General features: G+C 37.8%; 6 protein-coding genes, 1 non-coding gene and 1 pseudogene across 12 annotated transcripts; 4 read left to right on the top strand and 4 right to left on the bottom strand.

Moving 5' to 3' along the window:
• LOC116189566 overlaps nt 1–4,169 on the top strand; it is a 5,593-nt pseudogene extending 1,424 nt beyond the window's left edge.
• Nucleotides 4,170–19,118: 14,949 nt separating this feature from the next.
• Nucleotides 19,119–26,684, top strand: LOC116187192 (probable disease resistance protein At1g61300). 2 transcript variants are annotated; one of them, XM_031515822.1, is made up of 3 exons: nt 19,119–19,850; nt 23,586–26,347; nt 26,463–26,684. In XM_031515822.1, exons 1-2 carry the CDS (start codon nt 19,174–19,176, stop codon nt 26,224–26,226), a joined length of 3,318 nt encoding a protein of 1,105 aa, XP_031371682.1. In that variant the 5' UTR covers nt 19,119–19,173; the 3' UTR covers nt 26,227–26,347; nt 26,463–26,684. The 2 variants fall into 2 exon arrangements, with proteins under 2 accessions (XP_031371682.1, XP_031371683.1); XM_031515823.1 differs by lacking the exon at nt 26,463–26,684 and having other exon boundaries at nt 23,586–24,918; nt 25,121–25,282.
• An 8,173-nt stretch (nt 26,685–34,857) lies between these two features.
• On the bottom strand, nt 34,858–37,397 carry LOC116188186 (FHA domain-containing protein FHA2). 2 transcript variants are annotated; one of them, XM_031517380.1, is made up of 3 exons: nt 36,682–37,397; nt 35,900–36,112; nt 34,858–35,312 (listed from the first exon to the last, which is right to left on the bottom strand). In XM_031517380.1, exons 1-2 carry the CDS (start codon nt 37,316–37,318, stop codon nt 35,913–35,915), a joined length of 837 nt encoding a protein of 278 aa, XP_031373240.1. In that variant the 5' UTR covers nt 37,319–37,397; the 3' UTR covers nt 34,858–35,312; nt 35,900–35,912. The 2 variants fall into 2 exon arrangements, with proteins under 2 accessions (XP_031373240.1, XP_031373239.1); XM_031517379.1 differs by having other exon boundaries at nt 34,866–35,312; nt 35,900–36,057; nt 36,682–37,388.
• Nucleotides 36,387–36,531, bottom strand: LOC116189694. The gene has a single exon (XR_004152464.1). It is a non-coding gene; the product is annotated as a small nucleolar RNA snoR135 (small nucleolar RNA).
• Nucleotides 37,398–38,932: 1,535 nt separating the features above from the next.
• On the top strand, nt 38,933–41,394 carry LOC116188188 (dolichol-phosphate mannose synthase subunit 3). Of its 2 annotated transcripts, XM_031517382.1 has the most exons (5): nt 38,939–39,064; nt 39,151–39,218; nt 39,595–39,784; nt 39,867–39,974; nt 41,053–41,394. In XM_031517382.1, the coding sequence occupies exons 3-5, from the start codon at nt 39,683–39,685 to the stop codon at nt 41,110–41,112; spliced, it is 270 nt and encodes an 89-aa protein (XP_031373242.1). In that variant the 5' UTR covers nt 38,939–39,064; nt 39,151–39,218; nt 39,595–39,682; the 3' UTR covers nt 41,113–41,394. The 2 variants fall into 2 exon arrangements, with proteins under 2 accessions (XP_031373241.1, XP_031373242.1); XM_031517381.1 differs by lacking the exon at nt 39,151–39,218 and having other exon boundaries at nt 38,933–39,064.
• A 2,343-nt stretch (nt 41,395–43,737) lies between these two features.
• LOC116187869 lies at nt 43,738–47,204 on the top strand. The gene is made up of 2 exons (XM_031516866.1): nt 43,738–44,297; nt 45,570–47,204. Exons 1-2 carry the CDS (start codon nt 44,056–44,058, stop codon nt 47,017–47,019), a joined length of 1,692 nt encoding a protein of 563 aa, XP_031372726.1. The 5' UTR covers nt 43,738–44,055; the 3' UTR covers nt 47,020–47,204.
• A 1,244-nt stretch (nt 47,205–48,448) lies between these two features.
• Nucleotides 48,449–52,891, bottom strand: LOC116187870 (LON peptidase N-terminal domain and RING finger protein 1-like). Its single transcript, XM_031516867.1, has 6 exons — nt 52,704–52,891; nt 51,005–51,263; nt 50,846–50,903; nt 50,148–50,248; nt 49,051–49,285; nt 48,449–48,747 (listed from the first exon to the last, which is right to left on the bottom strand). The coding sequence occupies exons 2-5, from the start codon at nt 51,224–51,226 to the stop codon at nt 49,061–49,063; spliced, it is 606 nt and encodes a 201-aa protein (XP_031372727.1). The 5' UTR covers nt 51,227–51,263; nt 52,704–52,891; the 3' UTR covers nt 48,449–48,747; nt 49,051–49,060.
• Nucleotides 52,892–62,436: 9,545 nt separating this feature from the next.
• Nucleotides 62,437–65,469, bottom strand: LOC116215832 (RPM1-interacting protein 4-like). 3 transcript variants are annotated; one of them, XM_031551606.1, is made up of 4 exons: nt 65,092–65,469; nt 63,313–63,936; nt 62,881–63,075; nt 62,437–62,777 (listed from the first exon to the last, which is right to left on the bottom strand). In XM_031551606.1, exons 1-4 carry the CDS (start codon nt 65,095–65,097, stop codon nt 62,748–62,750), a joined length of 855 nt encoding a protein of 284 aa, XP_031407466.1. In that variant the 5' UTR covers nt 65,098–65,469; the 3' UTR covers nt 62,437–62,747. The 3 variants fall into 3 exon arrangements, with proteins under 3 accessions (XP_031407466.1, XP_031407467.1, XP_031407468.1); XM_031551607.1 differs by having other exon boundaries at nt 62,881–63,072; XM_031551608.1 differs by lacking the exon at nt 65,092–65,469 and adding an exon at nt 64,779–65,030.
• Between the last annotated feature and the right edge of the window lie 5,239 nt (nt 65,470–70,708).

Genomic DNA, 70,708 nt, shown 5'->3' with positions numbered 1-70,708 from the left:
TATATATGTATGTATGTTATGTGAATATTCCAGTCCTTTGTGAAATGATGCGTTCTAATTATACAAATTGTGAAGATGAATATTGTGATAGTTAGATTAAGGAATTGGTCGTACTATGTTCCGTGATGGAATTTGAGAGATATTGTTTTGTATGTTTCACTTTGAGTTGAGATAACGCGGTGTGATTGTGTTTACTGGTTGTGTATGAGATATGTGATGGTAATGTGCTGCCATTGTGATGTGATTAAGATTATGCTTGGGTATAATGATGTATGACATGAGATGGTATGGTTACAATTGATCATGATTGTGATTGTTGTTTGACTATAGCCATGGGACCGCTGGACCCGGCGGATTACAAAATGGGCTGGATCGGCCACTGGACCCAGCGGAATACAAATAGGGCCTGATCGACCACTGGACCCGGCGGAATATAAATAATGGCATGAATGGGCACTGGACCCGGCGGATTACAAAATGGGCCAGATCGGCCGCTGGACCCAGCGGAATACAAATAGGGCCCGATCGGCCGCTGGACCCGGCGGAATATAAATAGGGGCATGATCGGCCGCTGGACCCGGCGGAATATAAACAGGAGCCGGATCGGCCGCTGGACTCGGCAGAATAGAAAAAGGAGCTTGATCGGCCGCTGAGACTCGACGGAATACAAATTGAGTCAACTCTTACCGCCAGAGATTAATAGGCGGGCCCCGCTTATGAGATGTGGATATTGGAAGTTGAGAATGGTATGAGTGAGATGTGCGCGGTCACGGTACCGTCACAACTCTGTTGCGAAAAAATGCAACCCTATGGCTATATTGATTTGGTTGTGTTGTATATTACTTGTTTGGTTCGATTGCTGTAAATGTGATGATTATTGCGATTGTTTGAATTATTCTGTGGAAGTCTTGTGGTTTGCTAATTGATTTAATTGGGTTATGAATGCAAGGTGATGTTGAGTCGATGGTTAATTCTGATAATAGTTTTATATGTTATAAAGGCAATTGATTGTTGTGAATGAGATTAGTAATCAGTTGTATGCATTGTATAATATACTGTGTTGGTGAATTAATTGATAGACTAGGTTATGCTATTACTATCTATATAAATATTTGGGTTATTAAAAGTATATTTATCACTTAATATTATTCATTTTGCTTTGGAATATAGTGCTCACTGAGATGCAGCTCACACCCTGCATACGTCTTTCCAGATAGCTTCCGATTGCGCGGAGGAACCACTTTTTGATATCGGGGATCAGCTCGGAGAACTATGTAGGAATCCTTAGTTAGTTGATAGATTTTCTTGTGTATAGAATAGACTTAAAAATGTTACGACATGAAAATTTTGTTTAGTTGTATCACTGATCTGAGAGCGGAAAAGAAATCTCCGGAAAAATATATATACATATTAGAGTTGATGGATTGGTTATATACTTTGGAAATTTATGAGAAGTCAGTTTCAATGTCATAATGGATTCCAGGAAATATGGGGGAAACGTTACTAAAATTTCGGGTTGTGACAGACATGAACAAGAATAATGGTTAAAAATAAATAAATAAATAAGGAAAAGGACCGGCAGCTTCTAAAAGTTGGGTCGGATTTCTCCTTAATTGAATGTGATTCCATTTTTCATTGCTGTCAAGTGATTCAATTCATTGTCATGATATATAGGGAAAGATATCAGGCGATTCTCTATTTTTGCTGGCAATTATAAAAGGAATGCTTTGTTTTTCCTACTTTTTACATACACTGGTCGACCATCTCGAGATGGTGCAACCTCACATTTAGTGGGGAAAAGCAGACGAGAGCTCAATGGAAGAAGGAAGAGATGATTACACGGAAGATGGCACCGTGGATCTCAAGGGAAAACCCATTAGAAGATCGAGAACTGGTCGATGGAGAGCTTGTTCATTCATTGTAGGTAAGTAATGCTCAATGCTCGTATATGAATCGATATCTGAGACACCGGAGGGCTAATTAATCAGGATATTAAACCAAATATGTGATATCTGTATGTTGGGTACTGTTTTGGTGCAGTGTATGAAATTTTCGAGAGGGCAGCATATTGGGGGATAGCGTCGAACCTAGTGATGTACCTGTCCCGAAGCTACACCAAGGCACTGTGACATCCTCGAGCAATGTCACGGACTGGGTCGGCACCACCTGGTTGACTCCCATTCTTGGCGCTTATATTGCCGATGCTTATCTCAGGCGATACTGGACTTTCATGATTGGTTCTGCCATTTATCTCTCGGTATTTTATCAGAATCTGGCCTTCCTTTGCACGGAAACAGAAGATGTTAGATCATGTTAGGTTAGGCAGCAACGGAATCTAATGGAACAGAATCAACCATACTAAATGAATGCAACCATTTGGTATGGTTGATTCCACTTCCATTCCATTCACAGCTACCAAACATGAGTCTATTTCTGGCTGATGAACATGGTTAGGAATAAAAACTCGATACAAGATTGATATTTGTTGTGTTTATGTGACTAATAAACAGGGGATGTCACTCTTAACGCTAGCCGTATGGATCCCACAGCTGCAGGCTCCAATGTGTGAGCCTGGAAGCAAAGAAGAGCAATGCGACAAGCAGACCATGCCGCTCCAAGTCGGGATCTTCTACGGCGCTCTCTACTTAATTGCTGTGGGGAATGGCGGGACAAAACCCAACATCTCGACAATTGGTGCAGAGCAGTTTGATGAGTTCGATCACAAGGAACGGATCCAGAAGCTGTCCTTCTTCAACTGGTGGATGTTTAGCATCTTCTTTGGGCAGCTGTTCGCCTACACCATCCTGGTTTATGTGCAGGACAATGTGGGTTGGGCCCTCGGTTATGGGATCCCGACCATCGGGCTCGCAATATCGATACTGATTTTCATATCAGGGACCCCATTTTACCGACATAAGGCGGCATCAGGGAGCCCTTTCACCAGGATACTGCAGGTCCTGGTGGCTGCTTTGAGGAAGTGGAATGTTGCGTTCCCGAACAATCCCAAGGAGCTCCATGAGCTGCCTGTCGAGGAATACACGAGAAGGAGGAAATCCAGGATTGAACATACGCCTTTTCTGAGGTCGCATTAATTTGATTTGTCTTTGGTAAACTTTTCCGACACATCCGTCCTGGTTTTGGCTTTTAATTGTATATTTCGTGATTGCAGGTTCTTGGACAAAGCCGCCGTGAAGACCGATTCGAACTCTCCATGGCTGATGTGCCCAGTCACCCATGTCGAAGAAACTAAGCAAATGATCAAAATGATCCCGATACTAATCACTACGTTCGTCCCGAGCATGTTGGTGGCCCAGGTTAACACGCTCTTTGTCAAACAGGGCGCAACACTAGACAGGAGCATGGGCCCAAATTTCAAGATCCCTCCTGCGAGCCTCGGCTCGTTCCTTATCATCTCCATGCTGATAGGCCTCGTGCTATATGACCGCTGCTTCCTCCCATTCGTCAGGCGACACACGAGAAACCCGAGGGGGATCACACTGCTCCAGAGAATGGGGATCGGCCTTGGGCTCCAAGCAGCCGTCATGGTCATTGCTTGCTTCGCTGAGAAGAAACGTCTCGCCGTTGCCAAGGAGAAGGGCATTTTTGGCAAAGGCGAGACCGTCCCGCGCACCATTTTCATCCTCCTCCCACAATTTGTGTTGTTGGGTTTCGCTGACGCCTTTGCAGAACCCCCAAGGATGGAGTTCTTCTACGATCAGGCCCCTCAGGGGATGAAGAGCCTCGGGACTTCCTACTTCACGACTAGCATGGGGATAGGGAACTTCCTCAATAGCTTCGTCCTGAAGGTGGTCGCAAGCGTTACCAAGAAGAATGGACACCAAGGTTGGATCCTAGACAACCTGAATACTTCGCGTTTGGACCTGTACTACTTGTTCTTGGCGATCCTCATATTAGTTAATTTCCTCATCTATCTGCTGGCGGCAAAGCGGTTTGTTTACAATGCCGATATATCAGAGGCCGATGGCGATTTAGTTGTGGAAGCTCTGCCCGACAGAGGACGAGCAGAAGGTTAAATTTCTAGTCGGTGATAGAATGGTAGAATGGTAAATGCCAAAGTAATATAAGATTAGAAATGTAAATGTCTAAATAAACTTTAAAATTAAACAATATTATCTATAGGAAAAATAAATAATATTCAGTATGCATTAAATGTTAAAATAATGAAAAACTCATTATTAATCATATATATATATATATGAAAACGAATCGCGTGTCGAATTCTTAAGCCGCCACCTCATCAAAAATAATAAATAGAGCTATCTGATTTTATCATGTCATCAGTTATATCGTAAGGAAATATATACAAATTGTTTTAAATTCTATTAATTAATTGTATAGTCGAATATATAGATTGTATACACAAGGGAAGAAAATATGCAGTAGAATATATAGATATAAATTAAATACAATGGAATATAGTTCAATAAGGCATTAAAATAATTTACATGGCCATATGTATATATGCCTTCCAAATTTTATTGGTTATTGCATTTATATATTATATCAATATATATTTACATTCTCAGTATATAAGCTAATCTGTACAAGGATAAACCAGCTAGAACAGAGCAGTGGTGGACAAAAAGAACAGGAGAGAAATCATTTGCCAAGAGCTCCCACCAGCATGAGATCAAGCCTCAATCGGGATGTCAAACGAACTCGGGCAAATTACACAAAAAAACTTAAATTTTCTAAAATGTCTCAGCTCTGTCATAAATTTTGTTTTGTAACAAAAAAACCATATATTTTGAGAATCGTCTCAGATTTGACCTCCCGTTACCATTCCGTTAAGTTTATCGTCTATTTGCCTACGTGGACTTCACGGAACCCACAAAATTTACATATCATCTGATCATCTTCTCTTTTCTTTACAAAAATAACTTAAATTTTCAGAAAAGTCTCAGTTTTATTCCAAATTTTGATTTGTAATTTTAAAAATACATATTTTAAAAATTTCTCAGAAATGGTCCATGAGAGGAGATGCTAGCCGAGGCCGACTTTAAAGCAAAAACATATGGTTTTTTTCATTACATATTAAATTTATGATGAAATTGAGACTTTTTGAAAATTTGAAGTTTTTTATTTAACCTATCCTATTTGTTTATTAATTTATGTCTGAAGTTAACAGTCCACGTATGCAAAATTGACGAAATTTATAACGGATGTCATTTTTTAGATAATTTAGAAAACTTATGGTTTTTTTGTTATAAAATAAAATTTAGGACAAAACTGAGACATTTACAAAACTTAGGTTTTTTTTGTGTAATTTGCCCAACAAACTCTAATTGAGAAGAAATTTTGGCAGCGGCCTCATGACTTCCTGGGCTAGGTTTTGAACGGTCAATCGGTATGATTAGGTTTAGACAAACTACGTTAGGCCTATACTCTGGAAGATTGATGGAGTTAGTATTATCTTTTCAAATTTCTTTGATTTTTAAGAATATTTCCCTCAATATTAACTATTTTTTACCCAATTTATATAGTTTTATGATTTATTTTAGTTGTTACTGCAAGATTTATATTTAAATAAAGTGATTTCTCTAGAAAATTTTGGAACAAAGAAATTTGTGATACAACTTAAGTCTCTTATCACTCCCCGTTATAAATTTTGTGTTTTTGAACTATTCTAGTCATCAATAACTCTTTTCATGTAAAGCTTCATTTAAAAAATAATGTACAATATAAACTTTGTGTTAATTTAACCTTACATGATTAGCTTTTAATATTATTTTTCTTATTTTCTATAGATTTTCTTTTTTTAATCTTGTACTAGGCACTATTTATTAGATAAATCTTCAAATTATTATCTTGCAAGATATATTTATTTTCACCATCGGTTGGTCATACATGGAAATTATATAGCAATTCCATCTATGAGAAATGTATATTTTTCTGATTGTTTTGCTCTCCTAGCATAATTATCTTAAATATTATGTATTCCTTTAACATCGAGGAAAGACACTTCATGTAAATATGACTTAAATATTTTCAATATGTATATCAAAAAATGTTTAGAAAATATACTTTATGTCTCAAATTATATATATAAGAATTAAACTTAATAATTGTAAATTTTTTTTATCAGGTCGACTTTTCATGAAACTTTTAGAGTATTATGATGCAAATTGAAATTCAAAAACTAATACGCAATTAGTTTTTACTTTTTTAAATCCTTTTTTGGTTTTTCGATTGATATAAATCTCGATCATCTATTTCTGTATAGCACCACTTCATTATTTCAACATTTCTATTTGTGATAATTAGCTGCAAAAATAACATACAGTAGAAAATTATTATAATGGATTTTAAAATGCATACTTATTTTTACTTAAATTTAAATGCATACTTATTTATTACTTTTTAATTTACTTGATAAGGTTCAACAAATAGAATATAATTTATCAATAAATGTAATTCATTTACCTCTTATGATTTTATATTTTATAATTTTTGCCTATACATATCGAATGAAATCAATAAATTTCTTAGTGTGAATAAATTTATTTCTCCAAATTTAATTATCTTAGATAACTATCTCTAATTACTTCGATTTCTTGAAACACTTATTGTTTTCAGTGGAAAAAACAATTATCTTAAATTATGTAGTATGCTACTACTGCATGATAGAATCTAAATGAGCGTATTTGAATTGTATAATTTGAACTGTTTTACATTTTTTAGATATTAATGTTAAATTGTGTGATTTTGGTTTAGGACATGAAAATCCTATGCAGGATACCAAAACCCATTTTTGGATGAAAGATTAGTAATCTTCCAATAAAGTCATTTGATTTTCAAGTGAAATAATTTTTAAATCCATAATTTTAAAAAAAATTCATAATATATTTAATTTAAAATATTACTTTCTATCAAAAATTTATTAATCATTTCCCACGCAATGAGCGGTTTCTCAACTAGTTTTTGGTCATTGTTAGCAGATAAATAATCATATATTTGTTTATGAAAATGTATTTATAAATAGTTATGTAATTGTTTATTTATTTAGCTTTCTTATCCTACCGAAATATAATACACATTTTTTATCTCTAAATAATGTTTAGGGTCAAAATTAAGTACTAATACCGTATTTGACGTGAGTCGTAAATAATAAAATCAATTAGAAATGTATACAATATATATATATATATATAGTTTCTCCATCCTAAGTTAAAGTCGTAGATTTTTATAGATGAAATTTTATCAATAAATTCAAAATAAGAATCTTAAATAAAAAAACTTATATAAGGATATATATATAGCACTAATATCCTAATAAATAGAGGCAAAACAATGATCGATTCTTTTTCCGAGATGATCCTTCTCCAGCATTCCTTTTGTTCACAGCTTGTTCTTGGCCCTGATGTGGACCACAATGATGGTGTCGAAGGTAGCTTAGATGCTCTGTTGCTTGTCCTTCCTTTTATGTTTATAACGAATCCTTCCGCTTGTTGATCTTCTTTTGCCTATCGTATCCATCAGTTTACTTTCAAAGTATTAATTTGCCAGTCTTCTCCCCGTTCGAAGGACATGTGTTGTTCCCAGGAAATGTATTTCTGCATAAAGAGGTTCCCAAATCTCTTCATCCGGGAAGGCTAATTTCATAGAAGAGTCTAGTGTGCGAGGGAAACACAGACAAGTAGAATAGCATTTTCCAAAGTTCCAAGTGCTCGAACTATTCTTCCACCCTCTCATGTTATAAACGCCACCTACCAAATCAAATAGTAATATTCCATTTTCAATGTGGCTTGCCACCAAGTGGTCAAGTAAATAATATCTACTCGAGAGGAAAAGAAAGAAGGGATTATACAGAGGATGGAACAAATACATGGGAATATAGTAAAATTCCAGACATGAAAAATGATTGCATGGATAGTATCCACCGTCGATTGTTTTAGAGACAAAATCCATGAAATGTCCCATTTGATCATCGATTCCTTTCCAAAACTGAAAATAATTTGGAAGCCGGTTCCGAATGAGTTATACCGAGCAACCAATTCGGAGGACAATAATGCACTGACTTTATCACTCAAGAAAGAGAAGAATAATCAAATTCAATGGTCCAAAATTGTGCTCTTGGTGATCCATTTCAATAGATATAATCAACAAAAGCCTCCGGCCCCCTAGCCATGATGACACGATTAAAGTATAAAAATTTATGCCAATAAGAAGAAAGACCATAATAACTAGCTTTTGCTACGTCTTCAGACATGAAATTCATTTACCCAACGGAAAGCTCAGTAATGAGACACTTCTGATGAAGGTTGGCTCAGTAATGAGACAATTTTGATGAAGGTCGAAACAGAGGTTCGTCATCTGGGCAAGTTTCATTCAAAATTTTACAGAAAAATAATAGCGATGCAGAAATTGAAGAAGACTCGTCCGAATTCCAGGCGGTTTTTGACAATGAGGGGTAGAATTGACGATTTGATTTCCTTGCTTCCCCCAGTCACGAGATCAGACAGTTGGAGTGAACATCGAGTTCTTTAGGCTCATTGCAACCAACTTCCTCTCCAATCAACCGCTCGATGTCTGTTAAACGCAGGAAAGGAGGGCATTATCATGTTCCTTCTTGTTCTATACGGCATCAACATGATCATGTTTCCAGACACCAATGCAGGAGTATGCCATCTCCAAATTGAGACGGTTTGAGATGCCATCTCCTTTCCCCGCCATCTCTTCTCGGCCATCATCATCGAAGCAAGGATAAGTGGGAAACAGAGGAAATTGTAGAGCAAGACACCGCTCCCAATTGCTTCAGGGCTTAGATCCATTGAATGAGGAAACGTCAAGGAAGGCAAAGCGGATTCATATAGCCTTTCGCCCGTTCCCATGGACGGCGCCAATGAAATTGCTCAAGGAATATGGGTGTATAATCTTAGTATGATGTGGAAGGAATAGTACCATATGCCGTGTGGAGACTCTTTCTTCATGGTTTCTTTATATACTCTGATTTGTGAAAAGTTGGCTTGGTAACTGTATTATCTGTTAGATCATTTTCTCAGTTTGGATTTTACTGGTCCTTCATAATGATGACCCTCTATTATCTAACCCATATCATCTACAGAGTCAACGCAAAATTAGTTTCTTGGCAACATCAGTTTCATCAAGATTGTTAATTATAAACTTCTTTTTCATCGGTCACGACTTTATCCGGGATTATTTTGTCTTTTAATTCATTTCTTCGAAAAATTATTTGAAAAACTTTTCGGTTCGATTAATCACAGTTAACGGACCAGTTCGGATTTTCCTTGTTTGGTTCGCTTTGATTAGTTCGGTGGTTCAGTTTGTTAATTTGCTCTTTTTTCCCCCACCCATTGGCCCAGGCGACAAACTGCATCTAGAAAGCATTACGAGATATGTTCAAGATACACTAAATTCCCTATGATAATATCTCGGGATACATCTAACCCGAGATAATCAGGCTGCTTTACATATCGCAGCTAACCCTGTGTTTCACGAGAGAACCAAGCATATAGAGATAGACTGCCATTTTATTCGTGAACACATCCAGTCTCGAATCATTGCCACTTCACATGTCTCAACTAAGCTGCAGCTCGCAGATATATTCACGAAGGGGCTGGGTCGAAGATCGGTTTGCCTTTCTCCTTGGCAAGTTGGGCGTTCGACAATCTCATGCTCCAACTTGAGGGGGAGTATTACGAGATATGTTCGAGATACACTAAATCTCCTATGACAACATCTCGGGATACATCTTGTAATATATATTTTATTGTAATCTCCCTAAATTAGGCACTTTTTGATATTCACCTAGAATTAGCTTATTCTAGTTTCCTCTTCAGCAATGTATATATATGTAATCTCTGGTCATCGAATAAACTCAAGCATTCAAGACAATTCTTGTGTTTAACAGTTATTGTTCGGGGTCTTCTCCCAAGTCTTTCTGATCCCTCGATGAAAAAAGAAAAACGGAGGGATCAGACCCTTAAATTGACAAAGTTTTGGAGCTAATTCGAGCGAGAAAGTTTCCTAGTCCTTAGCGATTTCCAATCTCTTGCCCACATGTTACATCGCTTTTGGGTGTAATTCAAAGCTTGGGAGTTGCAATTTGGGATATCAGACCTCCCAATTTATCCCCATTTATGAGAATTGAACTCGAAAACTCTTAGTATCAAGTCGAGAGCACATGTCACTGTGAAGTTGTTTTGTACAAGGTTTGAGCGATGCCCAGATTGATAAATAATTAATGGAACCACTTAATTTTGCATGCACCTAAGGTTCAATAGCTGACCGACAAAACGAAGGGATAGCAGCAGAAGAAATCTAAAAGAGCAAATGCTGAGCACCAATTGCCGGGAACAGGTTACTTAAAAGAATATGAAAAATTAATTTATAATTTTCTCTATCTTTCTTTTTCAATGCAAAATTAATGTTTTAGAAATACAAAAAAAAGGAGATAATAATTATTCTGTTTTATGAAATAATAATGAGTAAATTGACAAATTAGTCCTCCAGAAATGCATGTTACATCAAATTTGACCTCAAGAAATTTTTTACATCAAATTGGATTTTGAGAGGTTAAGTGTACATCAATTTTAATAGTAGTGCACATTGAGATTTAAGTTTAGCTTTATGATGATTATCAATCTATAATACATATGTCAAATATAATTGGTACATTAGTTATGCATTAAATGTATTAAAATATATATAATTAAATTTATTTTCTATAGAAAATTAATCAATTTAAGTTTTATCATCTATAAAATCACTCATAATAAAAAAATACCTTGAAATTATTTCACCTATTATGTATAAGTTTTTGCTATGGAATTTGACGTTGTAAAATATTTTAGAGAGAAGTTGCATATAATTTTTTGATCTTATTAATATTATATTACTATAAATAAATACATTAGCATTTACATCAATAATGAAGAAATTCATATTATAACTTATTTAATTTTGCTTTATTTTTGTTATATAAAATTTAAAAATTAATAATTTTATTAGGAAAATTACATATGAAAGATTATTTGAATATCAACAGTAATTTATGTTATAATTTCCTATAGGTGTCATGAATTTATAAAATTTACATGTCTATAATTATCATTAAATGTAAACATTGATAAGAAGAGATTAATTTCATAATATTTTATTTGTTTATTTAAAATTTAAAATTAAATAATTTATATGATAATCAATTTAGTTATGTGAACATGTCTGATTTCCAATTGAAAATATTGGGTGTGCATTAAAAAATCCCTTGGTAAAAGAATTAAAAATTAATATTTTCAAATTGTGTTTTCCATAAGTTAATTTTATAACCTTATATTATGCATACATTTTAAGATTTTTTGTTAAAATTGCCAAAATATGAATTATCAAAAAGGAATGCTTTGATTATAATGTTCTTCTTTTAAAATATTTTTGTACAAATTTGAGTAGGTTGAGTATATCACAAACCTGTGCATCGCACGAATAGTAAGCTAGTGTACATATATATACATATATATATATATATATAAAGTTGTATCACATGCAATAAATAATGTTAGAAAAATAAATATCAATATTATATAGGATCATCACAAATGTAAACGTCTAAATAAGATTTATGTTAAAATTTTGTTTTATAGGTAAAATAAGTAAGGTTCTTGCATTAAATAGATTAAATGGTAAAACAATTAAAAATTAAGTTCCTTATCCTCCATACAATAAAAGTCCACCTAGCTTTCAATTTCCAATTGCCATCGGCTTTAACATCTTTCCAGTTCCAAGCCCAATTTGGTGGCTCGGGATCTAGATCTGCAACTATTGGGGTTCATCTTAGCAATCTTCCTAAACACCTATAGGTGTGACTGCGAGTTCACCATATTCTCAACTTTCTGACCGCGCTGAGCTAGATACGATCAACCTCAACGATGATGTGCCTTAGGATGAAGATGGTGGGAGAGGGAACTCTCATTAAGTTTTCATAGTCTATGTAATGTATAAAATTAAAATATAAAAAATTTAATTGAGCATTATTAGAAACCACCGTGGAAAAAAGGAATTCTGAATCGCACCAAAATAAAATTTGTATATAGCAAATCCTCTCCCATCTCCCTATCTCATCTCCTGTCTGATCATGGCGTCATAGAGAGAGGCATCTTCTCCTTACATTTTCAATTCCAATATATTAGTTGTTTCTCTTTTAACACAAAATTACGATAATTAGCTTAAATAATTTTAAAATTAAGACATCTAAAAATAAATAAATTTGATATCGAGATAATTACTATCAGGTTTAGTTGATTAAAACGAGGTTCCAATTAACAAAATAAAATATGAAAAAAAATCTCGTCTATACATTCAAAATTATTATGAAAAAAAAACGAAAGTAATAAAGAAAATGCATATTGCTTCATTAAAAATTTATTCTAACATTTCCTAAATCTTGGATCCATGTTTATCGGTATTATGGACTGTTCCAACGCATTCATTTTGTCTCCACAATATGATAGATGTTCATACACAAAAAAAAGTAGGATCCAATGAAAATTTATGTCATATATATACATATAGTATCTTAATTTAGTGTTAAAGGGGAAAAATTAATAAAATGACTTTTAAAGGTCAAACTTGGAATTGAAAATGTAGGGAGAAGATGCCTCGTTCTATGACGTCATGAACGGACATGTGGCACGATCTGGATGATGGGATAGGAGATGAGACGAGGAGATGGGGCACAGGATTTGTATTACTAAAACTAGATATTTATTATAACTAGTCTTTTTTTTTTGCACTGCACGGTTCGTTTTCATAAATTTCTATATCATATTTATAGTAATTATTTATATTTGAAATACTAATTTTTTTATAAATATAATAATATTTCAATTATTAATTTTAAAATTTAAAATACAATATTTAATTATTTTTAGCAAATTTAAGTAATTTAATTATTATAATAATAATTTGAAACTAATTATTTCAATTAGTATGAATCATTTATTCGCGTTAATTGCTAATTAGATTTTTCACAACAAAAAGTTTAGTTTTTCCTTTTTAAATGAATATGCATCATATATTTGAATTTCATCTTTTATTTTGTTAGGGGCTTCAATTCATAGTGCTATATCATAAATTTTTTACTTTTTAGGTTCGTGATTCTTTTGTAAGATCATTATATTATCAGTTAAATATTCTATAATTTTATATCCTTAGCATTGTATATGTTCATTTTAATAGTTTATGCATCATTTCTTATAGCAATTATTCTAATTTTTTGAGCACTTATTTGCTTCTTATCACAATAAAATAATTTCAAAGATTCATTTTAAGTTTTACACAATATCTGTCAGCACCTAATTTCGGTCCATCGGCTCCAAGGGGGCAAAATTATCATTTCCCAATTTATCACCATTTCAAAAAAAAAAAAAAGTTACTGTTCCGGCTGCCGGCCAGCCGCCGACCGGAACAGGAAATTCGGGATTTCCGCGATTTCCTCCCCGAAATCTGCGGAAATCCCGGCAAAATTTGCAATTAAAGGGAGGGGAATCCTCCTTGTTTTGGGGCAGCTCATTTTCGGGATCTTGGGGGGAACGAGGAGAAAAAAAGAAAACGCAACCGCCGGAAAACTCCACCGTTTTCCGGCGACCGCCACCCAACCCGATCCAAACTTGACCAAACTTTATATCCCACATGCATTCGACCCCCTGAGTCCATTTCCGGTGTTAGTTTTGCGATTTGAAGCTTCCAGCTTGCCAAACCAGCCCTGTCCAGAACCGAGTTCCATAGACATCTTCACGGTTTCCCGGGCTTCCTCGACATTTCCACCACCTCACGACTATGGCAAGTCGTGCCATCATTTCCTAAGGGTTCCTCATGACCCTCACTCTCCCCCGTGACGAGGTGGTCACGTGCCGAGAGCCGCTCAACCGCGCACCACCGCCATTTCTCTCTTTTCTCCCTTTACAGATTTTTCCAGTTTTTACCGGTTTTCTTTGCATCTCTCAGGAAAATCGACATGTCTAATCTTCATGAAACCACTGCAGGCATGATCCTCAGTCAGTTAGGGTTCCAATGCCGCCGACCTTGCCTCAAAATTCCATCGGAAGCCTCCGTGGCGACGTCCGACCCGACTTGTGCCAGTCGGGTCTGTTCCTCTGGTCGTCTTTTCTGATCCGAACTTTGAAGGGACGTACAGGTCAGCTCGAGTTGAATCTCGCTACGAGCCACCTATCACCGTACTCCTCAGTCAGTTAGGGTTCCAATGCCGCCGACCTTGCCTCAAAATTCCAATTTTTAGAATTTTCAAATCAGTCCTCATCTTTTAGAATTTTCAGATCAGTCCCTGAACCTTTCTGAATTTGCAAATCAGTCCCTGAACTCTTCTGAATTTATAAACCAGTCCCTGTACTTTTCTGAATCTTCAAACCAATCCCTGAACTTTTCGAATTTTCAAATCCGTCCCTATTCTTTAAAATTATCCAAATCCGTCTGCGAACATTTTTCCAAAGATATCCAATCGCTTTTCCTACTTGGATTCCCCACCGATAACGCATACGCCTCATTTAAATAATTTTGTTTATGTAATTATATGTATGCAACATGATAATACGTGCTCTTTGCAACATGTACTTTTCTGTTATTTGCTGTATTCATCGCGGTTCAAGCCTGAACTCATAGGAAACGATATCACGGGGTCCAACGCCCATGCACATTGAGAGCGCGCAACCCGAGTGCGGCATCGGGTCTTGCCTCGACTCAACGTCCCAATCTTAGTGATGTCTAAATGGAAAGACAACTCGGATAGGATGAATGAGTCGTGGTCAGGACATGACCCGGGAGCTCGACCTGTCCCACGGCTGTCTCAAGAGTCAAACGATTCTTCAGTTATCCGTCGGTCCGGTCGGACCCGACCACCGGCTCCATGAGCCCGCGTTGCATTATTTTTTATTTCGGTCCTTCAAGACTCACGGCATGCACGAGAGGAATATTTGGCTTGATGCAAATCAACCGGGTCCAAAACACAGTACAAGCGTCTGTATCTTCATTTATGCAAGCATACCTGTATTTTCATTCGGTCAATGTAAGGATCCCGGTTGATAAGCAGAAAAGGCCTGAGAGTGCTTACGAATTTACGGTGTCAAAACGGGCGAGTCAAGTGCAACCATAAATCACACGGTAAATAAACAAAACGGTAAGCCTAGCAAGCTAGAGTACCGAAAGGGCGTGCGGGATGTAGGCCCGCACGTAATAGAACCCCCGAATTCGGAATTTTCGGTTCTGCATGATCATTGCCTTAGCATTTAGGTGTACCCCGTACCCCTAGACCCGGGCGACTCAACGGCCCTCGACCTACGGGTCGTAAACAGTAAGTGGCGACTCCTTCTCACGTGCGTTCGTCGCGCGTCCCCGGGAAGGTGGACACTCCCAAGCCGCGTTGCAATGAGGCTTCGCGCATTGCGTGCCCCGACGAGACGAAATTCGGGTGCGCACAATATCAATCAACAAAATTAGAATAATTTGAATGACACGATAAATATTTTACAATGGTCTCAATATTTGTCACATATTTATATAATAACTTGACAGATGTTTATAAATATACACAAACTTAATGATCTTTTTTCTTACTATATAATCTCATTGCGGCCTTATTTTTCAAATATTTAATTTTTTTTATAATTATTGTAATTTCATACATTATAATAAATCTTATAATAGAAGTTAGGTTGACATTCAAGTAAAATATACTTATTGTTAGTGTACTTATTTGTCACTTATTTTTAGGTTTGGGCTTTTTCTTATAATCCGAAAATATATTAAATTGTCATAAAATGGGTTTAACATGACTAAATTAACTCTCTTAACTTTTTTTGCTAAATTATTAGAATAATTTTATTTCATAATGATAGATCATTTATTTCTACAAAAGTCAATTTTTAACTTATATCTTTTCTACTAAATTATTATAATAATTTTATTTCATTAATGATAGTTCATTTATTACTATAGGAGTCAATTTTACTTATATACCAATTGAATGGCCCGTGCTACGCATGGATTTTATTCTTGAGTACTCAATCTAACAATATTATTAAAGCAATATCTTAACTTAATCATTTTGATTTTTCATATTTTTACTTGTCATTATCCTATTAACTTTTATATGTTATGAAGCAGAAAAGTATTTGAAAATAATTATAAGAATATCTAATACTTCAATTCCAATAACAATGTTATTGTTATTAAAGTGTCATATTTGGATAAAAAATAAAAACTTCGTATAATTTACAAATTTTTAAAATTATTGATTAGTGCTCATTGGATCATTGATACTAATTATAATATTTTAATCTATTTCCATTATAATTATAATATTTATATAACTTCTAAGTATAATGCTTCTTTATTACATATTTTTGGAACTATATAATTAGTTATATATTATATATGCTTATTCATATATTCAAATTAATTTACAATTTCATTGTCTCGATTAATTCACATCATTAAATACACTAACTGACCTCTTCTTGTCTGATGCTGATGTGTTTGATGGGGTTTATTATCAAAAGTAACAAATTCTAATTTATGTTATGATAAAATAGTCTTTTGGAAACTCAAATAATGAATGAGATATACAACTATGAGAAAGATATAATTAATTCTTTTACCAAGTGATTTCTTTTGTGAATATTTGTATTTTTAATTTGCATCAAATATTTTTTCATAAGTAAACTGTATCTTTATATAAAACTCATATTAATTATTTTCATGCTGTATAAAAGTATGAAAATATATATTTTCATTTTTTAAATCATAAAAATCAAAATATTAAAATATAGTACATAAGTGATTTCTTTGATAAATATTTATATTCTTAATTTGCATCAAATATGTTTTCGTAAGTAAACTATATTTTTATATAAATTTCATATTAATGATTTTCTTGCTGTATAAAAGTATGAAAATATATATTTTAAATTTTTAAAATCATTAAAATCAAAATATTATAATATAGTACATAAGTGATTTCTTTGATAAATATTTATATTTTCAATTTGCATCAAATATGTTTTCGTAAGTAAACTATATTTTTATGTAAATTTCATATTAATGATTTTCATGTTGTATAAAAGTATGAAAATTTATATTTAAAAAATTTTAAATCATTAAAATCAAAAAATTAGAATATAGTGCACAATCCTTCTTCATCAATATATTATCGATGTTATATATATATATACACACATACATATACTTAATTGTTGCAATTATAATATAAGAGCACAAAGCTTATTTACGAAATTTACTTGAAATATATTTTACTTATTATGATGGTTTATAAAATCTTTTATTTGAAGCATTATTTTGAAAATAAACTTAAAATTAATCAATTGCACTAAACTATCTAATGCGTAATAAATGTACCAATTCTCTTTTACTCTATATATAAAGGTATAGATTTTCTGCTAATATATTAAATATAGTTGTAGTACTTTTTTAACTCTAAATATTATTTAGACATAAAAAGTTCATGGTATTTCGGTAGCATAAAAATTGCACAAATAAAAAATTCTATATAAATTGTATTATAAATAAATATACAATATTTCTTTGCTAACAGTGACTAAAATAATTAATAAAATTTTAAAATCAATTATGTTTTAATGCATTTAATGAAAGAATTTTACTTATTTTTCATAACATTTCAACCATAAATCTTATTTAGCATTGACATTTTTTATCATACCTAATATTGACATTTATTTTTTAACCATATTTATTGCGTGTGATATAACTATATATATATATATGGTTGCGCCGATTATACTTAAAGTATTATCCAAAACAATAAGTAATCTAATAAATAAATATAAAAAATAAATATTATAACAATTTATAATCAATGATAATTAATTAATCACATATATAGATTATTACAACACTCAGATTTTGTAAACTTACAAGAGTATTAAAAATAAAATTTTACATGTGAAAATAGAGATTTTGAATAGCACTATTTCAAACAATATACTTTTGATATATCTTTGTATTGATTGTTGAATGAATATATAATGCATATTAAATAAAGAAAACTAGTTACCTATACATAGATTTTCCAAAAATTAATGCAAGACACTAATTCTACAAAATTAGGGTCACATAAAAAGTAAAACAATGTAATGTCTTGAAAGAATAATCGATTCGATTAAACCACAATGCGGATGAACTGTTAATATAAATGGGCTGCATGCTGAACTCTGAATTATCATGAAATGATTCATGGGGAAAAAATGAACTTCATAACATAGGAGACATACTAATTCATAAAACGAGTATGATATTGGCAAGGCAAATCTAACAAAGCATACATTTATATCCGATATGTCAAACCGGACTCCGCAACTAGAAAGCGTAGAATGCCCCATCCAGCCTGTGTCTAAATAGGCACATGAAGTCATCCTCCCAGCAGGAATGAACAATGTAGTGGTATGCTCATAACGACTGGTCATGAGCCATGGTATACAGAGCTATGATCATTGCCTACCCAACAGGAAGCTGTATGGTGCAATTACTTTTTTCGAGCGATTAATTTTACGGTTGTTGGATTACAATTATTGCTGGATTGCAATTATATTCGATGATGTATCCTCTGCCGTGCTAAAGTTGATGAATCAAACATACAAATGCGTATTAGAATTCGTTGTGCCGCTTGCCGTTATTCCGGCGGGGTCTCCATGTCAGCATGCTGAGTTCCTAGATTGATTAAGTTTGCTTTGTTCTGCTCTCAAGTTTGGTCATTTGTCTCGGCTGATCTCTCCGTCGACAAGATGTAAATGTTGTACTTATTTTTGGTTGCCCTCAATCAAGAGCAAGCTTATCCGCCATACAAATTGGAAACACTCTACGCAATGTAGATTCGAAAATGTAGCGAGAATATCTAGTGACTGCCCAATGCCAGATCACCCTTCTTGAAAAAGGAGGCCATAACACTGAAGCTTAATTAACGACTTTAAGTTAAGAATAGTGTGCTGTCAGAGTTAAGAATAATGTGCTGTCATTCTTTGCTTCTTAGTTGAGTCACATTTATTCAAAGCCGAGGACAACTAATCAAGCAAACTCACAGTTTGGACGTTCAATTCATTCCTCTCAAACTTCCCGTGGTCGATTTCAACTTTCAGTCTAAAGGCCCAAATGGCGGATATCGCGAACGTGGGATTGACTGCGGGTCTCTCATGCTGGGATCGCACGGCCAATTACCGGAAGTACATCCAGAGTCTTGCAGACAATTTGAATGCCCTTGAGAGCAAGATGGTAGAGCTGGGCCATGTCTATGATGACGTAAACCGACTGGTCTCAGCTGCTGAAGGAGAACAATGGATCCGAAAGGGCGACCTAGCTGGCTGGTTGGAGAGGGTGGACACCCATAGGAAGGAAGCCGAAAAGTTTCTGGCAGACGGGAAGCAGACGATGGGGAAGACTTTCCTGTGCGGACTCTGTTTCTGCAACTGCCGCGCACGTTACAAGCAGTCAAAGCTTGCCGAGGCAAAGAGAGCCGGTTTAGAGACCGAGTTGGCCCTAGGCCGTACCTTCAGGGTCAAGGATGATGTTGCCTACGAGCCTGCAGACCTGATCCTTAAGAGAAATCTTGAGGCTCTTCACCCCAAGACGGACGACCTGCACAGTGTCTTTGAGACTGTGCTCCAAAAAGTTAAGGAGGAAGAAGATAACTACAGGGTACGAACACATGAAGTGGGTTGCTGGTTGGAGCGAGTGCAGCTTCTCGAGAAAGAAGCGCAAGAGATTCTTGAGCAAGGGGCGAAGGAAATGGAGAGCTGCCAGGGAATTAGACAGGAATCTCTTTCTCAAAGGTAAGATTATCGTACAACCTGCGATGCTGTATCTGTACACAACTAATGTCCTTATCACGTGGATTTGCATGAATTCGGCTAGGATGATCCGGCCAACTACCATAGGTCCCTTTTGTCACAACCCGAAAATCCTATAGCATTTCATTTAGAGTATCATCATATCCATTTTACCAAATTTAAACATGTTAAACAATTCCATAAAATCTCAACTACATCTATCCCAATCAACCACATCATATTTATATCAAAGAAACATATCACACATTCAAAGGAACATCTAGCATATTTTTAAAAACCACCCTTGAACAACTAAATAAAATTATTCAGGCCGTTGCATTTTCAAATACCTTCTATACAAAAAGAATACATGTCATATAACTAAGGTCCCTACATAATCCTCCAAGCTGAACCTTGATATCAAAAGTGATTCTTCCGCGCAGTTAGAAGCTTATCTAGAAAATATATGCAGGGTGTGAGCTGCATCTCAATGAGCACAAAATTTCAGAGTAAAATGAACTATTAAATGAATATTAATCTTAATTAACTATATATATGTATATATATCCATAAAACATACATCACATCCAAATTCATCATCTAATACATTCCAATCAACAATATCTATTAATAAAATATTTTATACCTCACAAACGGACATTTACAAATCTCAACATTTTATATAATTCAAAGATACATAAAATTCCACCATAATATTATAACATGCCTTTAATTCACTATCGTGTAATAATTTCATACAATATATACAATTACTTCATAGTGTCCAAGCTCTAGCAATCAAATACTCGACATGCAACCTAATTTCGCACAATCATAAACTACCCATTAAGTCAGCATTTCATAGCACATCACAATCCAAGCACTCAACAGATCAGGCCCTGCACTTAAGTATATTTAGAACACATTCAAACAAGATCAACCATCACCATATCCAATCTCAATCAATCCTCACACAAAATGTATAACACAACTCAAACAATATAGTAAGGGATCGCATTTCCTTGCAACAAGTTAAGATTGTACCGTAATCCCGCACTTTTCACTCATATCATCATCAACTCCCAATACTCATATCTCATAAGCGGGGGCTGCCTATTAATCTCTGACGGTAAGAGTTAACTAACATTTACATTACGTTGGGTCTAATGGCCGATCAGACCCCCATTTCTATTCCGCTAGGTCCAACGGCCGATATGGCCCCTACTTATATTCCGCTGGGTCCAACGGCCGATCAAAACTCTATTTGTATTCTGCCGGATTAGCAGCCGATTAGGGCCCTATTTGTATTCCGCAGGGTCTAGCAGTCGATCAGACTCATTTTGTAATCCGCTGAGTTCAGCAGTCCTATGGCTATAATCAAGCAATATCATTATACACAAGCACAATCACAATCACATTACAATTGTATCACACTATCATCACATATTTCATACACAATCAACACATACAATCACACCACATATCTCAAGTCAAAATGAAATATAAAATGGCAATATCCCTCAAATCCTTTCACACAACCTAGCAAGACTCATTTATTAATCTCTAACTATCATAATATTCTTCTTAAATAATTTATATAAGTATAATACATCATTTCACAAGAGAATAGAGTACTCAAAAAGACCCCTAAAAAAGATAACTCAATTAGTCGAGCATTCCGGATGTATAATCTTGGTCTCCTTGGCTCCTATTAAATTCAAGCATAAATGTTATATTATATACTAAATAAGAGCATAGATATACATCAATTCAACTCCCTTGTTCCTTCATTTATATAACTAAAATATAAGGCCCTGTTTGGTTTTAGGGTGTTATTTTAGAATCACAATTCTAATTTAACTCTACCCACTATAAAACAAAATAACTCATACAAAGTCAAAGAGTGGGCCCCATTTATACTACTTTTTTCCACAACAAAACAACATAATTCATACAAAGTCAAATGGTGGGCCCCATTTATACCACTCTTTCAAAATCAAAATCTAATTTTAAAATCCTACTATGAAACCAAACACAACCTAAGACTTTCATAATTAACAAGTGCTTTTACCTATCCCTTTCGGGTTACAATACGGAACATTTCATTTCATAATGTGCTCGTGCACCTTATCAATTAATACATCTCCTTATTTACCTAAGCATTTACAACGGCTTATATATATCAATTACCTTGCTTACCTTGACATTTCCTGAAACTTATAAATCAATTAACATATCACAATCTTATGTAAGCACATTAGTGAGAACTCAGCCCAATATTCATTCACAATCCTATGTAAAAACAATAATGAGAGTTTAGCCATGTTACTCATAACTCTTAACATGTCAAGACCTTAGGCAAACACACACGTACCAATAAGCTCACCCTTCACTTCTCTAATAAAACAGAACATTTCTTCACAGTCATTAGAATCAATTGCATCCATGCCAAGTTTCATCACCATAGCAAGTGGAAGGTAATTAAAACCAATTAAACCCAACCATCCATATATGTATTCAGCAAAAATTCCCCGATCAACACTATCATACCAGTATAAGCTCACCAATTCACAACCCATAAGCACACAATCAGTTCTCTTAAGCGTACTAGGATAACCACATCGATCAACACTCATTACCGTAAAGAATTATGTCATGTATCATAATCTCTATCATAATTAGCTTAATCAAATTGTACAAAAACCAAACTCCCTCTTAAGGATGCAGATAATCAAATATTATGAAACCGACTTACATGAAAGCTATCTTTATTCAGATGCCCTAACCTCAACTAAGACGAATTCGAACCAGCCAAAAAGAACATGAAACAAGTAATTAATGGTTTGTTTGGTTTCATAATAGGATTTTAAAATCCTATTTTAACTTAATTCTACCCACAACAAAACAAAATAACTTACACAAAGTCAAAGGGTGGACTCCATTTATACCACTATTTTTCCACAAAAAAACAAAATAACTCATACAAAGTCAAATGGTGAGCCTCATTTATACCACTCTTTTGCAAAATCAAAATCTGATTTTAAAATCATACTTTGAAACTAAATGCAGCGTAAAAATGCCAAGGCCTCAGAGAGCTAACCTACAGTCGAAACTTCTTAATACGTGGGTACAATGAACCCTAAACCAAACTGAAATGAAGAGGAAAATGGCTCAATCCGCGCCTAAACTCAGTGAATAAGAGTATCTAGGGTTAGGATAATCAACTTACTAATCAAGAACCCCAAGTTTAGTCGTTTTCCCTTTAAAAATTTGCTCGGCTCGGTTGTCTCCCTCGCGTTGTTTCTCTAGTCTGGTCTGCTCCGTTCGTTGTCCCATGAACAGAGCTGCAGCTCGGCTTCAAGACCCCTCAAACCTATCCTATAATTCTTCTTCTTCTCCCCCGAGTTTGCCCATCTCGGTCCTCTCTCTCTCTCCCCCTCTGTTCTTCTCTGTTTCTTCTTCGACTTCTTCAGCTCAAAACAGAGCAAGAAAATGGAAAAGAAAGGAACAAATGAAAGTGAAAATGTTTGGCGGTGGAAAAATGGGATTGTCTCAAGACCACGTGGAGCCCATCCCACCTTTTCTTCTTCTTCTTTTATTTAATGCTCCAGCTACGTAAACATGTAATATATAATGTACATTTATATGTATGTATATGTGTATGTATGAATGTTTGAGATAAAATAAATGCTGGGTCTCACACCTTTTGATTTGGCTTTCTGATCCCTTGATCGATAGGAATTGCACATCATACCACGAGCTATCTAAGCATGCTGAGGAGAAGCGAGCCACTTTGGAAGAAGAGCTTCGCAAGGGTAGCGGTTTCACAATTTTCACCTACAAACGTGCTGAACCTCTTATGGTTGAGATACCACTCGAGCCGCCAACGGGATTACATTCCACGTTCCAGGAGGTGTGGGAGTGGGTTCAAGATGCAAAGGTGAGGTGCATTGGATTATATGGCATGGGCGGTGTCGGAAAGACCACCCTCCTAAAGATGATCCACAATGAGTTCCTGAAAATTAAGCATGATTATAATATGGCTGCTTGGATTGTGGCGTCCCATCCACCGAATCTTGAAGAAATTCAGAAAGCCATCTTCAGGAAACTGCATCTCCCCAAATCTGAATGGGATGACACCAGTGAATCGGACCGGGCTGGCAAGATATTGAGCATTATGAAGGAAAAGAAATTTCTTCTCTTTTTAGACGATATATGGGATCAAATAGATCTCTTGGAGCTTGGGATTCCTTCCCACAATTATCAACACAAATCGAAGATCATATTCACAACCCGGTCACTGAAAATTTGTGGCCTCATGCAAGCTGACAGGACGAAGAAGGTCGAGTGTTTGCCCCCAGATGAAGCCCTCCAACTATTCCGAGGGAAGGTGGGCAAAGAAACTTGGTCTGCCCATGCTGAAATCCCAAAGCTTGCCGAAGATCTTGTAAAGGAATGCGAATACCTGCCCCTTGCTCTTATTACCATTGGGGCATCGATGGCCAGTAGGAGGCATCTTGATGACTGGAAACGCGCTCTTGAAGATTTGGAGAGTCGTCCATCAGAATTTGAAGGTATTGAAAGGGTCTTTTCCAGGCTAGAATTTAGCTATAAAGCTTTGCCAAATGAAGTCCACAAAAAGTGCTTCTTGTATTGTTCAATATTCCCAGAGGACCATAAATTCCAAATGGAAGAATTGATTGACCTATGTATTGGGGAGGGCTTTCTCAATGAATGTGACAGTATACATGACGCACGTCACCGTGGAATCAACATAATCAGCAGCCTCAGACGTGCTTGTTTATTGGAGGAAGATTCTAGTGGTAGTACACGAAGGTTTAGAATGCATGATGTCATTCGAGATATGGCTTTATGGTTAGCCTCTAACCGTGAGCGAAAGAAGAAAAAGATCCTGGTTCAGAAAAAGCGTAGATCGTTCGAGACAAAGGAATTCAAAATGTGGAATTCAGCGGAAAGAATATCTCTGTGGGATGTTGATCAAAGTATCGGAGACCTCCCTGCAAAAATGTCTTGTTCCAATCTATCTACTCTGATATTACGGAACACCGAGGTAACGGTATTTCCAAATGGGTTCTTTCCATCCATGCCATCCTTGAGAGTTTTGGATTTGTTTGAAAGTAAATTCTTGGTGGAATTACCAGAAGATATTGGAGTACTAGTAAATTTGCGATATCTTAATCTGCGGTGGACGCGCATAAAGAAACTGCCTCTGGAGCTAAAGAATCTGATAAAGTTGGTGTTTCTGCTTGTAGATCGTACCTGTCGTATTCCAAAAGGAATGATCCTAAGTCTGTCGTCCTTAAAAGTGTTTCATTGGGGACCACCGATTCTTAGTACTGGCCGCACATATGAAGAAATGATCCGACATCTGTCGTCCTTAACAGCGCTTCTTTGGGGATTACCGACTGTTAGTACTGGACGCACAGATGAAGGAGATGAGCGCAATGTTATAGGGGACCTGGACAGCACGAGTGAAATAGATGAGGCGCACCTGAGCCTATACTATGCTGGTACTGTTAAAAAGTTGCTCATGGACTGTTCTCACTTGCAGAGGTGCTTAGGAGAACTTCGGCTTGTAGAGTGCAAGGATTCGGCCTCACTTATTATCCCAAAGTCATCACTTAGGAGAATGGAGCATCTCAATCATCTATCGATCTATCGCTGTGAATATGCCGAGATCAGCATGTGCAGTAGAGAATATGGTTGCAGCGAGGCAGGGAGAAGTGATGGATCTCTTCTAGCTGATGACTATATTCCTGGACCAACGTCAAGTGAAAAAAGTCAGGACTGCTTTCGTAACCTTAAAAAGATTGACATCAACGGTTGCCGTCAATTACGAGACCTGAGTCTCTTGATTTATCATTCTCCGAGCCTTGCCAACCTCACAATTGAAGATTGTCCCGCAATGCAGGAACTGATTGGTCGCAATATTGATGATTTCCATGTCGACAGAATATTCTCATGCCTCATCGAACTTCACTTAACAGATCTTCCAGAATTCGAGAGCATTTGCAGGAGAAAGCTGCCCTTTCCTTCGCTGGAACTGTTAGAGGTCAAGAGATGCCCAAAACTGAAGAAACTCCCCCTCAATACAAGTAGTGCAAGGGGGCGTTCACTGGCAATTGTAGGAGAGCAGAAGTGGTGGAGCGGGCTGCAGTGGGATGATCCACAGACCCAGAAGTTCTTCATTACCCACTTTAATGTCCTGCAGGATCCAAGTGAGATTATTGAGCAAATGATGAGACAGGTCAAACGGGAACTTTGTAATTCGTTAATTGATCCTGGGGAAGCCCAAACCGATTTTAAAAGAGGGAGAGAAATATGGATTACCCAACATTCTAATCTCCGACGACGTTGACCGGATAAAAGGTAGAGAGAAACAGGAGTAATACCACGCAATAATGCGCTGACAGACGAAGACGAGAGCTTACTGGAGACTTCATGAAACACCATTATATAATTTCATCTTCCTCCTCTCGGTAAGAAACTGACACTCTTCTCTTTGGTTAAAGTCTGCAGTAGGCTTGTGTTTGTGGATTATTTTGACAGCTACTTTTCTGAGTCAGTTGATAAGTGAAATTGTCGGTTTCGCAGACGACTGCTGGAAGCTAGCGTTGCTATAATGGTAGGATGCTGATGCAGGTTGGAAGTCCCCTTGCGCCCGATTTCAGCATCAGACAGCGTTTATGAGCTTTTTTTGTCTTCTGTTTTCTGTAAATATTGAAATAAATCACTCTGCTGCTTCAGTGTTCCAAACTCGGGAAACAATTCCATTTTCTTTTTCCATGAAAGAGGCAAATCGTTGCTCTTCCATAACTGACACCGAAAAGATTGCTCACAGGTCCGGTCTGCAGTGTGCACTACGTGAAAGGGTGTAACAGTTAATAATAGCATAACAGCATGAGCAATTCTGTTTGCCCCTTACAATGAATCATGTCGTGTATCGTGATGCTTTAGCATTCTGATCGCAGCTCGTTGTCAGATGTGGATCATGATTAAGTGCGTTCCCTCAACGAAGCAAAATTTCGTTATCTCTAATTATGATCAAGTAAACAATGTAAGTATGCATAAATGCGTTTCAAGAACAAGCGATAAAATGATCTCTCTCTTCTTGTTGAACTGAAAGCCTTGTTTTTCACAGAAACCTTTTCAATGCCACCAGAACGCCAGCATAGGTTTGTCCTGCGATTTGCATATGCAGGTAACCTGTAATAAGCTTGACGGCCACGTACATCAAGCACCGATGCATTTAAATATCGATGTGAATGGCTCAATTCTCGGCCAAATATATATTAGAGAAACTCGAATTATAATAATTCAGTTAACGTGAATTAGATCTACTTTGGTTTTTAGGCAGGAGTTCTCCAAAGTCGAATTAAATTCATATCCCTGAACTTGAGATCATGCCATTTCCTACCTACTGTTGTTTCCGTTCGTTACTACCATATGGAATCAGTGGAATCGATTGGAAACAGAAAACAAAACGGAATTCTGCCAAATGGTTTCGGTTTAATTATCACCAATAAGACTTGGGCAAATTCGAACTTATCTTACTCAAGTTCCGTTTATAGTGAAAAAATGAAAGATTTTGTAAAATAAAGCATGAACTTTAAGGGTGTGTTAGTTTTTTAAAAATTTTCAACTCAACTCAACTCCACTCCACTTATCTTTAATTCAACAACACAATCATTACTTTTTTAAATTTTTTAAATTTTTTTAATCATTCAATTTAATTTTTATTATTAAATTCTCTCAACTATTCATTACTTTTTCGCATTCAATAACACAATCATTACTTAACCATTATTTCTTCTCAACTATTCATTACTATTTCACATTTTTTCTCATAATTCAACAATACAATCATTACAAACCAATTAAAACCAAAACTCAACTCAACTCAACTCAACTCTAAATCCAAATGCACTCTAAATTTTGCTAAGATCTAGCCAAAGTTTTTACTCCATTAACTTTCCCACTACTTCCTAAAACATGTCACTATGCCAAATTACTTTTAAATTTCTTTGATTTATTTATAAATTTTAAAAAAAATAATTTGTGTTGAAAAAAATTATAAAATTTAAGGAAGGAAAAAAGGAAAATTAGAGATAGCTATTGATCGTGTTCAAGTACAATCTCCGATTTACCCTTTAAAATTAGAACAGTGATGATCCGTTGGCTGGGAACAGCCTAAAGGGCTGCCACATTTTTTCTTCTCTTCTCCCCTTAATTTTGTAATTTCTTTAATAGTCAAAATATTTTTTCTTAATTTTTTTGTGTCGGAAGCTACAGAAATATTAATTAGACGGTAGGGAGGTCACTACTTTTTTGTTTTTATATTTATGTATTGATTAGAGACAGAAATTTCATTCCTGCAATTTATTATCGGGACTCCCGTCCATAATATCAGCGAAAAAAAGTCCTCATTATTGAAAGTAAAATAGAAAAACAAAAACGAACAAAGTATTGGGTGAACGATAATGTCACGACCCGAAATATCGGCAGAGTTTCCCCTATGTTACCTTGATATCCATTACTATATACACCAGTCATATAAAAACCTGTTTTCCATAAATTTTTTAATCTAGATATATATAACCAATCCGGCAAGCTATCGCCCATATATATATATATATATATACACACACACATTCCAAGAGAACCATATCTCAAAACCAACCACACAATAGTTTCAAGTCGTAACATTTTCAAATACATTCTATTCAAAAAGAATACCTATCAAATAACTAAAGCTCCTACCTAGTTCTCCGAGCTGATCCCGATGTCCAAAAAAATTCTCTTGTGTAGTTAGAAACTTATCTAGAAAATATATGCAGGGTGTGAGCTGAATCTCAGTGAATACTAAATTCTAAAGTAAAATGAATTGTTATTAAATAAATATTTAATTATAAACAACCTAATATTTAAATAATTAATAAAATCACATCCAGTTCAACTATCAACTGATCACACACATATACGGTATATATATATATATATGTATATACAAACTATATTAAAATTTATATTCAATATAGTAACTAAATTTAGGTTCTACTAACAAATGCACATAACACTTCCAACCATTTCTTTAATATCCAATATCACATAAACATCAAATATCCATTCATTAGCAATCCATAACAACTCACAACACAATGACTTGACATATCCAACTTTAGCAACAACACGGTTTTCACAAAGCAATTTCAAACAATCTCAAGAATCATTACATCTTCAGCAATCTCAATAATCATCACATCTCCAACAATCATACTAGGCAAACAATAAACAACACAATCAATCAATATAGCCATAGGGTTGCATTTTTTCTCAACAGAGTTATAACGGTACCGTGGCTCGCACATCTCACTCATATCATCCTCGACTCTCAATATTCATATCTCATAAGCGAGGGCTGCCCATTATCCTCCGGCAGTAAGAGTCTAGGCGTCCATTTTTGTATCCTGCCGGATTAGCGGTCTAAGCGTCCATTTTTATATCCCGTCGGATCAGCGGTCTAGGCGTCCTTTTTTATATCTTGCCGGATCAGCGGTCTAGGTGTCCTACTTATATATCGCCGGATCAGCGGTCCCATCGTTATAATCAAACAACAATCACAAGCATAAATAATTGCAATCATGCCATCTCACCTCATATATCACTATACACCAGCACAATCCCAATCACATTACAATGACAGTATATTATCATGACACATCTCATATTCAATCAGCATACACAATCACACTGCATATTTCAAATCAAAATGAAACATAAAAGGCAATATCTCTCAAATCAATACACACAACCTAACAAGACCGATTTCTTAATCCCTAACTATCACAATATTCCTCTTAAATCATTTATATAACTATAATACATCATTTCACAAGAGAATAGAGTATTCACGTAACATATATGTATATATATCATTTCACAATGGAATGAAGTACTCACCGAAAACCCCCCAAAGATAGCAAATTATGTTAACCCTTCAGAGTGCAAGGTTTCAGTCTCCACGATCCCTATTATTCGCAAACATTAGGTTAGATAATAAAAATATAGCACCATTACATGAACTTTTGATACCTCCCACAATCTTCCTTAGAGCCTATTATTTTCAATAAGTCCCGATGCATTTATATATATATATATATATATATCATATTTATTATGTCTATTTCTCATCTATGTCAAAAACTACTTAAAACAATCTCCACTAAATCCTCTACACCGAATTATTATTACGGTATGCCTTGCTTGTATCTACGTAGACATATAAGTGTACAAACCATGAGCAAAACACGTACCTATATTCGACCATTTCTTCAATTCATAATTGTATTCCAGTTCAGAATCGCGAGTCTCGCTATAACAAACCATTACAAGTCTCAAACAACTACATTTATTCAATGTAGGGATAAACAGATCAGTGCATAAATTAGAAGAAATTAATGTAACCTGACCATGGAGGATCTAAATTCAGCTGTGTCTAATTAGGCCAAGAGTATCAATCTTGCTGCATCCAATTTAGCACTGTGAGTCACTCGTCGAACAATTATTAGGAGGTCAAGAGAGGCATAACATCCAAATGAACAATCATAAAGTTGAAGAATAGAACATCAAAATGACGGAAATAAATAAGAAGAGGAACAGAGATGGTGGAGACAAACCCTTTAAAAGCAACCGCCACTATACTCTCGGCATAACCCATCATCTCTTCTGTTCTTCTTTACTTTCAGCCCATCTCTTCAGCTCCATCCTGAGCTCCATCTAGTGGTAGTACACAATGGTTTAGAATACATGATGTCATTCGAGAGATGACTTTATGGTTAGCCTCTAACCGTGGGCAAAAGAAGAATAACATCCTGGTTCAGAAAAAGTGTACATCGTTTGACAAAAAGGAACTCAAAAAGTGGAATACAGCGGAAAGAATATCTCTTTGGGATGTTGATCAAAATATCGGAAACTTCCCCGCAAGAATGTCTTGTTCCAATCTATCTACTCTGATATTACGGAACACCAAGGTAACGGTATTTCCAAATGGATTCTTTCCATCCATGCCGCCATCCTTGAGAATTTTGGATTTGTTTGAAAATAAATCCTTGGTGGAATTACCAGAAGATATTGGAGTACTTGTAAATTTGTGATATCTTAATTAAGGAGACTGCCTCTGGAGCTAAAGAATCTGATAAAGTTGGTGTTTCTGCTTGTGGATCGTACCTGTCATATTCCAAAAGGAATGATCCTAAATCTGTCGTCCTTAAAAGTGTTTCATTGGGGATCACCGCTTCGTAGTGCTGGACTCACATATGAAGAAATGATCCGAAGTGCGTCGTCCTTAAAAGTGCTTCGATGGGGTTCACCGACTCTTAGTATTGGAGACATAGATGAAGGAGATGGGCGCAATGTGATAGACAAGATTCTTAGTACTGGACTCATAGATGAAGGAGATGGGCGCAATGTGATAGAGAAGATTCTTAGCACTGGACTCATAGATGAAGGAGATGAACGCAATGTGATAGAGGACCTGCACAGCACGAGCGAAATAGATGAGGCGCACCTGAGCCTATACTATGCCGGTACTGTTAAAAAGTTGCTCATGGACTGTCCTCACTTGCAGAGGTGCTTAGGAGAACTTCGGATTGCAGGGTGCAAGGATTTGGCATCACTTATTATCCCGAAGCCATCACTTAGGAGAATGGAGCATCTCAATCATGCCGAGATCAGCATGTGCAGTAGAGAATATGGTTGCGGCGAGACAGGGAGAAGAGATGGATCTTTTCTAGCTTATGACTATATTCCTGGACCAACGTCAAGTGAAGAAAGTCAGGACTGCTTTCGTAACCTTAAAAAGATTGACATCTGCAGTTGCCATCAATTACGAGACATGAGTCTCTTGATTTATCATGCTCCGAGGCTTGCCAACCTCACAATTGAAGATTGTTCCGCAATGCGGGAACTGATTGGTCCCAATGTTGACGATTTCCATGTCGACGGAATATTCTCATGCCTCTTCGAACTTCACTTAACAGATCTTCCAGAATTCGAGAGCATTTGCAGGGAAAAGCTGCCTTTTCCTTCGCTGAAACGGTTGGAGGTCAGGAGATGCCCAAAACTGAAGAAGCTTCCCCTCGATAGAAGAAGTGCAAGGGGGCGTTCATTAGCAAATGTAGGAGAGCAGGAGTGGTGGGACCCGCTGCAGGGGGATGATCAACAGACCAAGAAGTTCTTCGCTACCAAGTTTAATGTCCTGGAGAAGCCCCAAAACGATTTTAATAGAGGGAGAAACATATGGATTACCCACCGTTTTAATCTCCGACGAACCTTGACCAGATAAAAAGTAGAGAGAAACAGAAGGAATACCGAGCAATAACGCGCTGACGGACAAAGACGAGAGCTTACTGGAGACTTCATGAAACACCATTATATAATTTCGTCTTCCTCCTCTCAGTAAGAAACCAACACTCTTCTCTTTGGTTAAAGTCTGCAGTAGGCTTATGTTTGCAGAATATTTTGACAGGTACTTTTCGGAGTGAGTTGATAAGTGAAATTGTCGGTTTCGCAGACGTCTGCTGGAAGCTAGCATTGCTATAATGGTAGGATGCTGATGCAGGTTGGAAGTCCCCTTGCACCAGATTTCAGCATCAGACAGCGTTTATGAGCTTTTATTGTCTTCTGTTTTCTCTAAATATTGAAATAAATCGCTCTGCTACTTCGGTGTTCCAAACTCGGGAAACAATTCCATCTTCTTTTTCAATGAAAGAGGCAAATCGTCTGCAGTGTGCACTACGTGAAAGGGTGTAACAGTTAATAATAGCATAATAGCATGTGCAACTCTGTTTTGCCCCTTACAATGAGTCATGTCGTGTATCGTGATGCTTCAACATTCTGATCGCAGCTCGTTGTCAGATGTGGATCATGTTTTAGTGTGTTCCCTCGACGAAGCAAAATTTTGTTATCTCTAATTATGGTCAAGTAAACAATGTAAGTAGGCATAAATGCGTTTCAAGTACAAGCGATATAATGATGAACTGAGAGCCTTGTTTTTCACAGAAACCTTTTCAATGCCACCGGAACGCCAGCATAGGTTTGTCCTGCGATTTGCATATGCAGGTAACCTGTAATAAGCTTGACGGCTGCATACATCAAGCACCGATGCATTTAAATGTGGATGTGAATGGCTCAATTCTCGGCCAAATATATATTAGAGAAACTCGAATTAAATTCATATCCCTGAACTTGAGATCATGCCATTTTCTTCCTGCTGTTGTTTCCGTTCGTTTACTGCCATATGGAGTCAATGTAATCGATTGGAAACAGAAAACAAAACAGAATTCTGCCCAATGGTTTCGGTTTAATTATCACCAATATGACTTGGGCAAATTCGAACGTATTTTACTCGAATTCCGTTTATAGTAAAAAATGAAAGATTTTGTAAAATAAAGCACAAACTTTAAGAGTGCGTTTGGATTTAGAGTTGAGTTGAGTTGAGTTTTGATTTTAATTGGTTTGTAATGATTGTGTTGTTGAATTATGAGAAAAAGTGTGAAATAGTAATGAATAGTTGAGAAGAAGTAATGGTTAAGTAATGATTGTGTTATTGAATTGTGAAAAAGTAATGAATAGTTAAGAGAATTTAATATTAAAAATTAAATTGAGTGATTAAAAAAATTTTAAAAATTTTAAAAAGTAATGATTGTGTTGTTGAATTGAAGATAAGTGGAGTGGAGTTGAGTTGAAAATTTTTAAAAAAACAAACACACCCTAAGAGTGTGTTTGGATTGAGAGTTGAGTTGAGTTGAGTTTTGGTTTTAATTGGTTTGTAATGATTGTATTATTTAATTATGAGAAAAGGTGTGAAAAAGTAATAAATAACTGAGAGAAAATAATGATTAAGTAATGATTGTATTGTTGAATTGTGAAAAAGTAATGAATAGTTGAGATAATTTAATATTAAAAATTAAATTGAATGGATAAAAAAATTTAAAAATAAAAAAAGCAATAATTGTGATATTGAATTGAAGATAAGTGAAGTTGAGTTGAGTTGAGTTGAACATTATTGGGAAGATTTAGCCAAAGTTTAACTCCATTAACTTTCTCGTTACTTCCTACAACATGTCACTATACCATCCGGTGAATTACTTTTAAATTTCTTTCATTAATTTAAAAAATATTTTAAAAATTAATTGTGTTGAAAAAAATATAAAATTCAAAGAAGGACAAAAAGAAAACTAGAGATAGTTATTGATCGTGTTCAAGTACAATCTCCGACTTACCCTTTAAAATTAGAACAGTGATGATCGGTTGGCTGGGAACGGCCTGATGGGCTACCACATATTTTCTTCTCTTCTCCCCTTAATTTTGTAATTTCTTTAATCATCAAAATTTTTCTTAATTTGTTTTATACGTGTCGGAAGCTACAGAAAAATTAATCAGACGGTAGGGAGGTCACTATTTTTTGGTTTTATAATTATGTATTGATTAGATACAGAAATTTCGTTCCTGCAATATATTATCAGGACTCCCGTCCATAATATCAGCGAAAAAAAGATCCTCATTATTAAAAGTAAAATAGAAAAACAAAAATGAACAGAATATTGATTGAGTAATAAGCAGTTCTAACTTTTACGCGGCTTCGATATTATCAAGACGCAGAGCAAATTAGTAATAGCTTCAACATTATCAAGGATTCTCTTCCGCAGGCAGTCTCGGAACTGAGAGCTAATGTAACAACGGCTTCTAGACTTGAGCCATCAGACGTGATTCACACCTTATCAACCTTTAAGCCTCGAGTCATCAGATGCAATCCGCACCTTGTGCACTGTTGGATCAATGGCTAAGAAGCCCAGTTGGATATAATATCAAATGTTTCCCTTAAACCTGAACACAGGGTTAAAATTTAAAGATCGTATCCTTTTATGCACAATAGTTTGGAATTGCACCTTCCCTGCTGGAGGAATTATATTGATGCAAAGGATGAAAGAAATTTGGAAGCTCGAAAATTTCAAATATCGAGTATGACTAGAATGCTGTTCACATGAATAGATGTTACTAACCGGTTTAACATTTACAGACAGGTTCACAAAATCTCTCTGAAATACAACAGAGAACGTTCTCACGGCTAGTTTACAATCTATGGGCTAATAGCACCAGATTCCGGCCAGATTGAATGAAAACAGGCAACATATTTGAACTTACCTAACACGGACAAGACTTGTTTGGAACATTTCAGGAGAGGAGAGAAACGAGAGATACAAACTCCTGAGTGACCCGACCCTTAGACCGGGTGTTGATGACAAAATGCTCAGGGTACTTCCTCAGCAGCATGAGCAGACCATACCAGGGTTTGCCCTGGGATTCGGGGCCCGGCCATTCCTCGGAGGTCAGGTATCTCCTCACCCGACTGTGGTGCCAGACATTACTGTAGTTCTCCACCAGCTTGATCAAAATACAGTAAATATAAGAAAATCCCAAGGAAACATCATATGAGAAAGATTACAAAGGCCAGACAACAGTTACTCGTGTTAAAAATTTAATGCGACATAACTGCGTGGAGCACTCTTTCCCTGCTGTCCCCGAGTAACAAAACTAAAGGTACTAATTCAATACACCTTCATTCAGCAACAGTGAGATACATAAACATAAACACAGCAAAGAACATAGAAAAGCAATATCTAAATTTTTTTTTTTCAACAACGGGTAGATCATAAGGAATCACAAATGACAGCATAGACATATTACAAGTGAGAGAGGAACCCCATTCCATCAAAAAACAACACAGAGATCGCACTATAGATGCCATAAACGCGAACAGGATACATCACTATACAACTATACAAGCAGCAAAAGGTTTTTACGGATCATATGAGGCACGTTGCATTTTTATCAACAGGAACTGGCCCAAACCGGAAATGACAAAAATTCATTAGAAATATCTGGAATTAATTGAGCGAAGCGGATTTTATAAAGCAGGGAAAACAAGAGCATATAAGGAAGCAGATAATTGCAGAAGGTTGACATCTAACCTCAGCATGAAGTTTATCCATGGGCATCCATTCCCCAGGGCCACAGACGTCGGAGAGCACTGTTGCCACAGATGAGACCACATCCTTCTCCTCCAACTGCAAAAGCTGCTGATTGTCGGCTTCCCTGTCGACTCTCGATCGTCCATCTCCCTTTTTCTCTACACGAAATTAAGCATCCAGGAGCAAGATCACATCCGCTTAAATGTAAATCGCCTATAGAACCATGAGTTCATTAATTTGGAAGAAGTAGTTCATCAAATTTGGAAGATGTAGTTCATTAAATTTGGAAGAAGTTGTTCATGTTACGTTCAACGACATTAACATCCGAAATTTCGAAGAAGCAAATAACTAAACCGCTGGCAACAAATAATTAAGAGAGACAACAAACAGGGTATTCGGTCTCCATAACCTTAAGCCAAACGAAACAAGGTTCAAGCATGACAAAACAGGCTTTTGAAAATGGAAAACAGGAGAATGTATCATAAAAACATATGGGGAAGATGATAGTTGAATGATTCATTAATGTGAATTATAACTGCCCATCTTCACCGAGAAATCAATCTTGCAGAGGTAACCCTTTCGGCACAGCACATCGATCTTCATCGTACAGGCCGATACACATGCCCTGCTAATCCGACAGCCCATCACACAAATCATAAACCATTGAAGCAATCAAAAGACTCCTCAAACAGCAGAGGAAGAAGACAAAGCTCCTGTCTTGATCAGCAGAAAACCCTACTGAGCAGCAAAACACCAGCAGCAAGGGAAGGATTAGGGCTTACCCGATGAACCCGCTAATCCCGGCTTTCCACCACCGTAACCATAGCCATCAAACCCTTCCCTCCTCAGTTTCTTCACAGCGCCGCCGCCGGTTCCACCACCTCCACCACCAATACCATCGTCATCCTCCTCATACTCCTCCATGTAATACTCCCTCCCCCTCCCTTTCTTCCCCCCTGAGCTGCCGCTGGTTCCCACAAGCTGGTACCCGTACGGCGGCGGCACCACTGGCACCGGCGCGGGAGGGGGTGCCACGTGGTGCCTTGGCCCGAGGGTACCGCCGAGAATGCTCCTTACGGGGAGGAGGAAATAGAACTCCTTGTCGCCGATCTGGAGGAGATCCTGGGAATCGAGCTTGACGGGTGGGGTACCGGGGAGGTGGAGGACGCCCTCGACGAGGCAGCCGTTCTTGCCGAGGACCTCGAGGGCGAAGCGCCGGCGGGAGAAGTCGTAGAAGATGCGGGCGTGGTGGCGGGAGATGTTCATGCCGCCGCCGAGGCTGGAGAGGTCGACGTCGACGGTGGACTTCTTGGAGTTGCGGCCGAGGACGATGGAGTAGGTCTGCATATAGTACTCAAAGTCCTCACCTTGCAGCTTAGCGAACCCCGCCTCCACGTCGCTGCCGCTCGACGCCGCCATGGCTGATCTGATCGAAATCGAACAGCTTGAGGATTCCTTTCTCCGCTTCAATCAGAATCAGAATCACAGAGGGAAAAAAGAGGGGTGTGAAAGACGAGAGGGAAGGGAGGGGCATTTTCGGTATTTTCCCAGGTTATTAGGCGAAGCCCCTAAACTTTGCTCCATCTCAATTGAGTTACTATAGTTTTAGAGTTCTCGCATTTCACTCCCTGTAGCTTGGTTGAACCGATTTATCCTGTACAAGTTTGCTCATCTGAGCGATCGAGTCGACAGCAAGAAGCGATGAGGCACCCACAATATTGTTACTGGTGAGGAACGGTCCTCAAAAGGGGGCCGTCGCGGGTAGTCTAGCGTGATCAAGTGAATAACTCCAACAGGACGGAGGCGGTTATATAAGGCAGGAAGTCTTTTTCTTAATATGCTTGCGTGCTTGGTGAGGGGTAGTTATAGTGGGCGTAGAGTAATGACGTCTCCCCCAGTGCAGTAGAAACTGATTCTAGTCTTTACCCGGACTTAGTTAATCGGGCATCTTACTTTTGTGCTTATCAGTAACTCCACCGCACAAAAGAGAGCCGACATCTAAAACGGCATCAACTCCAGAAGCATGGATGAACGAGAATGAGCTTGAGAACATCATTTCAGATCAAATGATGATCTTATTATAAGAAGCCAACAGGTAAAACTGCTTACGAAGAGCCCACCGACTTCTGAAAGAGGCCTCGGCATGAGGCACCAATCACCCAAGGCTGCATCAGATCCACTCACAGTCGAATACTATAGCGTGAAAGGAAACTTCAACTGATGCCATAATCCTTCCCTTTAATGGCTGCACATGTGAATGAATCTTCTCATCTATAGCTTCTCGCATACTAAGTACAATCTCCAGTGCACTTTTCGGTATTTCAGCAGCTCTCGATTCCTTCTCCTCGATTCTCATAGCGAAGGAGCAAGAAAAGAAGATACTGTCCTGGCTTTCACTGTTCACTTTGATGAAAACAATTATGCCTTTGGATAAATCTAGAGAAGCATGTGTCATTCCACATTACAGCATTAGACATGTGCATTTGCAATGGTAAACTCCTTCCATCTCCCTCCCAGTGAACTCTACTGTCCTTTCCTTCAACCAGCCAGAAAACAGCATCGGCATTTCCTTGGAGTTGCGCATCTCCCACCAATGTGTCGAATGCATAGATTTTGTTACCCCTATAAAACACCTCAGATGCTTTTGCTTACAAAGGTAATGTTGATGACTCTTCTACCCAATCGGTTTATCAAAGGACCGACTGAGTAGGAATTCATAAACCAAAATAAGGTGCTTTTACCGTCTCCTACTTCATACTTTGTCGCAGCATATATAAACTTTTTTCTCGAAATAGAGTTATGGGATTGTGTCAATAAGACCTTCGTTGTATTTCTTTCTCCTTTTTCCATGTTCTATTCCGGTCGACTACTTTGGCAAAGCTGGAGATTAGGATCACATTGAAACGTATGTAAAATTTGGGAGGCCAACTCTAAGGATCTGAAATATGGGACCCAAAATTGAAATTTGCATATTAATTACATTATATCTAATTTCCAAAAAATAAAGATGAAAAAAAGTTATTTACTTGTCAAAAATAGGAAAAGGGCCGGCCCAGACGGACTAAGTTGCGACCTTTCTCCGGTTGCCCGACGACAAACACCCGAACGTCCACCGGAGCTCCGACCATCCTCCGTCGTCGCCACTAGGACCGCCTTTGCCGACCGGTGAGCTCTCTCGCTTGAACTCTCTCTGCGTTTCTTTTGGCTTTCTTCCATTTCAATTCCTCCGGTGATTCCAACATTTCATTCAGGAGAGCGAAAATCTTCAAGTTTGATCTGAAGTTTCCTGCTTGTTTCAATCTACCACACATCCTCCATGGTTAGCTTGCTGCTGCAAATTTTCTCCATGTCATGTTACGTTTGAGAATCAAAGTCGATGTTTGGCTATGAAGGATTCAACTTTCTTATATCCCCTCTTTGGCATTGTGCTTGGAAGAGTCCGTTAGCTTAGATTAATGAAATTTGGGGCAGCCTCCTTTTTCTGAGATTTTGTTTTGGGAAGTCCATCCAAATATGCATCTTTGATCTTCTTCAAATTACATGTTTCGAATGAATTTTTCCTGATTTCTTATAGATTATGACCTTTGATATGGTCCTGTAATGATCCAGTGGAGACACATTAGCTGCAACACGGATAATCTTTTATTTTCTATCTTAAGTATGAACACCCGACTAATTCGATTAATCTCTTGCAGGTCTTGAAGATTCGACGATCTTTTGGTTCTGTCGTGATACTATAATTCTGTTTTAGAATTTAGAAGTGATCGGACCAATTGGAATCTGATGAAGCATATTTTCAAGATTATTACCTTACTGGTGGCAATCTCCGCCTTGTGGATTGGTCTCCTGCAGATGTCTTTAGTTCCACGAAGTCACACTTGGTTGGTGAGAACTCTTGCATTTCTTCTGTTGTTGAGACCTTATATGTCATACGATGTTGATGATACCAAGTGTCATTTCTTTGCAGCTGCCTATATATTTCATTGTTTCACTAGGGTGCTATGGTTTGCTGATGGTTGGCATCGGTCTGATGCGTTTCCCTACTTGTCCTCAAGAAGCAGCACTGCTGCAGCAGGTACTTATTCTTCCGCATGTTCTCTTTAACTAGATCTTATTAGTGCACCAGGAGCATGAAATATATCCACGCTTCACTCACGAGGAATATTTTTTAGGAAATAAGTTTGGTCTTTCCGATAACAATAAATTGTTGCCATAAATGTTGTTGGTAACTATTGTTGGGCGGGTTGGTTTGATCAATGCTATCAGAGGACCACCTTTCCTTAAGCTGTGGAGACACAAATTGGTACATGTTTGACAGTATGGAGTTATTTTTGTTGGTTCTTTTCATGATTGCTATGGACCTGGATCACATGGCTGTTAAGGGCAATTAGCTTGTGTTGCCTGTTCATTGGGGTTTGGCATGATAATTGTTGTGGTGTCAAATGAAACCTGATTTTGACAACTATATGATACTTTCGTTACGCTGCAGGTAGTTTGGAATTCTTATCATGCCTAAATGCTTTGAATACGTGAATGTTTAACGCTCCATGGGTGGACTGGGTAGCCTTATCGTTTTCGTGTAGATGATCATTCTGATACAAGTACTGAGTGGCATTGAAGCAGTTAGTTGTGACCTGGCTTTGGGTCTTTTGGGGGTTATCTTACATGTTTGCATTATGTCAGGAAGCTCATGCTTCACTTGCTCTCTCTAATTGAGGATGAAGGCAAGTTTACGATTGGTCCATTGAGGGTTAGGTCTATTCTTTACTTGGACGAGTTTGCAAAATTTGGCAATCTTAATTATTTATTTATGTGCAAGAAGAGGAAATTTGCAAAGTCATCATTAGACTATTTTACACGATGTCTTGTAAGTAGTTGAAACCATATATATCCATCTTCCGCTATTATTACAAGTGGCGACTGCATTAAGAACTTCAGATATCGGTCAGCACATATGGTAGCATGAAAGTTAGAAACCTTGTCAATGTAAGTGTTGGAAATTTTAAACAAATTAATACTGTTTCTGCAATTTCTTTCCTTAGCCTGCACCATCCTTTGCATGATCATTGATGATCGATCTGCAACTATGTTAAGGTTTAATAAGCGTGCGGATGTTGCGTTTTTCACATCCAAGCTACTTCCTACTCTTGCAGGACATTTCTGAAGCCAATGAGTTCTTGAAGCAAAGAGGGGTCGATGTTGGCTCTGACTAGGAACAATTTCTGGAATAGAGGGAACCTTTTAGATTACATTTACACTCAATTTTACGGCAAATGGGAGCCCCGGAACTGACGAATATTAGATGATATGCTTACCTGGTGAGACCTTGTGGTAGAATTGTGGAGATGGAATTTTTTGTAAGATTCTTTTGTTGGTCTGCTTCTAAAAAAATGTAGCTGATATTCTGAATCTCTGCTTCATTGGAAGCAAATACATTGACACTCTCTTTTCTTGTGCGGAAGACGAAATGGAGTAATCGGTTTGAGGTTTCATGAGAGGAATGTATGGTATAAAGCCTAACTTGCTCAAGCCGTGATAGAAAGATTATACGCTTCGTAGAATCTCTTAAAGAAAAATATGTTCATAAGAAGGCAATCAAATAGCAACTGCTATGTTTTTTATGCTGCAAGGAGAGATTCAGTAATGGTTTCTTCAATAGAGAATTAATTATATTTTCTTCGCTACAAAAAAATTATATTTCCTTCACTGGACAATTAATTGTATTTCTTTTCTTTTTTCCTTCCAAATCTTAAATAAATAATATAGATCATGTGAAACGTGGGGCCGTTGAAAATCAATGAATGGAGTTGCATTATAAATTGAGAGGGACATCCTTGCCTGTGATGATGTTTTTCCAACAGTGCAGACCAGCCAATTCATATATGCTTTATATGTATATGTATGTATGTGCATATTTATATCTTTTTTTATTTCATGAAAATGGTTTCTCAAGGCATTGGATTTTTAACGGCTAAAAAAACATTTTTCTGTGAAAAACAATTTAATGCAATTATTAATTCACATGTTCTCTTCTCTCCACTCTACAGATTCATTCATTCATTGTGACCCTTTTGAGCAAAATACAATAATTGTTCCTCTACCTGTCCATGGATTTCATTCCTGATAAATTGACTGCTATTTCTGAATCTCCAAGGAACAAATTACATAAAAAGAATAAATAGAGAAATAAATAAAACAATACTTTTCTGCATAGTAATGAAATTCTTTGAAGGGACTGATATAGGGATCAAAAGTTTCGGACATGAATTCGAATTCTGGTGATGATGCACGCTAACAAATGAGGACCGATGGTAACGAGACAAAAACATGAGTTTTATTGAAAATATAAGGTTGAAACGAAAAATCATGAAATAGAGGAAAACTGATCTCAGAAAACAAAATAGACAGAGACAGTATTTGATCCTATGTGAGCGTATATAATACATATATTTCGGGTTTGAGTGTGATGGATGAAGAAAAATGTGTGGATGGGAACGTTTTACTATTTAATGGGTCTACTAGCTCAAATTAAATTAGTCGGGATCCATTGAATTTTTTAATATTAATGTGAATACTATATATATTTAGTTAGGATAAGAAAGGAAGAATAAGTGCCAAATTTCATTTTAATGGCTCAAGAAACTGTTCGAAAACAAATTCAGAAAACCACTTTCAGTTTTCTGTCAAAAAGCAACTTATTTTCAGTTCGAGCAAAAGGAAATTGAGCCAATTTAAGAAAAGACAAAAGAAACTAGAAACCTCGCCCCAAGCCTAAGAAGAAACAAAACAAGCAAATGTTCAATAGATTTTTAAAAAGGAAAAAATATATACCATAGCATAATCTTTTATTTTTATGTCAATTTTACCACAACTTTTTAAAATTACATTATATAGCACAACATTTAGGATGTAGTGTCAATATAGCATGACGTTAATTTTTTCGTGAAAATTAAACAAAAAGCAGATGTGTGGCACATATGAATGAATAGTGGATCCAAACTCTTATCACATCCAGAATAATCCATATTCCGACTAGCCTAGTACCCTTTTGCTCACCCGACTTCTTCACCGTCAATACCCGAATCTCATTCCCGCCTCTTTACATACGAAACTACTCTTTTTGAAAATAATTACACCATCAATAGAATGAAAAAAAAATCATATATTAAACTTATTACATATCATATAGTGAACAATTGATGAAAAATTGATAAGGACAAAGAAAGCTCATTCCTATGAAATGAAATGCATATCTTAATTCGTTTTCATCTATGGAAACAAAAGAGGGAAAGTATGAGAGAAAGACTAGGATGAAGAGGAGAAGAAAGGGCAAAGCGTTGAATTGAAGAGAAATTGGGATTGCAGTGAGGCGATAGATGTAAGAAGAGGCGATAATGGGATTCGGGTATTGATAGGAAGGGAGTCGAGTGGGTAAAAAAACACTGGTCATGTCGGATTATGGGTTATTTTGCATGCAGCAAGAGTCTAAGTCCAATATTCATTCATGGGTGCGTCACATCAGTCTTCCACCGACGTCATGTCATAATTAACACTATACTCTAAACGATATGCTGTATACTGTAATTTTAAAAGATTGTGATAAAATTGACACAAAAATAAAAAGGTTGTGCTATAATTGACACTATATCCTAAACGATGCGTTACATAGTGTAATTTTAAAAAGTTACGATAAAATTAATACAAAAGTAAAATAGTGTATTATGGGATATATTTTTCTCTAAGAAAGATTTCTGCTGCGCAAGAAACCTCAGCTATTTCATCTGTTTTCACAGAAAATGCTGTTTTCCGCAAAAACAAGAAACAGTTTCCACGGAAGGCCAAAACTGAAGAACACCTCTCCCTCTCCCTCTCCCTCTCCCCCTTTTCCTCTCTGTAATTTCAGAGAAAACATTTCTAACTTTTCCAGCTCACTTCAGAACTGTCCACTCCTTTACGAACATCTCTCTCTCTCTCTCTTCTCTCTCTCTCTTCCTCTCTTCTCCGTGTCTCCATTCTCTGTTTCTCTGGAGAGAGAGAGAGAGAGGCTTTTGGGCATTGCCCATCTGCTCAGAGCCCAGCTAGTAGATCCAATGCGTTAGCGCAAAGCCCTAAGAAGAACCTGGGAAGCAGAAGACGAAGAAGACGAAGAAGGGGAAATGGGCGTGTTGAGCGAGTCGCTCTGCTTCTGTAAAGGAGTGAGCAAGTCTGAGAGGATGAAAGCTACGATTTTTACCACTAACTCTCCGGGCATGGCCTTAATCTCCGGCGCCGGCACCGGGTTCCTGATCCACCGGAACCTCCTGCTGACCACCCACGTCAACCTCCCTTCCATCGTCGCCGCCGAGTCAGCAGAGATCCAGCTCCAGAATGTAGCCTCCGCAACTCTGTTTCCTCACAGGTCCTCCTCTTCTTCTTTCGAAGTTCTCTTTTTCTTTTTTCTTTTTTCTTTTCTTTTTTTCCATTCATTTTCAAATTTCTGTTTTTTAGCTCTATTTTCCATTTTCTTGGAAAATGATAGTGGGAAAAAATCCCAATCTTTTCAGCTGTTTTGGTCAATTTTTGACAATGTTGGATCCTAGTGATTGACAATCATTGATCAGGGAAGAAAGTGGTAAGTGTCAGATTGCATCTAGGTAAAAGATAATAATCACTTACTTTCTGTACTGGACAAATCATAATCATAGGAAACAGTTAAAATACATTCAATTCCCATTTTGTCTGGTCTTACTATGTTGAAGAGATTAACTTGATGAAGTCATAGTGCGTTATCAGTTCAGTGATTTTGACTTTGTGGGCTTCTTCCATTTGTTGTGTATTGAGCGTAAAACACTTCCTCAATTTGGTCTGTCTGGACTTGATTTGATTTCTTACAGCGATGTGATTTGACATAAAGCAGTGAGATTTGTTGAAGGTATCCCTACAGTTGTACTGTGGTGCCAATTTGGTGCCTTCCATCAAACTGTTCGAAGTAAAGTTGTTGTCGACAACAATGTCAACACTGGTTGTATGTTGTGCACAACAGTTGATTGTGTGTCTCCGGTTTTCCTTGTAAAAACGCAATAGTGTTGAGCTCTATTAGAGCAGAAGAACTTTGAGAGGATCTGTAGTAAGGCATTAGCAGTTAAAAGATAGGTTTCTCGGTTCAATTGCTTAGCGTTTGTACTGTTCGGGGGTGCTTAAGCATCCATCTTGTGATATAGGGTAGACTGATTCGGATACTTTAAATGTTAGTCAGAGCTTTGGCCATTGAGAGAGATGAATATGAAGAAGGTTCGGTGGTGAATCTTTTGGCTTCTTCCGTAATACTCCATGTTATATAACAGGTTTCCGGGGATTTCTCGGGATAAATGTGTTGATGAGATTGGTATTGTGATAAAATAGTGGGATGGAACAATATACGATATCTATCAAGCATGACAGACTTCTTTTCTTTTGTTCTAATTTGTGTAGAATTCACTTGGACACTTGAATGTTATGCTGATTTAAGTTTTCATGTCCTCCGTGACTGCACATCATGAACTTTTCAGCTGTGACTAAATTGACAGCGGCATGGATCTCTGGTTGAATTCATTAAGACGTTTTGATGTTTGTGTTGTCAAGATGCATTGGATTTTTTGCAGCATTTCTGGTTAGCAAGTCAGTTTCATATCATTTTTCTTGTGGTTTGCAGGTTCTTTATTACCAGTTCCGTTCTCGATCTAACTATAGTTGGCTTAGATTATAACTCAGATGGAGACTCAAACTCCCAGAGTCAACACCCTCTTCACTACTTGAAAACGTGCCAGAAACCCAATCTCGACTTGGGCAGCATCGTCTACTTATTGGGCTACACCGACAAGAAGGAATTAACCATTGGAGAAGGGAAGGTCGTAATTGCCACTGATAATCTCATCAAACTGTCCACTGGTGGGGTCCCTTGGGGCCTGGGCTCTGCAGGGTTCGACTCTCAAGGTAACCTCGCTTTCATGATCTGCGACCCGATGAAGCTGGCAACATCTCCCAACACAAAGTCCTCTTCTACTTCTTCATCTTCTACTTCATCTTCGTCAAAGAGGGATGTTGGGGCTCAGTTTGGGATCCCAATCCCAATAATATGTGATTGGTTGAACCAGCACTGGGAGGGAAGCCTAGATGAGCCGAACAACAAGCCTAAATTGCCCATCATCCGACTGATGTCAGCGGGCCCAAGGGCGGAGCATTCCTCTGCTTCTTTTACTCTCCGTCGGGTTTTTAAATCGACAGAAGCTGATGATGATGATGATGGAGGGACCCCGTGTTCTTCAAACTTAGCCCAGAAAGGTCAGGACCATGCGGGATCAAGCTGTACTATTCCTCCAAATACAGGCATCGGGGAGACCAAAAATAGTACTGACCCTCCTGGGACCCGCTTGCTGGGAATTCCAACTCCTGAAATATATGAATCTCCGAAAGTCACCTCGGTGCCTATGCGTCGAAAAGAAAGTAACCCAGTTCAGCTTTTAGATATTAATTTCCCACCGAGATTTACTAAACCTGCAGTGCCACTTCGACCGCCCAAACTGCTGATCCCTCATTCCGATGAGAATTCCGTCAAAGAGCTGCCATCTCCTCAACCAAGCTCACAAATAAAGGAAGACGACAAGACCGACGAAGCAGAACCAATCAATCACCGTGCAGTTTCAGAGATTTCTTCCTCAGGTTCTGTTCAAGTGGCCCAAAGCGAGGTCCAGTCTTGCTCATCGCCTTTAGAAGCTACTGAGATGAATGCTGGCTTCAGCAGTGAAGAGGAAACCATGTACTCCGCAGAAACTGCAGAGAGCAGGAACTACACAAGCCCGAGAGAAGGGCGGTTCCAACAAGTCGGGAGGAGCCAGAGCTGTGTTGGCCACAGCAGATGGGCCCCGCCAGGGAGCTCGACCACTGCTGCTCGGAGGGCTTTGCTTGAGAAGCAGAGGAGCTTTGTCCATGGAAGGAAGGTCCACTCTCAAGGGGCGAATTCTCAGAGGAGTAATGACTACTTCAGCCCGACTGTGTCTTCAATCATGAAGAAGAGAAATAACTCGGAGCATCATCAGCGGACGCACCAGCAGATTAGGCCGAGGCAGAGTGCTGTGAATTCATCTCCGAGATGGGCGTTCTGAAGATCAATTTTCGATCAATGCAGGACCCAAATGAGACATTGCATATAACCCCTTTTTTTCCCTTTATGTTGCTATACAGTTTTGTACTTCGTGAGCATTTCGAGTTCCCAATATAAACTGTAATTAATGACGATGTAGAACCTACCATGAATAAGGAATGGTTAGATCACTTTCCTTTCAGATAAGTTACTAGTGCTTGCTTCTTTGATACTGAATACTGTTCTTTGGAAGTTTACTGGATTGATCAAATCACATTACACAGAGAAATTATACCCGAAACTACAGCCAGTAAATTTTTCAGTTGACAGTCCCCAATTGAAGGCCGTTTGCTGTATTTTGCAGCTAAATCTCACATGGTTATGGATTTTCGATTGTGTTTCAATGGAAGCTATCAGAATTCTCCCCATAGGTAGCAACTTCAGACGCACAGTAATGCTCTGTTCCATTAGGCCATCAATGAAATTGCTTAATTTCCTATGAAGAACTATCAGAAGAGCCTAACAAGACAACAAACAGAGAAACTGTGCCCAGCGGGAGCCGCACATTAAAAAGCTTGGACCACGTCTGGTGATCCTTACTATAGTTGTCGACTGTGCCATGCATTTTGGCATTAATACCAATTCTTAACCGAGCTAAGAAAAGATTCCATCATCACTGCATTTGGCACTATAAGATGGGGGCAAGATCCTGACTAAGATGCAGGAAGGAAAAGGAGAGTTGAGTGAATATGGAGAAAGCTGCTAAACGATCTCTTGCTCTGATTCTCCTCCTTGTGGCAGTTTCATTCCAGGGAATGGAAGGTGAGAGAGACTTACCAGGGAAAGGCGAAGTCTACAGCCCACAGCACTTCTTCCGCTTCTGGCCATTTCATTTCCCATGGATCGGGGTTCCTTGGAGCCATGGATCGACGAGGTAGGGCAAAATGCAGTCGAAGGTGATCACGCATGACCCAAACGGTGTGGAGAGGAGAGCCCATGGAGCTGGGTCGAGTAGTTATGTCATCTAATGAACTAAGATGAATAATCTAATCATGTTTGGTTTAGAACCGTGTGCGCTTTGTGTCTCGGTGTTTATGTTGTGTGTGTGTGTTTGTTGTCTGTCCCCTAAATTCTGTTAGTGTTAGGCTAACAGCTAATTAAACTATGTTTGTCTTCAATAACTTCCGGTATTATGAACATGTCACCAGTGAACATTAACCAAAACTCTAATGTCCGGAATATTTTTCCAGCTCGACTGACGTGAGAAAGAACTTCAATATCCGTGCTCATGGAACCCCTGAAAGATGGGAAGCACAAAAGTATCAGCAGTGACTGACATATTCGAGTGATGAACAGAGCTTCTCTTTTCCGAAACTGAAGTTCCACGAAAGCATCCTAATCCTGTATATTCGCGATGATTCGATTGGTTCTGCATCAAGAAACCCTGATCATCAATAAAATCTTAAGTATTTCAGCTTAGTTTCTAGATGCATATAAAAAATATTAACAAAAAAATTCAAATATTCGGACTAACTGGTCACTGGCCTAAATATTAACAACGAGTTCAAGTAATAACAGAGACAGAAGGTTCCAACAACTGTATCAAGTCTCACATGAGAAATAACTATGTTGCAAATACATCAGTTTGAACAATACAATGGTGATCTGATGCCTGGACTAAGTTTCGGTCCAACTGATGCAAGAAAAACGGTGCCAATTCCCTCCCCGAGCTCAAAGCAGCTTGTCCACCCTGACATAGGAGAAAAGCCATCAGCAAAATAACCAACAGTTGGAGCAATAAACAGAGCTAATCTTGGGAAAGCTAAGGTTGCATGATATAGATAAACAAAGTTATTCTACGTTGTTGTCCTCAAGTAAAATGTTTCAAAAGTCGCTATCTGGACTTGTTTCCTGAATTCGTCCGAAAGTTTAGCGAGTGTATTCATATACAACTGACAAAACTTCCCCACTCGAAAAAAGGTACTTCGAAATCTTTTCACTTCTGTTAAATGACAATACTGCATATTTGAAGTGCTAAGAAATTCCAACTTACCGAGCATAGATCATACTAAATTGGTAGCAGGTAGGAAGACCCTGATGAGCTCCCTCACGGTCACACGCTTCCTACAAGTAGGGCATTTTGCTTGAGAAGCAATCGCTTCCCTGATGCAGGCTTTGCAGAATATATGGCCACACTTTGTGGAAGTCTCCTCGATGAGCGGACCCATGCAGATTGGACAAGTGAAGGTGGGCTCCTTGGGAGGAGGAGCTGGCTTCTCCATCAATACCTTTTAAAAATAAGCTTCCCGTTTTATGGAACTTTGATATCTAATAATGTCATTTTTAAGAGACATAGAGAAACGTGTATATGCATGCACAAGTTACCTACCAATTTAAGCTAAAATTTATCCCCCGATCATCTAAATACTTTCCATGCCAATAGCATAAATGTACACAAGAAACCATTCATGGAGCACAAGGACAAGCTAATATTCACTAATCAAGCTCCTATTAGTTTGAGCATGATGAATGTGAAATCATTGAGAACAAAGAATTTATGCTCTGAATCAACTAGGAAGTTCAAAACAGAGTGAAGGATGCACATTGAGGCACAAGGGCAAAGACAAACAGAATACAAAAGCATGTATCCACCGTTGATTGAAATGCAATGATAACATACTTTGCTTTTGGGGATAGTCAGCCTAAATTGGTATCATCATAGAACAATTTTTGAAAGTAGAAGTAATCTAAACAATATTTAAAAATCAGATATTTCTAGCAATCGTATATCCCCAAGCACATTTTCCACAAGAAAGGTCCCAGCAAACGAAAGATCAGACAGGTTTTCATATGATAAGATCCTGTGCGATACAACCGTCGCATTCATCACATCAGCTACTATGCAACTAAGCATGCAAACTTAACATCTTCTCAGTCATAGTAAAAAATGGTGACCCATTTGCATGCATGTTCTTTCCTATGTGAGGAAATGAAAGTATGTCAAGGTTACTAGAATTTCACTTCCCCTAGATCGACATGAACAAAGATAAATATAATTTTTCCAACAGGAATCACTTGACAACAAAATGATCAAACTGATAACATGTACTACTTTATTACTGAAAGGCCAATCATTAATATGATTATTACCAAAGAGTTCCCACTGCCCTCCAAATTTAAAGAGTGATCACAATCAATAGAAGGCTGGCCTGCTGGAATTCTTCTTCTCTTGTTGCCATGTGTCATTGCTTCTGCAATAACCGAGACACAGTAGAGAGAACCATTATGAAAAGAGAAAACATGGACTACGATGTGAAAGGATAAGCAGTCAAAGAAAAAGCCTACAATCCAAATAGATTAACCGAAAATCTAAGTTAATATCTAACCTTTCGATGGGTACATTGTTCAACTAGCTGTACTTTAGGCGGACACAAAAATCAGTGACCCATATATTTTAGCAACAATCAACTATCAAATACCTTTCGTCCATGTAGAACAAATTAAATTCCAAAGTATAGGACAACTAAGAATAAGTACTGTCATTTGCACCTAGAAGGGCAAAATTATACTTGTCAATTACCACCCGGGGGGAAAAATTAAAGTGCTCTTAACCTAAGTAAAGATGATAACAGCAACTCGCTTCAATAAGTTATGTGCAAAGGTTATGATTATTCATAATGGAAATCTTACAAATTACCAACTTATGCATCATTACCAATCATGCTCAGGGCAAGCAGGCTCAGAGACAAAGGACTTATGTTTCCACATGCACATGTTTCAAGAAAAGAAGATCACTGGCCAATAGCCAAACTCAGAAAAAAAATAAATTAAAATAAAATCTTCATTACCTGTATCAACATCCACAATAGTGGCCCTTCCACGGTTCCTTTGAGACTTGCTTTTCGCCTGATATCATCAAAGAGACCAAAAGCACTTAGAACGGCAATGCGATGAAGAAGACATATAAGCAATGTGGAATAGAAAAGAAGAGATGACAAGCATGGTACCTCAGCAAAAGCACTAGGAGAGCAAAACACAACATCATCATCATCATCAATTGCTTCAACATCAATTGTAGTTATCGCATTGACCGGTTGAGGTGTAGCCTGAGTAGAGGTGCCTTCCTGCTCTGGATTTTCAACAGGTGGCGTGTTAAGGTCTAAATTCAGTAATGTCTTCTTACGTCGATAACCTCTCAATGGAGGACTCCTCCCTGCCCGAGTGCTCATTGTATAAGGATGCTCCCTGAATGCAACTTTTTAAAGCCTGAAATTCATACATATCCAAGAAAAGGTGATTATAAAGTTCCCCTCCGATATTCAGTTACTTTGCAGAAAAGGGAGAGCACTTTCCTAGTAATCATCTATTCATTCACTACAATGGACAGATGATATCAACTAAACAGTACAAGGTATCTTCCCAACTTAAGTCTTTTCTTTCGCTTTGGCACTAATGCTTCTTGAAAGAATAATAGTGAACAGTAGAAATACGTACAAGCTTCAAAGATGCGTAGATTACAAACTAAATTGTATGAACAATCTGACATTACCTTTGGAGAATCATCAGACTGAAAAGTACATTAGCATTCTAAAATTTAAGCACCAAACATATATTGATTCCACAGTAAATTAAATCTGAATCCTTCTATAAATCTGAAATTCATCTTAATGTAAAAGCAAATTCAAAATTCTTATTGTCCACAGCAAAGAAAATGCCACAAACAAGCATATCTTGTCACTTTGAAGAAATCCAAGATGCCTTATCAAAATATCCACCTAAACTCGATATTTAAGTTGGTTGAACGTGAAACTTCACAAATTTCTTATAGTCCACAGAAAAAGATACCATCACACAAATTATCAAAATATTCACCCCTATTACTTCACTATAAGATGTGACGGAACTCTTAAATGCAAAAGCTCTAATTTTCTTAAACTTAGGAGCAGAGCTCCCATTTTTATATTTTCTTTTTGCATTAGCTTCAACCGGTCACACCTTTGAAAAAGAGAAGCAACATAACTAACAGCAAGCTAGCTTTACAATCAAGTTTTTACGTTTGTCCTAAAACTATAGAATCCAATTGGCAGCATATTTCAATAGGACGCCATTCCCCGATCGGTTCCAATTGCAAAAGCCAAACCCGGTTGACCACAAGTCCGAATCACGATCATGATGTTTAACATCAATATTCCATCTTTTTTTCCCCCCCTCGAAATTCCTCCACTTTTTCATTTGGTCAAGTAGAAAATCAGCAAAAACAGCGACCAAAAAGTCCACCAAAGTCCAATTACAAAAGCCAGACACAGCAGAGCACAACTTCCAATCACGATCATGATGTTCTCAAAAATAAAAAATCTATCTTTTTTTCCCCTGAAATTTCTCCACTCCTTCAACCCGTCAAGTAGAAGAATGAGTAAAATGAAGAAATGAAGCTACAAATTCTAGAAAATTCAATTCAAACCGAAACAAAAGGTACTAAACCGCCGCAACAGCCAGCAACAAGATAGAAGCCAGGGGTACATAATAATATCCGATGATCGAGCCCAAAAACCTCACCAAAAACCACAACGGACCCGGCGGATAACACCGGAGTACGAATAAATCAGAGAAAAAACCAGGAATTTTGAAGAATCCGGGAGACGTTCGGCAACAGCAACTAAGCAAGTCAGACGGACGGAGGGGCAACGTGAATTCCGGCAAACGTACCTACACAATCCGATGCCTGATAGCAGAGCGATCCGGTCTCAACTTCAGAAGAGCCGATCAGAGACCAATATATACCAAGACACAGAGATAGATAGAGAGAGAGAGAGAGAGAGAGAGAGAGAGGGGATTCACCAAATCGCCATATATTCCCTCTCTCGCTCACTCGGTGAAGAAGGACGGGGGGGGGGGGGGGGAATGACATTGACAGGGAAGGAGGAGGAGGAGGTGGGGGACCGGGATCGGGTGGGGCCCGGGGGGAAACGGGTCGGCAGAGGGCATTAAAACGTGAGGGCTTACGCCAAACGTTGGTAAAGGTTCCGGGTCCTCGGGTCGGTCCCGCTTCTTGAAACGGATTCTTTCGTGGGCCGAAGATGAGCCCAAACATTTGAATCACATGAAATTGCACGTCTGGAGGAGGCCATTTTGAAGCAATTGATGATGATGTCAAAATTGAGGCTGCGGAGTACTACAAAAACTTATTAGGATCCTCTAATCCTCAAGTCTCATCCTCTCCCTCTCGACTCGAGTAGCATCCATTATGCAGCACAACTTAACGGGCTCCCGAATCTCCTCTCTCTCGGAGGAGGAAATTACCAGATAGGGAGTTAAAGAAGTCCTGTTCAGTATGCCAAAGAACAAAGTCCCCAGGCCTTGATGGATTTTCTCGTTGAATTTTTCCAGAGCTCATGTGAAGTCACAGGACAAAGTGTGTTGGATGCTGTTCTGGATTTCTTCTCTTCAGGGAGACTATTAAAGCAGGTAAAATTCCAACATTATCACTCTAGTGCCCGAGAAGTTGAATTTTGAGATTATGAAAGACTTCGGACCTATTTTCCTGTTGGATGGAGTCAGGATCCAAGCTTTAGGTCCTGATGGTATTCACGATCTGATCTGCTCGAACAACACTCCAAGCTAACCTGCACGAAAAGACGTCGAGGGGGTTCCTCGATTTCTCCCTACGATGCTTAAGTCAATCTAGGGTTTGTTTCAATATTGCATTAACCATATATAACATACTGACATGCTCATATAGGAGAAAGGATATGTGGGGCTATTTCAGAGATACTCGAATATAAATATATTCAATGAATATTTGATGATACGAACTATTCTGACTGAGGAAACAAGAAAGATAATGCTACATGTCCTGTAGATAATCGCCTGGGCCCAACCTAGTCACGGGCTTGGGCATGTTAGGCCTCGTCGCTTACTTTTGGCCTGATGGGCCAGCATATTAGACTTGCATGATGGGCCTGGACTCGGGTCTCTGAGCCCGAGATCCATCATTTGCCCCTTGTTTGGTTTCTGACTTGTCCACGAAGAAAACACATTGACACGCATTAGCACCCGATTAGTTTAGATGCGAGCACACGGATCGCCAATAGGGGTATCAATATGGTGTGTTCTGGCCCACAGGACCCCACTAGAAACACAATGGACATGCCCCTTGACCGTCAGATAGTCACGTCGTCTCTACTTCATATGTGACGTCAGGAACTATCAGCCGTCACTTCGTCTTCCGAAATTATCCACGCGGGGCGTAAGGTGTCATAATTACCCATAGCATGTTCCGATGCTTCGCTTACTTCTTTCTTCCTTTTTAAACCGATTCCTCAATATTCTTCCACCATTTATCCTCTATAACCCCAAGCTTTCTCCTTCTTTCTCCGCCGTGAGCATCCCTGCATCATCGTCTCCACTGTCTTCCCTGTAACTACAATGGCTGAAGGATCATCTTCAAGAGTCGAGGATGAGGTTACCGCTTCATATGAGCTTTTAATCCTGGTAAATTGCCTCCGGAAGTTGTCATTCTTCGATGCTGTAGCGGAGGGAATGCTCCACTACGATGATGGCCTCGAACTGCTCAGCCACTATGTAGCATCCACCAGTGCCCGAGATGACCAGATCTTCGTTTACCCTTATCAGATAAAGGCGGGCTTGCAATGGCCCCTCCACGATTCTATCCTCGAGATTGCAAGATACTATAGGATTGCCCCCACTCAGTTAACCCCTCACGCTCTCAGAGTCTTGTTTACATTTTTCATCTATTGCAAACCAAGGTTGTCAGAATCGCGATTCTACCTAGAATCGGTTGAGGGTCGTGGAATCGTAAATCGTAGAATCGAATCGTGAATCGTAAGATTCTACCTAAAATTAAAAAAACAGCATATATATATATATACATACCAAATCTCATGTCAGAAATAGTAGAAGTAAACATTAAATGATAAATCTTGTTGCTTTCTATTTCGTTCGTCAAAATCAGATGGTGTTTAGTTTTCACGAGAGAGCGCTCCCACTACAATAACCTCAAATGAAATTTTTTTATTACGATGATAAACCTCAAATGAAAATTGACATAGTACCGTGGTCACGGATATTATAGGCGAAGTTGTTTTTTCTCCCTAACTTCTTCTTGGTCTATTCCTTCTTGGAATCATCTTTGCATCTAAAAAAGTCAAAAAAATTTCAGCCTAAATCATCTCAAACCATACGACAATCAGGAATTGGCCGGAACTCAATTCGAAACAGTTCCAGAAAATTTCAAAATCCCTATCACTTACAGTCAGGAGACAAGTTTTAAACTTTTCATAAAATAAGAGAACCGATGAGCAATATTGTTGCACAATGAGAGAGATGAGGGGGGAGAGAGAGGGGGCATATGACTTTGGGTTGAAACTAGAATCGTAGAATCGGTCTGATTCTACGATTCTGCAATTCGAATCGCGATTCAGTCACGATTCTATCTTTTCGATTCATGCCATGGAATCGGAATCGGTAACCACCCCTTGCATCGTAGAATCGTAAGATTCTACGATTCGAATCGCGATTCTAACAACCATGTTGCAAACGTTGCTGCTACATGTAGTCATTAGTCATGTTCAGACACTACTTCAGGCTAACTAATGTAGGGGCTCGCAATAACGCCATGTACTTTCTTGAGGCGCGTACAAATGTGATGGGCTCTCCCATCATCACGACAGATAAGAAGTCAAGCTTTGTCTGCAAGAAGATTTACTTTCTTATCTCGCGAAAAGATTGGTCATGGAGAAGGGGTCCATTTCTCGACAAGCCGTCGCGTCTTCTAGCTCACGAAGTCGCGGAGTGGAAGAAACGCTTCCCTGAAGGGTTCCACCCGTTGAATCCAACAACTTGGGTCAACGAGGCCAACTTAATCAGGGCTAAACTTATTCTTGCAAGTCGAGGCGATGTTGATTGGGTATGTACATGTACTTTCAAATTTTTATTTTCAGAGTCCCTCGACAACTATGGATTCGGGTATTTACTGGTTGATTCTGATGACGATGATGATTAAAGGAAGGCGACCTTTTCCCCTAACCAAGGGTACCTAATGAAGGAGTCGCGAAAGAGAAAACGACAGCTCGATGACGCTTTTGATGAGGTCGAGGACGAAGATGCGGGCTTTGAGAAGACCACCTTCTTCCCTTTGGCTAAGGAGCCCAGCCTTCAAATTGGGGATAAGGTTGGTACAACTGCCCCAAATAGACCGACTTCCCCTGCTGCACTTTAGTCGCGCACAAATGAAGAGGTGGTTGACCTCAAAATCGAGGAGACCTCTAGAATCCCTCGACCAACTAAAGCCATTGCCCCAAGTAGCTCAGAATGCGCAACGACAAAAGACATCATATCAGATAGTGCTGAAGCGAGGAAGCGTCTTGAACTTCCTTCAAACTGGAATGTCACTGACAAGAGCGACTCCAGAGATCCTGAAGTCGCCACTCAATTGCTTCGATTTACTGTCATCCTCGATGACATCAATGACAGAATCGGGGAAACAGATCGCTAGTATACAATGCGCGTCCTCATTGTCGACTGTAAGTGCGTGAGTATCTACTTTCCTCATTATCTTTTGAAGTTATATTCTCGTGTGATTCGAATAGCACCATACTTTGCCTTTTGTTGCAGTAATGCTTTGCCATCTTCCAAATCATACAATAGTAAGGGATTGATGGACTAATCATCCAGGGCTTGCGCGACGACGTGAAGAAGCTGAGCGACATGATCCAGTCGCTCAACAAGGAGATAAATGAGAAGGAAAGGGAAAAGCGAGCCATGAAACAGTCGCTCGATTAGACCGACAGACTATTTGCTAAGGCTTAGGATCATCTGAATGCGGTCCTATTGGAGGAAAAAAATAACTCGACGATACCCTGTTTGTCAAGAAGTAAAAGCTTGATAAGTGCATCAACGATCAAGCCTTACTCGAGGTGGAACGCGATCACTGGAAGAAGGAGGTGGAGCAGCTAGAGAAGGCCCTAAACGATATGGAGAGAGATCGATTCATCGCACTGAAAGAAGCTGAGGAGCAGAGACGTGATCAAGCACGAACACAGACGCGAGCTGCGTCTGCAAGCTGCCCAATTTCTTTTCCAGAGTCTTAGCGCTCTAAGAGAGGAACTGCTCAAAAAGCATGACTAGGACTATGTCTGGTAAGACATGGGTTTGTTCTTGGCCATCCCTCCGTTGGAGAAGTGCCTTAACATCCCACTTGAGAAGTCCATATGGCCCAAGATGCGTCTGGCCGTGTCTTCTTCTGCTCAAGTTGTCGAGTCATCTCCTCTTACTCCAAGTGAGGGAATTTCAGAGGCCACTCCCCTCGTCTCGATTGAAGAAGATCGTGTCAACATCGAGGCAACTAGCAAGCCTCATGTTGATGCTTAACTCATTTTTGTTTTCCCTTTCATTCCCTCATGATTTAGTGGTGTTATTGTAATGAACTCATGAGGATTTTTACAAGTCTTAATTTTGAAGCGTCTCATCTTCTCGCAATTTCCCTAACTCCTCGACTTTTCTTGACTCCTCATCAAGGTAGAAAATCGATTGCTACCATGTTAGGGCCTTGTCAAACGCAGATATTTCCTAGAAACTTGATCAACTAACTCAAGTATTACTTTAGGCGCGATTATAATCAGGACACCCTTATTGCTTTTGTCTGACAATGTAATCGATCTTGACACTGTTCATGATTTGAACTTGAAGTCGTAGTCTCCCATAACTTAAGACAGATGTCGCTGGGACTGGAAAATAGAACTTTTACTCGACTAGATTAATTAAATATATGGAATATTTATGTTGCCTTAGGCAAATAGAACAATAAGAAATTGTCGAAAGCGAATAAAGCCTTAGACAATCCGTTCTTATTAATTAATCTGGATGGTTAGAGTCGAGTGAAAACTGGGCACTCCGTCTCAGTTTGCAATATCGAAGTGACTGGAGGCGAGTAGGGCTTGTTGCTCTACCTCAGCCATTCCGATGGAATGATTGGAGGCGAGCAGAGCTTGTCGCTTTGTCTCAGCTAGTCCAATAGAATGATTGGAGGCGAGTGGAGGTTAAACGTGCTCCGTCTCGACCAGTCCGATGGAATTACTAGAGGCGAGTAGAGGTTGGATGATCCATCTCGGCCAGTCTCTTAATTGAAACCGTGGTGATTTAGTTGGCAGCCATTTTAGAAATAATGCATGCATAATTTATCAATATGCGGTGTTGGGAAAAACGCGCACTTTATTCATGGACAATACTAGACTGGCTCAACAAGGAGCTATTGAAATTGGAAAACGTAAAATGCTTGAAGTAAATCTATCATGCATGAAATAAACCTAATGCTCAGAATCTTAAATTTGCGCGTACCCCTTTACTGGTAATACTTGCGAAGATGCTCTTTATTAAAAGGGTGCAATAGCGTTTTGCCTTCCATGTCCTTTAGTAGATACATTCTCGGGCCGTAGACTTTGTCGACCTGATATGGTCCTTCCCACTTAGGAGTCAACTTATTACTTGCCCTCCCCGAGAAGATGTTTTTCCTTAGGAGTAAATCTCCCATGATGAAGTGTCAGGGCTTCACTCGCTTGTTGAAATAGCGAGCTGCCCACTCTTTCGCCCTCATTATCCTGGCTTCAGCTTCCAGGCTCTTTTCCTCAATACAGTCCAATGCCAGTTTTAGTCCTGTGGAGTTCTCCTTTTTGTCGAAACTTTGTATTCTACGCATTCTCAGCCCGATCTCGATTGGGAAAATAGCCTCAGAGCCATAAACTAGGCTGAATGAGGTATGTCATGTTCCTTTCTTCAAGGTAGTCTTGTATGACTAAAGCACGTTATGGGGTTAATCTGTCTAGTGTCCTTCCAACGCGTGTACCCTCATTCTGATGTCGTGCATGAGCGTCTTATTGGAGACCTTCGTCTGCCTGTTAGACAGGTAATGCGCCACTGTAGAGAACTTCTGTTACGCTAAGTCCTTTGCAAAATTCTCCGAAGGCCTTTGAGTCGAATTGAGTTCAAATGAGAATTCGAGGTATTCCAAACCGGCATATGTGTTGTGCTTGACGAACCTCTTGACCACCTGCTTTATAATCGAAGCAATTGCCTCTGCTTCAGTCCATTTCGAGAAATAGTCAGTTGCTACTATGAGAAACCCTTTTTGGCCTAGTGTTGGTGGAAGTCCTACTATATTGATTCCCCATTAAGCGAAAGGCCAAAGTGAAGTGATGGCTATAGCTTAGTGGAAGGCTGGTGGGTAGAATTCGCGAATTCTTAGCAGTGTTGGCACTTCTGCACCAGCTCCTTTACGTCTGCATTCATGGTAGGCCAGCCTTGTCGAAGTGCTTTTAGGACTATTTCGCCCCTTCATGGGCCCCGACTATTTCGCCTCTCTGATTTTATTTCTTTTAATTTTTTAATTTTCTTTTTATTTTTAGTGTTTTAATTAATGTCGTTAATAGCAGGTTGACGGCAATTAAGTACTAAATTGATGGGGGGAACTCAGGGAAGTGTAACATTGAGGGTGTTTTTGATAGTAACGAAAGATTGAGGATGAAATTGATGGTCACTTCAACATTAAGGATCAAATGATTAGTTTACTCATAGTCAAATGAATAAATAAATAATAGGAGAAAGGAATTAAACGCAGTTGGTAATAATTGAGAAATGACCAATCGGATTGGGCAAAGGAGCATCAATTATTCATAATGTTCTTCTCCTTCTTTTTGTGTGTCTATAAATACCAGTTGAACTCCACATGTTGCACAGTAATTTTTCATCTTTTCTTATAAAATAAATAATCAACACATGTGACTTACAAATGAATATAAATAAAAATATATAAAAGAAGGCAGCAACATAAGTAAAACCATGATCACAATACTCGAACACGTACTGTAGACATATAAAGCGAATAATATACCTATAGAGATAATGTAATCTTGTCATATGTAAGCATAGGTAGAGAGATAATATATAAAATTAATTTTGTCGGGTATTTATAAAAAATTTAGCACATTGAACTTGAAGCATATAATGTATTTCAATGAGTTTTTTTCCGATTATTGATGAAACTGTTAATTTTTCAAAAATAATTTATTATATTATTATATACAAATAACCTAGACACATTTTTAACATTAGTTGAATATGACATCAATAAAATATAGTATAAGTTCATTTAACTAAAAAGGGCAAATTACAAAAAAAAAACCCAAATTTTGTAAAAAGTCTCAGTTTTGTCCTAAATTTTGTTTTGTAACAAAAAAAACCATAAGTTTTCTAAAATGTCTCAAAAATGACCTCCGTTATAACTTCCGTCAATTTTTGCCTACGTGTGACCTACATGGACTGTTAAAGGGACCCACCATCAGCAGCATGACCTACGTGGATTGTTAAAGGGACCCACCATCAGCAGCAAAAGTTGACGGAAGTTATAACAGAGGTCATTTTTTAGACATTTTAGAAAACTTATGGTTTTTTCTGTTACAAAACAAAATTTAGGACAAAATTGAGACATTTTACAAAATTTGGGTTTTTTTTTGTAATTTACCCAACTAAAAATGAAAGATCAATTCACTTGGATCTGAGGGTTATCAAATGGAGTGATTCAAGCAATCGATGACATTTTATCATAAGCTATGGATTCTCAAATGGAGCACCCACAATTCCGCTCTTCCGCTTATATATAGATTTCATATCCCATCTTAGTTATTTTAAATATTATCTCTTGATAAATTTTCTTTTGCGTTATATATATAAATTATAATTGAAGCAAGGGGAAGATATGTTATACGGTGGACTGTGGAGTTTATTTCTCGATTGCGCGGTTATTTTTATTCGATTATGTTATATATATATTAAAAAGTAAAAATAAAAAATATATATATGAATGGACAAAAAGTCAATTCACACGCTCTTTCTATCCGAAACCGCGGCCTTCGGCCTCCTATATTTAATGTTCTTATATATCTATATGTTTTTTTTAAGGCATTCACCTTTTATTTTCTATTATTATTTTTGGGTAAAATATTTTCTACTATTACTACTATTACTACTACTATTACTATTATTATTATTATTATTATTATTATTAAGTTATTATTTTAATCTATGAAAGTAGGACTTCGAATCAAAATTTATTTTTATGAACGCGCACCAGTTCTAACAACTATGATATTTTTAAGGGGTTATTACGTCAGAGATATCATGATATAACCAATTTATCAAATCTATTCAATACTTTAAAAATTACTCAAAATTGCCTATGGTTTACATCTTGTTCCAAATCTATCACGCTATCAATTTATCTATCAATAAAACGTAAGTGGACTCCAAACCCATCCCATGATTTTAATTTTTTTTCTCAAATTTATCCCATGATTTTAATTTTTTCTCAGATTTATCTTAGGACAAAAGGCCACAGTGGTAGGAATTGGCTCAGTTAAGTTCCATATCAGCAACACCATTAAATATTGACAGAGAAATTAATGTCAAGATAGATTTGGAATCAAATGTAAATCATGGGCCTTGCTGGGTAATTTTTAAACCATATAATAGATTTGAAAAACCAGTGATATCGTAGGATATCTGACGTAATAATCCATACTCTTAATAAAGTTATTTGAACTATTTCAGATGATATAAATGAATCAAATACAAATATGTTACTTGTAATGATGAAATTTATTAAATATAAGTATTTACAAATTCTCAAAATAATTTCATTTATATATTGAGCGCCAAATAAATCGATTATTGGTGCACACTTTCACACTTGTTTTAGAAAGAATAATATGGTTTTTATTTTAGCAGAAATGTAAATATATATATATATATATATATATGAAAATAATAGATTACCATTTTTTCTGGGGTGAATAAATTACCATATGTTAAATAATGAGTAGCAAAGTATTTGAATAGTTGCAAGATTTATTCTAATTTAACTTTCTTTTTTCCTTTTTTGAGTATGATGAGTAATACTCGGTTATAAATTTCAACTGGACTGAAGATGAGTTCATGCGCTACTCAACCGATTTAAATTAATAAGTGATGAAATCCACTACTTATATTCTCATATATATATATTCTTTATGTTATTTCTGGGATGAGATTCATTAGGATTACTTACCTCCTAACAAATGAGTTTTATTTTGTAAGATCCTTGTCATTTCGATTATAAGAGAAATCCATACAATGAAATATAAATTCTAATAATTAATGAAGAAACACAATAATTCTATAATAAGTATTGAACATGAAACTTCTTATTTATCAGACGAGCCTATGTACCACTGTACTATATTGTCTTCGATTAAGTTCCTTGTCATTTAACAAGTCATCTCACCGTAATAGTCCAACATCCAATTAAACACACAATGGGTGGATCGAGTGTTTCGAAAAAGGGGAAACTTTTCTCGGAGTCCCAAGTCGAAGTAAAATCTTTCACATAATGTAAGGGAACGCAACAGGATATGCGGCCTTTTCTTCCTGAGCAAAATTGGAGGTTTTTAGTACATCAACAATATGAACTAGACAATGCAGAAGAAGAGAAGAGGAATGAGCTTTAACAATGTCTTTCCATGGAAACTTAAAATGATTTAACAAACACACAAATAGATGGTGGAGGCCGATGATGAATGAATGAGCTCTAGGAATCGACTGGACTCCTTAAATAAAGCATCCTGCCAAGAATATAAGTCGTATTTACATGATACTGCACGCAGCATACTTGATGAAATCTGCGAAATCTTGTGCCATCTTGTTCTACTTTCCACCCCAAGGAAAGCAACAAATCTGTAACGCAAGGTAAGAACAAGTAAAGCAAATGTTAGATTATAAGTAGGAAAGAGGATCGCGATAGAGGTCATATAATATATGATAGGTAAGAGATTGAGACCTTCCAGCCACTACTCTGAGCTTTCTTCCCGCCTGCAGGTCTATAAGGTGACTCGGCGTATCCTGGCCCATTTCTTCCTCCAGTATGCCTCTCCTCCCGGACTTGGTTGAAGATGTGTGTGTAGCCATCGGCAGATGTAGGGTCATTCTCATCCCATTCACCAAATTTTGGGACAGTAGAACCTTTGTCGAGCTGCTAATCAAAATTCAAAGTTACTTACGTAAATGATTAATGGATTAGTGCCATCAAAATGCATATAATTTCGAATGACTTTGATATTACGTGAAATTTTGCATTAAGTATAGATAAACGAGTGGGCACAAACAACGGAACATGAGACCATTTTATGCGTATTTATTGCAAGGATTTGTATACACAAAACAATATTGAAGTATGACAAGATATAGGAAACTGGGATAGTTTAGTACATACCAATTCGTCTCCTCGAGAAGCCCCGCTAAAACGGGACCGTCCGGGGGTCCCATGGATATTATCACGGGCCGCTCTCCCTTCCCACGAGGGGGAACTGCTCCCTCTTCCCGAGATCCTTGCCTGCTGGTGGATCGGCGACCTTTCGATACTGTGGTCAGATCCAGCACTACCTCTAACAACGCTCTTGTGGGACTGATCTCCCGATCCCGAGCTGGCCCCGCGGGCTCCATGGAGTTGGTGCTTGGCCCCACTTGTAGGCCTGCTGGGGGAGTCCGTGGCAAACTGTTTAGGGTTACCCTCATTGCTTATTTTGCGTTCATGCACCGGTCTAACAGGCACAGTCCCGTGCCCTTTTGGTTCCTCCGGGTCGGCTTGAGGCCGAGGAGGAAGAGGAGGGGGAGCTTGCGCTGGAGCCATACTGTCTGATGAAAGTATATCGGGGTTCTCTTCCGGGTCATTCGGATTAATCATCTTCCCCCCGCCTATATCGGGGTTCTCTTCCGGGTCATTTGGATTAATCATCTTGCCCCCACCCCTTCCCTTCCTTGCTTTATCGAAGAAAGCCGTGTAAGGCTCATTTTCTCTGTTCTCCCAGTTGCCGAACTTTGGTACATGTGAACGATGCTGCACATCAACAAGAGATCATCACGCTCTGATAATTTAACAATGATATCCTTCTGCCAAGAAAAACTTCTTCGACATCTCCAGAAATAATAAACCCCAATTTACTTAGAACTAAGATCTTAAAGAGAGAGTTCCAAACAAATCAAAAGCCAAGAAATTCGATATGGACGTAGATAACATCGACATTGAGTAAACCCCAAAAAATATATGGAACTACTAAGTTTATGAGACTTCCTTGTAACCGAAAAAAAATATATATACATTTATGGAACTTGGGAGAAAATCTTAAATGATGGGTCCTCTCAATCGGGTCTATCATCACAAATAAGAAGCCTTTTGGAGTCGTGAGGCCTATGACCGCTGAACATTGTCCGAGAAAATTCCTGACTCTTTCCTGTTCTTCTAATACAATGAAGTTTCTTAAGACAGAAAACTGTGACTTCACATCCTTGCTCATGATCTAGATACCGTTTCTCATCTGACATCACATCATCCCGGACCTGAATTCTAAGCAGGGCAAGCGACCCAACGAAGATCCGGGGCACAAAGTCGGGAAAATTCGGCTAAACTTTGTAGTGGTAACAGGGGAACAATGAGGACCTTTCTTAGAATGGTAAAAAGACCAAAATCCCTCAGGACCATCAAACCAGGAAGGCACTTTTTTGATTGCCCAGAAAGAAAAAGGAAAGGGACCAAACTGACGCTTTCTAACCTTTCCTTATTCTTCCCTTTCTTTCTATGTCATCATCAAAACTAACAACAGTTCACTTCAAGGATCTAATCAAATGATCACCAGACCATGTGGAGCAGATGAGCTCCCATTTGAAACTCACTAGAAATACCTCGTGGACGGAACCAAACCGACGGCTGATCGGGAATTGAGCTCATCCAACCGGCTGAGGACGCCTCATAGTCTCATCGGAGAATGTTTTTTCTTTTTCTTTTTCTTTTTCTTTTTTTAAGAAAAAGGTAAATGATCACCAAATTCTCAGTTTCTAGATCAAGAAATCCCCCAAAGATCATTAATCACACACCCATCAAAGCCAGTGAAACGAAGGAGGCGGTAAAGGTCAATGGGTCGCCGAAAATGGCAATTTTGAGCAGGAGTCAAAGATCCAAATTCAGAGCAGAAATCAAAGGGAGATATTGACTCACCGCCATTAATGTTCTCCACCAAGGTTGGGAGCAGATGTTCTGATGCAGCAGAGAACAGACGGTTGACTAACAAAGCTCACGCTTTCAGAATCGAAAATCCAACACCAACCGACCCAAAATCCTCTGCTTTCCAAAACCCTTCAGCAAAACCCGACACTACACAGAGACAGAGAGCACAGAGAGAGGGCGGGAGGCGAGAGAAAGGACAGTTTCTTCAAAAGAAGAGAGAGAACGAGAGAGATATAGAGAGAGATATAGAGGAGGAGGAGGAGGGGAAGGAGGGAGAAGGAAGGAGTTTATCAACCATTGACCGGAGCCACCCGGCGAAGCGCTTTGACCATTCTCGTTTCGTATCGTTTCGTTTAGTTTTCCCTGTTTTCTTGCTCTGTCAAAAGAAGAGAAATGACTCTGTTTCTGGTATCTCTGTCGGGTCGTGACCAACGTACGCTGTCCGTGGACGTTACCACTGTTCCCCCCTCCCACTTGAAAATTTGCTACTTCCACTCCTTCTATGGCTGTCCCCATGCTCCTCACCTTAATATTTATCAATTTTGCTTCCACATTTTCCTTTTATTTTTAGCTTAATAAATCATTAAGCAAACAAAATTCACTTGAAAAAATGGGAGACCTATACCCGTTAATGGACCCATATGGTTCGATTTTGAATTAATCGAGATGAATTAGGCTTCCAAACACCCGACGGTACACACCGAGATAAATTACTCGAAAGCAAAATTAAATTTCACTCGTATACCACTAAGAAGTTGCATTTATTTTCTCTTTTTTTTCTATCTCTACTTAGACTCACGTGTATCCTTACAATTAAAAGCGGAATTTTTTGGTAATATTTGAGAAAATATGAAAAAGGGAAAAAAGAACTGCCATACGAAATATTTATATATTTTATTGAACTTATTTATTTATTTATTTATTTTGTATCCTAAGTTAATCCGTGAAGTAAGTTATAATAGTTCAAAAGTATGTTATAATTTTTTTTAAAAAAAATTTGGCCCGAGTCTAGCGGATAATTATAAACCTGCTTGGAAATAGTGGAATTTGGAGTGACGAAGGCGGCAGTTCATGCAATGTGTAATTGTGTACGTAAGACGTAAGTGGGAGGTGGAGAGCCAGGGGGCTATGCTAACGCCGTCACTGTTAGTGGCGGCTCAGTTCGTTTGACCGTTAGGCGGGACGGACCATACAAAAGTAGAGCCGCGCTTCTCTCATCCTTCTACCGCCAAAATGAACAGTTTGCCCTTCGTCCCGCTCCCTGCCGACAATTTGTTTGCCTTGCAATTTGCACGTCCAATTTCGGGGTAATTGCAAGAATCACCGCCCAAACTATCACCTTTTTTTCATAAAAAGCCTCCTCCAGTTGTTTTCTTCTGGAAGTTGGTTGTTATACTAGCTAGGGGCTTAATTGAACAATTTTGAATTGTTTTCTTCTTTTGCGTAGTTGAATGCCATGGGAAAAAGGCAAAAAGGTGTGATAATTTGGATTTTCTGCAGGAAATGTAGGTGGCAGTGACCGTATTTCCAAGATATGATAGAGGATATGAAATGACTATGTCACGTCCTATCCAAGAAGTGCATGTTTGTCCTATTAACTTCGTGTTTCATTTCATTCAACTATATATTAAGTTAGCCTTTTATAGTAAAAGGATGCGTGATATACTATAATATAGCAAAACGTGTGTATTCTACTTACGAGGAGCACAAGTGTGCTTCATTTATGCTTGGTTGAGAGCCTTTAAATTCCATTTTATGAAGCAAGTGTCTTTCTCTCTTGCAAACCTATATTTTCTTCATTTTATACTTTATTTTTTCAATTTATCCATTATCATTTCAGTCTATGATAACAAGTTGCACTTTTCAATTACCAACAACGCAGTATTACTTTAGTATATCAAGTTAATTTCCTCATTTAATTAGGCGGAACATGAGAAGACGCTCACTATCGGAGCACTGAAACCCAACATGCCACATCCATAGTCGTCTATAAATTGACCCTTTAATACATATGTATGTATGTATAACTAGATTTTGAATTGCCAATAAACTTTGCCTGGCCTGCCGCTTAATTTGAAATGATATGACCCACCATTATTTGCCATTAAATTGTCAATTGCTAATTTGCCTTTCTTTTCTAATTGAAAATTGACCTCTTCTACAGGGAGTCAATAGGCGTATAGGTCAATGGTCTATTCTTAGCTGGCAATAAGGATTATTTTTCTCATTATATATGTTTTTAAAATAATTAATAATTATAACGATAACAAGAATGATAGTAACAATAATAACATCAACAATAATAAGAATTAATTTCGGTTAAGTAATTGTCTTGAACTGTCGATTCTTTCTCATCTACAACTTGTTCTTTGTCCTTATAATTTTTTTTTCTGGTTAATTTATCCTTTTTTTTGGCAAGTTAACGGGGCTAATGCCCAAACGAAAGGAAAAAAAAATAATTTATCCTTATTACTTAGTCAACAAAATGTGCTTTCCCCCATTAATATTTCAGAAAATGGAAACGTTCAAACATGAAATTCATGCATTGCACTTCGAGAATTATTCTATTTTGTCAATAGCTTGGCTTAATTTATTGCTGGATCTTTGGAGTTTGGAGATTATTTTTTTTAATGCTTGTATATATCATTATTAAGAAATTTCAAGAAGTTAGCATTTTAATAGTTTAATTGCTTCTCTCAAACTTGATCCCGAAACTATTGGGTCGGACCAAGGGCTAAAATATGGTCAAGTTGGGGATGAGATGAGACTCCAGTGTGAAAGCTGGCAAGGAATCAAATGGCATGTGGCTTGACCAACTTGATCTTTCGCCAAAGTCAAAACTATGAATTTCTTGATAGCTTTTTCTCTCCCCCTTTTATTTATTTTTTTTTCTGTTTTAGAAACACAATTAATAACTTAATTATTAATATTGCGTTTAGTTTGTAAGTAATATTTTAAAAACAGATTTTAATTTTGAAAAAGAGTTGTATAAATGGTTATGTACGAGATCCATCCTTTGACTTTGTATGAGTTATTTTGTTTTGTTGTGGAAAAAAAAAGTGATATAAATTGAACCTATCATTTGATTTTGCATTAGTTATTTTGTTTTATTGTTGGTACAATTAAGTTAAAATGTGATTTTAAAATCACACTAATAAACCAAACAAAGCATAAATGTCAGCTACTTCAAACAACTCGATAGAGTTTGATAAATCAGGCACGGGTTCAACGTTGAATGTTTATTATTGAGAATCAAGCGTGTCTAAATGTTGTACCATTTTACTATTACTCGGTTCCATTAAAAAACTCTCTTAGAGCTAGAGGCGTAAGGCAGGACATATGATCTTTCGTCCCGTGGCTCATTTGTTATCGAGGTCCTCTCCCAGTTCCTCGAAGACGTGCTGATGGTCAAATGAGGTCATTCCGCATCGGCATCTCAGATGGGAAGGTGAAGGAATTCCTCGTGGTGTTGGACGAAAGTGCCGCAATTAAGAGGTCAATCGATGGAGACCTTTTGTCAAACTCGATCTCGTGGGGAGGGTTCCACATTGGCCTGGTTATAGGCTGTTTGTGGAGCCACAGGATATTTATTGTATGAATAGACCCCAAATGCTTTGCAACTTGAGCAATCAATATCATATCAAAATAAACTGATTTAAATGGTTCGATATTTATTTTTTTTAAATGATGTGTCGGATTTAAGTTATGTGAACGGTAAAAATATGCGTTTGTGAAAGTTTTACCCTTTAATGGACCAATTCGGTTAACTTAAATTATTCATGGATTTTGAGATTTCGAATACTAAATGTTACACGAGTTGGAGAAAAAGGAAAAAAAAAAAGAGGCAATAGTGATGATGGTAGTTGTACTTGAAGAGATAACTCTTGGCAATGGCATCTCGCAGCTCTCGCCTTCGTGAAGTCGTTGTTAAGCGAGTCGTCCAAGATACTATTAATTGGACGGAAGAACAATTGGGTAAATATATTATGCGTGTAAGTGGCTCGGCAAAATGCATGCATAATCCGTGACACAGATCAGCGCATGTCAATGCAATTTTATTAGCAGTTGCATATATACACGTGGAAAGGATCGGATCACATATAGAATCATTAATGTAACGATTGTTTTGTTGAATTATGATAAAAAAGTGTGAAAAAGTAATGAATAATCGAGAGAATTTAGTATTAAAAATTGAATTGAGCATAATGGAGGTGTATGTGAATTTATGTATGAGCCCCATATTTTTTACTTTGAAGAATTGATTTTTATCGTGTAGTGAGTAGAGTTAAAGTTAGAGTTAAAAATTTAAAATCCGATTGCAAAATCAAACGGAGTATAAAAGTCCGTTTCGTTCGTTTCAAATAAGAGGAAAATTGGAATTAGAAGAAATATTCCGAATGCAGTTGTTTGGCTGAGGGAATCGAAAACCAATTCCGTAGTTTTGGGGAATCGACTCCCCACTATATGGGAATCACCAATTCCCCCGGCTGAGGAAGGGGAATGGAAAAATATATATATATATATATATATTTTCATATAGATAATTTTAGGCTGAAATTTTAATTGAATAATAGAAATATATAAATGGAGCAACCGAATTATTCATTAGATATTCTACATCTCGAATATTAATATAAGTCAGTATCCCACTTTTTTTCAACTGTTTATATATTTCGAATAATTACTGGAGAATCTTTCCATGCTTTCTAGGAACTCAAAGAAAAATTTTATTCATATCTTTTACTTCGCAACAAGTTATTGGTTAAATTTTGTAAATTTTTAAGAATTTTTTTGAATTTTTTTATATATGTTATATGAATAATCATTGCCTACATTACTGGTTATTTGTTTATTAGAAATATTACAAATAATTATCAGATTTTGAAAATTGATTCTGATTTCGGGCAAAGAACCAAATAGAAGTAAATGGAGTGAAATATCGATTCATATTAAACCAAACAGAAAAGGAAATTTTGTTATTATGTTTTCAATTTCTTCCGTTCCACCTCATTTCAATTCCGTTCCGTTTCTATTTCTAAACCTCTAATAAAACTAGCCTTAAATATTTAGAACAATAATAAACCTTCTTCTTGATCGGGTAAACCTTCTTCTTTGCCCTCTCATCGCTCTTCCCAGCTCTTTCTTGCCCAGGCTTTTGAAAACTGAATAAAACTAGTTGAAATCTCCGGCCAGATAATTGTGATCTTGCTCAAGGCCAGACATGATCATATGTGCTTGGACGACCCAACAATGGGTTCCACCTCGATCTAGAGTGCCACCTATTACTTTTACGGATCAGGGTCCAGGCAACCTCAACCCACACGCTACCGCGGAGAAGCTCTGTTCGGTCGGACCAGGTGCCCTAGGCAGGAATGTGCGCGGACATAAACCTCTCGCCCAAATACCCATGGATTCTCGTAAGGCCCAAAACCTCATAGCCATGGGCACTTTCTGAATTTCCAGATAAGAAATGTGGCATGCATATAGTGAAGAGAACTCTTGTGTGGATTAGCTTACCCGTCAAACTATCTCCCTTCCATTTGCCGTTTATCTTTTATCTTCAACTCCTAACGATTTAGGCAATTTGTTATTAGGCGATATGTTGGGC

Source organism: Punica granatum, chromosome 8 (assembly GCF_007655135.1).
Source record: "Punica granatum isolate Tunisia-2019 chromosome 8, ASM765513v2, whole genome shotgun sequence".
Lineage (NCBI taxonomy): Eukaryota > Viridiplantae > Streptophyta > Magnoliopsida > Myrtales > Lythraceae > Punica > Punica granatum.
This window is presented reverse-complemented; position numbering and strand designations above follow the sequence as displayed.

What these genes read in the sequence shown, in the direction of transcription:
- LOC116188188 (XM_031517381.1), top strand. Translation starts at nt 39,683, where the DNA reads ATGAAGCATATTTTCAAGATTATTACCTTACTGGTGGCAATCTCCGCC. An exon ending in CACGAAGTCACACTTGGTTG is followed by an intron (nt 39,785 to 39,866) that starts GTGAGAACTCTT and finishes ATTTCTTTGCAG; the next exon opens with CTGCCTATATATTTCATTGT. An exon ending in AAGCAGCACTGCTGCAGCAG is followed by an intron (nt 39,975 to 41,052) that starts GTACTTATTCTT and finishes CTACTCTTGCAG; the next exon opens with GACATTTCTGAAGCCAATGA.
- LOC116187870 (XM_031516867.1), bottom strand. Translation starts at nt 51,226, where the DNA reads ATGAGCACTCGGGCAGGGAGGAGTCCTCCATTGAGAGGTTATCGACGT. An exon ending in CTCCTAGTGCTTTTGCTGAG is followed by an intron (nt 50,904 to 51,004) that starts GTACCATGCTTG and finishes TGATGATATCAG; the next exon opens with GCGAAAAGCAAGTCTCAAAG. An exon ending in AGGGCAGTGGGAACTCTTTG is followed by an intron (nt 49,286 to 50,147) that starts GTAATAATCATA and finishes TATTTTTAAAAG; the next exon opens with GTATTGATGGAGAAGCCAGC.
- LOC116187869 (XM_031516866.1), top strand. Translation starts at nt 44,056, where the DNA reads ATGGGCGTGTTGAGCGAGTCGCTCTGCTTCTGTAAAGGAGTGAGCAAG. An exon ending in GCAACTCTGTTTCCTCACAG is followed by an intron (nt 44,298 to 45,569) that starts GTCCTCCTCTTC and finishes TGTGGTTTGCAG; the next exon opens with GTTCTTTATTACCAGTTCCG.
- LOC116188186 (XM_031517379.1), bottom strand. Translation starts at nt 37,318, where the DNA reads ATGGCGGCGTCGAGCGGCAGCGACGTGGAGGCGGGGTTCGCTAAGCTG. An exon ending in GGGATTAGCGGGTTCATCGG is followed by an intron (nt 36,058 to 36,681) that starts GTAAGCCCTAAT and finishes AATTTCGTGTAG; the next exon opens with AGAAAAAGGGAGATGGACGA. An exon ending in TGGATAAACTTCATGCTGAG is followed by an intron (nt 35,313 to 35,899) that starts GTTAGATGTCAA and finishes ATTTTGATCAAG; the next exon opens with CTGGTGGAGAACTACAGTAA.
- LOC116215832 (XM_031551606.1), bottom strand. An exon ending in CTTCTCGAGGAGACGAATTG is followed by an intron (nt 63,076 to 63,312) that starts GTATGTACTAAA and finishes AATTTTGATTAG; the next exon opens with CAGCTCGACAAAGGTTCTAC. An exon ending in CTCAGAGTAGTGGCTGGAAG is followed by an intron (nt 62,778 to 62,880) that starts GTCTCAATCTCT and finishes CTTGCGTTACAG; the next exon opens with ATTTGTTGCTTTCCTTGGGG.
- LOC116187192 (XM_031515822.1), top strand. Translation starts at nt 19,174, where the DNA reads ATGGCGGATATCGCGAACGTGGGATTGACTGCGGGTCTCTCATGCTGG. An exon ending in CAGGAATCTCTTTCTCAAAG is followed by an intron (nt 19,851 to 23,585) that starts GTAAGATTATCG and finishes CTTGATCGATAG; the next exon opens with GAATTGCACATCATACCACG.